The following is a 71,917-nucleotide window of genomic DNA, read 5'->3' as shown; positions in this document are numbered from 1 at the left end:
GTTGAGAACACCCCCGCTTTTGCAGTGTAGAGACACCCTGAGTGGCGGGGGGTCAGGCGCCGTCCGCTTGCCCCACTCACAGGTTGGCACAAAGTACCTGGAGGGGAGGGCATGCAGCAGCCCTCTCACTACTCCTTTAAAACAGCACGTGGGTGTGCACAAGGGAGCCCTCTCCTTGCCCCCAGCCTGCCTGCGCCTCCTTTGCAGCTTTCAGCACTACTGGCTGTGACCTCCGGGGGCGCTAGCGTCAGAGTTCTGCCGGCCTCCCGGGCACATCCGCTAGCGAGGAGGCTCCCCACTCACCCTTTCAGCCAGGGCCACAAGTGAGCATTTTACAGGGGGAACTTCTTGCAGCAAGAGCAGCGATCGCACCTGTAAACAGTCACCACGTCCCCTGTCCCTTTTGTGCAGTACTCGTAAACCCCAGCACTGGAGGAGAGTAAAGCAAGTGAGACCAGCGGGGGGAAACCTTGCTCGTTTCAAGTCGGTGTGGCTCTTAAACAGAGGAACACCCTACCCTCACTCACCGTTTATATACGTCGGGTGGAATCCTATTAGGGCCAAATGCGGCCAGACTCTGCCTGCCCCCAACTGCCATTGGTATCCGTGGAAATTCAGGGTGCCAGGGCCGGATTAACCTCTTGTGGGCCCAGCGCCAAACTTATTTGTGGGCCCCCGCCAGGCTTTTGCACCAGTCCCAGGCGGGTCAGCTCCGAGGATGCAGGTGGGGCCCCACAGGTGGTGGGAAGCAGAGACTGCCCAGAGCCGGAGGTGCACTGGTGTCCGGCCAGGGGGCAGAGAGGAGCAGAGGGGTGGGGCCGAGGAGGCAGCAGGCAGGCAGGCCAAGAGGAGCAAGTGGTGGGTGCAGGAAGCCAGAGGGGTCTCGGGGCGCAGTGCAAATGGAGAAGGTAGGGGCCCCTTCTGAGCATGGGCCCGGCTCCATGGAGCCACTGGAGTCATTGTAAACCCAGGACTGCAGGGTGCTCATCACCTCCCAGAATCAGGCCCATATGCATTAGCGTGTGTACAGAGTAATGATACCAGGCTGTGGTATGTGGCATCAGGGAAATGCAGGCACGGTATCATTGCATCGATCCTTTCTTCCTCACCAGCCTCCCTGCCCCTCATTCTCCTTCGTCCGTATTCCCTATCTTCTTTGACGGTGAGCATTGTTGAGGGGTTTGAGTGCCCACCTGGGAAGCTTGTATGCGCTGGGGATGCATTGCCAGTCTGTCTGCCCTGCTGATCAAGCTCAGATCACACCTGGCACATTTAAAATGTAAAAGTTGCATTTAAAATACATCCTCACCTCAGAAAGGATAACAACGAAGGGCTGGGCATTAAGGGAAGTTTTACAAGCAGGGTTTGACGGCTGGCTGATCCCTTCGCGTTATTTGCTTTTGCCACTAGATGGTGAAATAAGTAATCCACGCATGCACCCAAGCCTCATAACATCTGCTGCGGAGCCTCGTGAAATGACTCCAATGTGCTCTGCTCTCTGGGAACCTGCAATTTCAGCCAATTATCCTTTGACGTTTCAGATGTCTCAGCAGCTGCTGCATCAGCACCCACCTGGCTCTTTGATCTTTGTAACCCTAAAGCTGCCAGGCTTGATCTAGTGAAATGGATACATCGGTGCTAAAGGTGGATAGAAAACCAGTGTGAAATGAATGCTTATTTCAGTGGTCCCCAATGCGGTGCCCGCGGGCGCCATGGTGCCCCGCGGGGCATTTATGTGCACCCCCTAGAGACACGGTGTGAAAAGTAGTGCCCAGCAGGGGAGATAAGCCGCGGCCCTGTGCCTGCCGGGGACAGAGAATTCCGGGGCTGCAGGCTGCGGGCCTCTGGTGTTCTCTGTCCCCGGCAGGTGCGGGGCCCCGGCTTCTCTCCGCACTGCCCAGAACTGCCAAAAAAAAAAGAAAAACCGCTCGGACTCTGCCGCCCCAAGAATGGACGGAATGGAGTCCCTTAGCATGTGATGCCCCGGGCACGTGCTTGCTCCGCGGGTGCCTGGAGCCGGCCTTGTACGTGGGTATTCTTCCGCAGCACGGATACTGCTGTTTTCTCGTGCTTTGCGATTTTTTTTTTTCACATTTTGCCCCAAAATGAGGGGTTCAAATAAAAGACACCATACGTATTATTTCAGCGCAGAGTGGGAAGAATCCTATTGTTTTACTGAAAATAAAGGGAAATGTGTTTGCTTATTGGGCGGTGGGACTCTTGCAGTGCCGAAAACACAGAATGTCGAACGCCATTTCCAAACTAATCACGCCTCTTTTGACATTGGCCATCCACTTAAATCTGAGTTGAGAAAGGAGAAAATTAATCAACTCAAATCAAACCTATCTGCCCAGCAATCTGTTTTCACTAGACAAGTGGTAAAGTCCAAAAGTGCTACTATGGCTTCCTTTAAAATTGTTCATCTGCTCGCAAAGAAGAAAAAAACCCTTTCAAGATGGTGAATTGTTGAAGGAAGCATTTTCGACTGGTGCTGATTGCCTGTTTCAAGGATTTCCTAACAAGCGTGAGAGTTTGTCGGCAATACAAGACATGCAGTTATCAGACAACACAGTTACGCGGAGGATACGTGCAATTTCAAGCGACATGCAAACTCAGCTAAAGGATGACTTGGAAATACGTGGCTGGTTTTCACTGCAGTTCGATGAGTCGACAGATATATCGGATACCGCGCAGTTGGCAGTTATGGTGAGGATGGTATTTAATGACTTCACCATAAAAGAAGAGTTACTAAAAGTATTGCCTTGATGTCTTATCATTGCATTATCCACCAAGAAGCTTTGTGTGTGAAAGGTCTTTCTTTTCAACACGTCATGAATGTAGTTATTAAAATAATTAACTCTATTCGAGCAAAACCTTTGAAACACCGACTTTTTAAGATGTTGATGATGATCTGATATTATCTTGCATGCAGAAGTACGATGGCTGAGCAAAGGTAAAGTTCTGAAGTCCACAAATCAGAACATGGAGCAACTAGAAGACTCCAGCTGGTTAATGGACTTGGCTTTTCTTGCCGACATCACTAACAAATTGAACATTTTAAATCTTGAGCTCCAGGGAAAAGACAAACATGTGGCTCAAATGATAGGTTCTGTAAAATCATTCAAAGCAAAACTGATCTTGTGGATGTCACATATGAAGACGAAAAGTCTCTCGTACATTCCTCAAGTCTGAAGAAAATGGTATGTGACAGTGATTTTAACCCATCACCATTTGTTATCCACATTCAAACACTTCTGGAAAAATTTGAAAAGAGATTTCAACAGTTCACCATCATTGAGCCTGTAGTTGCCTTTCTTGTGAATCCTTTTACTTGCCAAATAGAGGTAACAGAAATGGCTACATCAATTGCGAGTCTCATTCAAGTAAGAACAGAAGACGTGGAACTGGAGATTTTGGACCTTGAAAATGATATTGTTCTAAAATCCTGCGCAACAGACGAAAACTTTTGGAATCTGGTTGACCGAAAAACGTTTCCTGCCTTAAAAAATGTAGCATACAAAATAAAATCTTATTTTGGTTCCACTTATCTATGTGAAGTTCTGTTTTCAACAATGAGCATCATAAAATCAAAATACGCATCTCGGCTTACAGATGCCCATCTTGACAATTGTTTACGAAAGGGAATATCATCCTCCTCTCCCAGCTACGAAAAATTGGCTGAAGAAATGCAGTGCCAGAAATCACAGTGACTTTATTAGAAAAGCCACGTGAATTAATGACACCTATTTTCCATTAAGTGCTGATGAGCGAGTATGATTAACTTGGGTTTAACTTTTTTTCATGTTTGTTTGTTTGTTTATTGAAATCCAGATACAAGTAAAAATACAAAGAATATTTTTTAATTAACCATAACTGGCTATCTATGGTAAAGTAAGAATAATAAATATATTTGGACCAGCAGTTCAACAATGTTTTATTTATAGGACTGGAATATTACTAGCCTCACTTTCTGCTACAGCTAGTCTAAATTTTTCCAAAAAACTGTCCAATCAAAAAATAATTTTACTTTTTAAAAATAAATAAGATGAAAACGTTTATGATATTTATTTTGTAAAAACTCCTTAATTTTTCTTACAGGTAGATAAAAAAGAGCAAATTCATATGGTAAGGTGAAAGAGTAATTGCTGAATAATTTAATTAATACCTTTTACATGTAAAATTACCTTTTTTATCTTATGGATTCATATATTTTGCAATATTAAATATGATGATTTTCGTATTATTTAATGTACAAATACAAAATAAGCCTTGAAAAATTGTTGGTGCCCACCACACTCTTCTGAAAATATGAATCTGCGATTGGCCACAAAAGGGTTGGGGGCCACTGGCTTATTTCAGTCGATCGCCTCATGCTTGTTTGAGATAGTTAATAGTAACGTGTTGTCTTTCTGCCTTTCAGTGAAGTGATTCTGAGGCCATTTATACAAGGCATATGTTATCTCCTGCCCCCTTTCATGCAAGATTGACAGCCTGGGGATCCATCCTGGCTCATGCAAGTGGTCATGCTGATGTCAATGTCATGAATATTCTATGTTCCATCTGCTAGTTTAATTTTTCTTGTGGTGTTGGCTGTGCAGTTCCCGAGGGTTGTTTCCAGCAGGAGCTGTCTTGCAGGAAGGAAGAGCACAAGCTTCAGGTGGCACCATTCACTGCTACTTAACAGAGGTAATACAGGCGATGCTAAGCCTGTTGAAGTTAACTTCTGGCCATGCTGAGTTCAGCGCCCCTGCCTTAGAACGGGGGGAGGGAATCCAGGTGGAAAATTGAAGTGGATTAAAAACCTGAGCTTAGGGGAGAGACAATCAGGGACTGCAAGGGGTGCAGCAGATTGTCTCCCCAAGTCCCAGAAGTGGGGTGCCAGGGTTAAGCAAGGGCTACCTAAGCCTTAGGTACGACAGATGGGTGCAGATTGTTCATTGTGTTTGAAAAAAAAAACAAACCCCACCCTTTCTTGTTATGCTTTGTCCGACTGGTGACTTTAAATAACACTTTGTTTTTGGAAAGGCTGTTTCGTTATACGATTCATGCACTGGCCACCACCCCCAAACGGGAGAACCACAGGGCAGCTGAATCCAGTCCGTCCTGCTGAGCAACCATGGTGCGTATTCAGGGTGCTGCACTACAGAGCCCCCGTAGGAAGAGTGGGAGAAGGGCGGGATTCCTCCCCAGAGAGGTGAAGGCTCAGGGCGCATGTGTGCGTGCGCATTCAGAGAGACTGAAGCCTGGTCTACACTTAAAATTTAGATTGACACAGCTGTGTCCGTCAGGGGTAAATTTACCCCCGAGTGCTGTAGCTATGCTGACATAACTCCCCAGCGTAGACATTGTCGCTGGAAGAAAGGTTCTGTCAATGGGGGAGGGATAGCTCAGTGGTTTGAGCATTGGCCTGCTAAACCCAGGGTTGAGAGTTCAATCCTTGAGGGGGCCATTTAGGGATGGGGGCAAAAATTGGGGATTGGTCCGGGGTTGGACTAGATGACCTCCTGAGGTCCCTTCCAACCCTGATATTCTATGATTCTGTGATGTAGCTACTAAGGCATGGGGAGGTGGATTACCTACAAAGATGGGAAGACCCCTTCCATTGCTGTAGACAGCATCTGTGCTACAGCGCTGGATCTATTGCTATTGGCTCACACAACTGCTCCTTTCTTCTCCTGCCCTATATAGAGAAAATCCGTGATGCTCACTGCAAGCCCTGCAGAATTAAGAATCCTGCCAGAAGAGGTGACCAAAGCCAGAAGAAACCCACAGGTATAGGACACTTGCCCAGAACAACAGAAAAGCAATTTATGAAAAATGCAAAGGGAAAGTAAAGACTGGCAAAATAATAACTGATGTCAATCTCTCAGCCTGCGTGTCCCAGGCAGGCTCCTGTGTTCAACTTTTTTCAATGCAATGGTAAACAGACTCGCAGGAGCAGGTAATGTTCAACATGGCATCCCTGCAACCTGCTCTCGTCTCCAGTTGTACGCGGGTCAGAGACAGGTTCCCGGTTTGCATATCAAAACAAAGAGATTAGACATCAGCCCAGAACACTACATTAAAAACTCTCTCTTTGTACTGATTTATTCAAGTAATGGATAAAGTGCATCCAAGCATGGTGGAAATACACTGCTACAAATAGGGCTCAGCGTCTAGACATGACTAAGCAAATAGTGTAAGATTGATATGAAAGAACTAAACCCAAAGTTACTGGTATAACAACAAACTGGGACCAGAAAGAACCATATAGTTTTCCGCTGCCAGGAGAGCACACCTGTAGCTTAATCCAGTGTCACTACCTTGTAAGAGTAGTGAGATCACGCAATGAAATGAGCAGAACGTGCAAAGATTGAGGGTTCACAAGCATGTAGAGTTTTTTCAAATTAAAAATGATCATTAAAATAACTTCCCACCAAAGCATCACGCCCCTCACAGTCTCTGAAAAGAGGCCCTGAACTGAATGGAAAATCCTACACCACTGGTTGAGTTTTCCATTCGTTGTCTTCATGTGATCGTGATCTCTGCTGTTCCTCTGCATTAACACCATCTCTGCCTCCTCCAGGGCATCTTGCCGACGTGTCATAAGCGAAATTCCCATTGAAGTCAGTGGGAGGTTTGCCTGCGTATGGGTTGCAGGATCAGGCTCCAGGAGGGAAAGCTCACAAAAATCCTGTTTGCAAGAAGGAGCCTCCTGTTCCTTTTCCCATAGACTTCCACAGGAGAAACAGCAGGGCCAAACCTGCAATTTCCTGTGTGTACCTTGCCCATCTATCTTATGGCTGGAGGACTGAATGGAACATTCAGCCGAGTTGTGGAATTGAAGGGCAAAGGGACCACTGGGATCATCTAGCCTGACCTCCTAGTATAACACAGGTCAGAGAATTCCATCCACCCTTTATTGAGCCTAATAACTTGAATTTGACTATAGCACATCTCCCAGAAAAGTAGCCAGTCTTGAGATAATGTCTTCAAACCATGGAAAATCTACCACTTCCCTTGGTAGTTTTCTCCAATGGCTAATCATTCGTAAAACATTTCTTAGCAATCTTGAACGTTTTCTACATGCTTTTCTAACATCTGCTCTCTTCAGATAAATTCTGGCTCCCCATCCAAAGTCCGAAGGCCATTCTCCCATCTGTAATAACACTGTTTCCCCCTGTGGCTAAGACCTGATTTGTACCTAATGTCTGGAAAACAATAGATTTGAACCCTTAACTATCAATTGTCATGTTCCCTTATTCCACAATCATGTTGTAATTCTGGAAACAAATATTTCCTGGAACTGATCATACAAACAGCATACATTTTTCATACAAGTTGTCATTATTATTTCCGTGGAATATCTTACCATTCATGATTTGCTTTATGGCATTAGGTTAATAGATGGAAGACAGGTGGAGTGTTTTCATTTATTATAATCCTGGTTTAGAGCTCAAAAGCAGGCCAATGGCCCCCAATTCACCTGTATTCTCTAGAAACAAACTCCTGATATAGTTTGTGGAGGAGACATATGTACCCTGAAGCTGCTTGCCTAATTAAGCAACTGGAATCAGTAGGTTTCAGAGTAGCAGCCGTGTTAGTCTGTATTCGCAAAAAGAAAAGGAGTCCTTGTGGCACCTTAGAGACTAACACATTTATTTGAGCATAAGCTAGTGAGCTGTAGCTCACGAAAGCTCATGCTCAAATAAATTTGTTACTCTCTGAGGTGCCACAAGGACTCCTTTTCTTTTTGGAATCAGTAGTAAATTTTCACTTTGGTTGTGAGGCATGTAAAAGCATGTGTTCTGCAGCAGGATGGAGGCAGAGAAGTTGATCTTATGTTTGTAAAAAGGGTCTAAATGAACTCTGTCCTGACAGCTAGTTGGCGAGGAGGAGAAACTTCAGGAGCAAACTGTATTTACATGAACAGACCGACTCTGCCTAGATATCCAGCAGATAGAGCGGTGTTGCTCCAAGTGATCAACTTTGGTGCTCGGTTACAAATCATTTTAGTACTGAATGCCAGGGCCGTGAAATGTTATCAGCGTTGTTGTCTTTATTGTATCAGTAAAGGGGAACAGAACTGTCCTTATCCTAGCCCAAATGAGGGGATCACCCTGTGCTGAAAGGATCTCGCTAAACCAGGGCCTTGAATGCCAGACCCCTGTGAAAGTAGGAGGGGTGGGGACGCTCCCTAAGGGTCCCCAGTCTGGTTTAACCTGTTCCTCCCCACTGTTCAAAGGTTGAGCTAAATAGGCTCCATTTGGAGCCTTTTGTTATTTTAAGTGCTCAAAAGAGCTGACAATCACTTGTGATGAGACAGTGTCTCTTCCCAGCCTAAGAGCTGAAAATCACTAAGAGCTGGGTAGAACCTCAAGAGACTGACCTGCAGAAGGTGACCAGCGAGTGGAATGGCGACTGGCGAGGCGGCGAACGGAGTGGAATGAACAGCAGCCAGGTTGGCCAGCAGAGAGGAATGGCAGCTGCCAGGGTGGAGGAGGAATCATGGCTGATGGAACGGCCAGTCAGAGCAAGCAAGGTGCCTTTTCCCCAGGTAGGAGGTGAACTCACACAGATGCACCTCTGAACCCTGGGTCCTCGCTGATGAAGGACAACCATAGTGAGTGGGGTTTGGTGAGGGAGCAGAGAGGGGCACAGAAAAGGAACTGTTGGTTATAGAACTGAGGAACATGAGGCAGAAGGCACTGCCCCACTCACTCTGGGATGGGTGTCCTGTTCACAGGTTTATAATTATGAATCCTGCTTGTGGCATTTTCCCTAATTAATGTTGGGAGACTTCCCTCCTTTCATTAAAGGTTTCTTTTCTACTGTCAGACTCTGTGCTTGCAAGTGGGGAAGTATCGCCTCTCAGAGGTGCTCAGGGATGGTGTGTGATTTTCCCAGGTTACTGGGTGGGGGCTCGAGATGGTTCTGTGTTGTATTGTTGAAGAAGAACACCTAGATCTTGAACCCGGCCCTGGTTGCTGCCGGCTCCACCTGGCAGAAGGACATGTTCAAAGGACACGCCTTTCCCCAGCACCCTTGTGAGGGGTGTGTTACATACACAAAACAAATGCCATTGGAATGAGGCGGGAGAGGAGGAGTCAGCTGATGGCAAACCGCTTTTTGTCGCCACCAGGAATCAATAATCTTTGATTTCACTCATTAGCGTAAACAAGAACGTGTTCAGAAAAGTAATGGCCCCGCCCTCTGCCCCAGGCCTGCTCAGTGGGTGTCTTTGTGGGAGACAGCTGCTTACTATACTGATAAAATCAAGCTCTTTTTGCCTGTTAGCTGCGCACCACTCCAGCTATGGGAGAGCGAGATGGATTGTGGCCTGCCTTGTGCATCAGCCCCAAGCTGCCAGCTAAGTTCCAAGTGCAACATCTCTACTATTAATATTAATATTGCCAGCCCCAAACCTTCAGGTGTCGTGAGTCTGGTTCCAAAATATTATGCTATAAAAATCACAACATTTTTTCTAAAACAATCACACATTTATGGTTCTTTTTTTCTTTCCCTTCAGGTTTATGATCCTCAGAATGCACTTCACGTCTTTGTGGCGGTTCAATGATGAGACAGAACACAGCTTTATGCAAGCAAGCAGGCTGGTCAGCTGAGATGGGCTGTTCTGCCCCCCCGCCTTCCACCTTCTCCTTTTATTATATTTCTCCCCCCTAAGCATTACACACTGCTACCGCAAAAAGATACACAAAGGAATGTATGACGTTGATTAATATACTTATTTGCCATCCTTTATCTACTACAATCCTGGTTCTCAGGCCTTGAGCCCAGGCTAAGAAAGCCTCCCACAGTTGCTGTCCCAACAATCAAGTTCTCATGGTTCATATCTAGCCCTTGTCCTTGGATAGATCAATGTGTGCATTGCTTCTACAGAACAGTCAGGGTGTGCCCTGCCTGCTTCCAGGTGGAATAGCTAAACATGAACCCTTCACGTCTTCTAGCTTTTCTCCAAAAGGGCTGGAAACTTTTTTTTTTCTTAAAAAGTTGAGATTCTCCCTTAATCCCACCACTCCGTGGAGGTGAGGCTTTAAGAAAAACGCCAGCTACCGTGAGACTTGAGAGAGAATTGTGAGCGTTGATGACACTATCGTACTGATGGATGGGCCAGAAAGAACCCAGCTTGCCTTTCATAGCCCAAGGTTTCTTTACAGCACTGGCAGTTCGCAACTACCTTTTGTCTTGTAAATTGAACAAATCTGAGATATCTCACTGAGAGAGAATAAAAAGTGGATTCAATATTACAAAGTCCTTTTACAGACTCGGAGCCAAATTCTGCTTTCGGTTATAATGGTGTCAATAAAACGACAAAGAAACCTCACAAAAGCAGGATGGAGTCTTGGGTGTGGCGGATCTTTTCTCGCTCACTTTTCCTCTCCAATATAGGAATGACATGACAGGTGACCCTAGCTTGAAGAACAGTGCAAATTCCAGCTGTGCAACTGGAACAAACCATTTTCTGGCTGCTGGTCTGTCCATGCTTATCTCTGTCAAGTAGTTTTATCTGAATGAAACATGAAAGTCCCTGGTTGCATGAAGTTGTGGGATGGCTGGGAGTGGCGCTGTGTTATTGGCTGGCATGAGTTCAGAGCATATCGGAGGCAATCGGGTACCTGCCAAAGGGAACCAACAAAAACAGGTAAGCAATGAACTCTTCTAAATGTATTCTTCCTGCTGGGAACTAGTTTCGTTTGACAGAGAGCAGTCACACCTGGGTGTGTTTGGGTGTTTCCATCAGCATATTAACATTTAAACCAATTCTGGAGCAAATAGACTTAAATACATGATTAATGATTTCTAATTAGCTACATTACTTTGTCTTTGATCCTCCCTGGCTGTGGAAGGGTGAAATTTATTTCTAGTACCCACAAGGCGCTTTCTCCACTGAATCATGCTTTCCATGCATGGAGGGCTTCCATGATAGCCGTGAGTCTGGGGCTTTGCAGGCTGTGGATCCAGGCCCTGGCAGCTTAATCCATCCAGGTCACTCTTGAGGCCTAGTCTACACTTAACATTTAGGTTGACAGTAACTGTGTTGCTCTGGGGCTGTGAAAAAAAGTGATGAACTTTCAGCTCTCCTGACTCCATCGCTGGCTTTGGGAGAGATTTGGGCAAGTCACTTCATCTTTCTGGGGCTCAGTTTCCACCTGTGGTAAACAGGGCTTAGGACACACCCCTGGAGAGAGCGGGGTTTTAATTCACTTGCATCTTCAGTAGGACGGCACTGCTCAAGGGCGAAGCATCACGATTAATAACCATTGTGACACTTGGATACTGAATTTTGTCCCGTTTCCATAGGAACATGCTGCATACCTGGCCCTTTATGGCTGGCCACACCTTGTGCATTCCAGTGAAGACTCCACCATGCGCTGTTTCCCCACCTCTGTATTGCCAGATAGTGAGTTCACCGATCAGATCTGAGCTCTTATTGCAAGTGGAGGGGGGATGACCGCTTCAGGGCAGGCGGGACCCAGGCTCATGGATTCTGTGTTTCCAAGCCTGTGCTTGAGCATCCACACTGCATTGTAAACCTGGTCTTACAGTTGCTGGACCGGGGTCTCCCAGTCATGCTAACGCACCCACTGCACAGACCTGACTCAGATCTGTGGCTTGAGCTGTGCCCACACGGCCAGACGACAGGGCTTGGAATCGAACTGCGGCAGGACTCGGATCCTCGCTGGGCAGGACTCAGATCCTAGCTGGGACCCCAGGCTTGAGCACCTGCATGTTGACCCAAGTCAGACTGATTTGTGTGTGAACAGAAGGAGGGCTTGGGCTGAAACCTGAGTCTGAGCCTGGGCTTAGTGTGCAGTGGAGACATACCCAAAGAGACTTAGACCCCACCTCCCAATTCCCTGCGAATTCCAATGGGAGTTGGGCACCTAACTGCCTCATCCCCTTTGAAAATCTCAGCCTTTACCTGAGCAATTTTCAGGCCTGAAAAGACACTGAAAATTAGGCTTTAAGGCTTCCTACCTGCTAGGCTAGCTAGTGCCTGGACTACTGTGTGAGAATCGCTTTGACTGCTGTTTGATTAGTAGCAGTAATGTTGAAGTCCCATTGAATCACGGATGTTAGCAGGTGGCCTAGGCCATCTCCCTGTAAATGCTGGGTGATTCCCAATTGCACATTTTGGCCCAGATTCACAAGGGTACTTTGGCTAGTCTGACTTCCTGTATATCACCCCACACACTAAGCCTATTTGGTGGTACCTTCTGGTCTTCAGCTTTATGCATAGGTGCCGACTTTCCAACATGCCGTGGGGTGCTTGACCCGCGGCTCTGCCCCAGGCCCCACCCCCACTGCCCCCTTCTTCCAAGACCCTGCCCCGCCCTTGCCCCACTTCTTCCCACCCCATTCCGCACCCTTTCCCCAGAGCGCTGTGTCCTCGCTCTTCCCCCTCCCTCCCAAAGCCTTCTGCATGCTGCAAAACAGCTGATCGTGGCGGGCGGGAGGTGCGGGGAGGGAGGGAGGCGTTGACCAGCAGGGCTCCTGGTGGGCAGCAAACACGGGGAGGCGCTCTGGGGGAGCTGATGCGGGGGCTGCCTGAGCACCCACCATTTTTTCCCCATGAGTGCTCCAGCCCTGGAGCACCCACGGAGTCGGCACCTCTGGCTTTATGTCTAGGAGACTGTGAACCAACGCCTTGATTTCAATGGGCATTAGGTTCCTAAGTTCAATTGTGAACATGGCCTATGTTCTCTAGTGTTCACTTCCCGGTGTTTGCACCATCCCACACGATCGGATTTCGTTTGCCCTCTTTTGGACGCTCTTGCTGTGTCAATCTCGCCCTCTCGGAATTTCACCCCCTTGCTGCACCCAGCCGGCAGTGAGAGGTGTGACTTACGACGCTTGTGCGCGGCCTAGGGAAAAGACTTTAGTGTTGGCTGGGCATCCCAAAGGAAATGGATTCACTGTCCCATGTGTTCAGCATGTCAATTAAATTAAAGCTGCATTACGCAGTAGCGCTAGCAGGGTGGCACTAAATCAATCTGAACAGGATGATGTGAACAGCTAAAAAGGGCAGGGATGGAGGAACTGTGCCTGGCTCGGAGTCACTTGCGTGCGCTTGGACCAGGAGACTGACAGCTCTGTGCAACACAGCTGGGCCTGGACATGCTTCCTGGGAGGTCACTGTTGCTTTTTCCAGGAAAAACAACAACAAAAAAGATGCACTGAGTTAATAGCACAGCTCTAAAACCAGATCTTGTCCCGCTAGATCCTAGATGAGCTGCATAAGGCCAGCAGAGAGCTCGCCAGTGCAGTGTAGGGCGAACATAAGCATCCCCATGCTGCCGTCCCTCCCCACCCACTGGCAAGCCCTGCTGTGCCGGTTGTGCCAGGAGAGGATGGCACATGTCAGGGAAGGAAGGCAAGTGGTCATAATGCTGGGCCCTTATGGAGATTCTGGGCTACAATGTTGCCCCAAGGCTACTCTGAGAGGCTGCCTCACTTCGAGCAGTTTCTGGAGTTGTGCTCTCTTAGATTTTCAGAGGTTGTGACCTCTGCAGCAGCCCAGAATCAGGGCCTTCGGTGTTGTGTCACTCAGGAAATGCTTCGTAGAATCTCAGCCAGCCTTCCTGTGTGGCCTCGGGCAAGTCACTTGGCAAAAACCAAAACGCTATGCGCCTCGGTTTCCCCATCTGTAAAATGGCATAATCCTCCCTTTCTCTCAAACCTTGTCCATCACATCTAAGGATATTATAAGATATTGGGGTATGGACTGTCTTTTACTATGTATTTATACACTGCCTAGTAAAATGGAGCTGTCTGCTCATCTAGACTGCTAGGTGTTCCTGTATTATAAATAAATAATAAAGGTGTGGAAAGATTTCAATACCAGCCTCCTCCTTTATCAAGCAAGGAGCATGATGTGAATGCCTAGATCAATACATCCCACCTTTGAATATATTAGTTTTTAAAATAACACAGGGCTTAGCAAGGAGGGTATATAACAATAAACATATCTTGTGATCTTCCCCTGATCTTTCTCTGCTGTCTTCCACACACTCTCTCCTTCTCCCTGTATTTGTTGGCATCCTTTCCTGGGTTATGCCTTTGTTTAAATCGCAAGCTCCTTGTGGCAGGCATTTTATTTGTAATGCACCACAAACACTTGTGCAACCATGAAGCATACCAGCAATAGCATCTCTGTTTGTAGGAAATGATGTGAACTGTATGTTGCTGTGGTTAAGGGACTAGAAACGTTAGTCTCTAACTGCTAAGAATTTCAATGAAAGCTGGGAGACTCAATTCCTTTGAGGATCTGGGCTTAAAGTTTTCTCAGTGCTCTGCACCTTCTCTTCAAAAATATAAAGCTGTCAGTTGTCATGTCTCCATGGGACAAAGAAATTAGAGTTTCCTCAGTTTGCAGGCTAGCTGGGATTTAGCCTTATTTAATAATCATAAAAAATGAAATTGTACTTACAATAACGTAATGTGGCCAGTAGGTGCCACTGTACCCTCGCTCTGTCCTTGGTGCTGCCTAGCTCAAGTCAGCCCAGTGCTCCTTACACAATATCCATTATCTGTAAAACACGGCACTAATTCCGCACAAGCCATGCTAGCCTCCTTTAAAAACCAAACGAAACTGCCCTGTTCTGTTCACTCCCTCTGAAGCACCTGGCCCTGGCCACTGTCGGAAGACAGGATACTGGGCTCGATGGACCATTGTTCTGACCCAGTGTGGCCGTTCTTCTGTTCTGTAAGTTCTCCCCCAGCCCTGTATCCCTTGGGCAACCAGCACTGCCTGGATGAGTATTGCTCTAGCCCAGGATTTGCTGGGCATGCTGGACTCTTCAGTTTAAAAGCTGGTTTCCATCCCATCTCACCTCTGACATCCTCCCATCCTCCCCCCACAAACAAACTCTGCTGGGTTAAACAGAAGGAAGGAGCCTAACATGAATCTCCATCCTTTGGTTCCATGTGCCTTGTTAATTTAACTTGTTCAGAAAAAGCCACTGAAACAATCAGGGGTGCTGGAACCATTTGTATTGAGGGGGGCTGAGAGCCATTGAACCAAACTGTAAACCCTGTCTGTGACGGAAACCACTTCCAGCCAGGGGGTGTGGCAGCATCTATGACTATTATTGGTAATTATTTGTATTACTGTAGCACCAAAAGGCCCCAGTCTGAGCCACGTTGTGCTAGGCACTGTAGAAATTCTGATGTAAACATCTGATGAAGTGAGCTGTAGCTCACGAAAGCTCATGCTCAAATAAATTGGTTAGTCTCTAAGGTGCCACAAGTACTCCTTTTCTTTTTAGAAATTCACAGTAAGGTTAGGTATGTCCACATTACAACAGCCTGGAGGTGTAAGTCCCAGGGCCAGGAGACAGACACCCTTGCTTTGCTGGAGCAGCATGGCTATGGTGACCCAGGCAGTGGCTTGGTCGAGCCTCCCCAGTAGGTAGCTGGGGGTGGGGTGGGACTGTACTTGGTGGCTAACCCAAGACCTCACCCATGCTGCTGCAACCATGCTGCTATTTTCATGCACTAGCTAAAGCAGAGCTCACATGGGTATGTCTTCCTGAGCTGTGTATGACACCTCCCAGCTGCTGTGTAGATGGACCCTAACCGCCCCTTCCCCATCCTCCCGAACAGTTTGCAATCTAAATGCAAGTATTACCCCAGCTCGCCCACCCAGCACTACACAGAGCAAATACTCCAGAGTAAAATTCTCTCCCCCCACAACCTCCCTAGGTTGTGGTTAGAGCAAAGCAGCGTCTCTGGGCATCTCTCCCTGGGCGTCTGAGTGGAATCGTTTAGTGCCATCAGGCAGCACCCGAGAAATGGTGCCAGTTCCCTGCACCTCCCCACATTGCAAAAGCTGCATTCACAGCATGACAGCCCTGCGGGGCACCCCGGGCCACCCGCCTGGCAAAGGGTGGTGGTGGCGGCAGACACAGCGAAAGGGGGGCTCCGGCCGGGAACCCCGGTTTGTTCTCCAGCTCCTTGCTGTACACGGTTAAAAAACGAAAGTGGTGGCGGCCGCTGGGCTGGGGGTGCCCTGGGGTGAAATACCTGCCCGAGCTGTGCTGGGCCCCTCGGGAAAGTGCTGCTCAGGGCAGGGGGTGTAACAGCCGCAGCCTCCTTCTGCTACCCCCCCTGGAGAGATGGGCAACACCCTCGGGGATCAACACCCCTAGCACAGACACAGGGGACCACTCCCCCCCCAGGATCTCAACACCCCCACGCGACACACAGAGGGATCATCCCCCCCCCCCAGGATCTCAACATCCCCACGTGACACACAGGAGGATCACCCCCCCCCAGGATCTCAACACCCTGTATGACACACACAGGGATCAACACCCCCCAGCACAGACACAGGGGAGCACCCCCCCACCCCCGCCCCCCAGGATCTCAACCCCCCCCACCCCACCAGTGGAGATCAACAATCCCCAGCACCGACACAGGAGAGCAGCACCCCCACCCCCCCCAACACAAATACGCAAAGATGATTAACAATTCCCCGTGGCCACAGGACACATATCGCGCGTGCACACACTCACACAACTCTCCCCCCCACCCCCCGCTCAGCACACGCGCACGGCCCCCAACACACACTCATTCTCTGAAACAGGTGATGAATAACCCCCGCCCCGCTCCGGTATTTCCTGCCCAGCCTCCCCCCTGCTGGTGGGTTGAGCCGCTCCTCACGGGGCACAGCCCGGCTTTGGTGCAGTGCCCGGGCCAGGGGGTGAGCTGGGGGAGGGGGCACGAGGTGTCGGGGGGGGGGGTGGACGGGCAGAGCACCGGGGGTGCAGCGCTGTGTGTGAAAGGGCTGAATGGAGCGGGAGTAGGGCGGGGGGTGTGTGTTGTGTGAAGGGTGACCAGGGACAGGTGTGTGCGTGTGTGAAGGGTGACTAGGGAGGATTGTGACTAGGGAGGACAGGTGTGTGTGTGTGTATGGATGGTGACCAGGGAGGGGTGTGTATTGTATGTGTGAGAGAGAGAGAGAGCGAGCGAGCGTGTGTGAATAGTGATGAGTCAGGGTTTTGTGTGTGTGTGTGAGAGAGAGTGTGAATGGTGACCAGGGATGTGTGTGTGTGTGTGAATGGTGACCAGGGATGTGTGTGCACATGTGTGAGTGGTGATCAGGGAGGTGTGTGTGTGTGTGAATGTGAATGGTGACCAGGCAGGGGTGTGTGTTTGTGTGTGTGAATGGTGACCATGGAGGAGTTTGTGTGTGTGTGTAACAGAGAGAGAGAGGGTGAATAGTGATGAGGGAGGGTTTTGTGTGAATGTTGACTAGGGATATATGTGTGTGTGTGAGAGAGAGAGAGAGTGTGAATGGTGGCCAAGGTGAAAACCAGCAGGATCTTATTTGGGGGATAAGGCAATAGGCTGTGTTTATTGTGCATACAGAAAGACTCAGAGAATCAGAGTAAGCAATCAGTTCTAGCTATAACATTCCATTCACTCACACATTCATACACACACACACAAGTTCTGCAAGGTTGTTCTTATCGTTACCAGCTGAGGAGTTGCTTGTGCCAAGTCACTGGCCAGGTGGCCTGGACACGAGGAGGGAGCCGGGCCTTGTCAGATGCACATCTGATGCTCCTGGAAGTTGGTTGCAGAACCAGACCCAAAGCCCTCAGTCTTTTGGGTCTGTCTTTATAGGGATTCATCTTTTCTTTTACGGCTGAGAAAGTCATAATGTTGCTCTGGTCACCCACCAAAATGAGAGAGACAGATGCAGCCTAAGTTCACATCTCTATTGCTTTCTGAAGTTCTCATCCCTCTTGAATATTACACGTACACGTGAACTAGAAACGTTAGTCTCTAACCGCTAAGAATTTCAATGAAAGTTGGGAGACTCAATTCCTTTGAGGATCTGGGCTTACGTGTATGTCAGACAAGTCCATGGGGTTTGCCTCGTTATGCTGTTCTCATGTTTAAAGTTTCAGAGTAGCAGCCGTGTTAGTCTGTATCTGTAAAAAGAACAGGAGGACTTGTGGCACCTTAGAGACTAACAAATTTATTAGAGCATAAAGCTTTCATGAGCTACAGCTCACTTCATCAGCGTTAGTCTTTAAGATGCCACAAGTCCTCCTTTTCTTTTTTCATGTTCAAAGTGATAGTCAATCATGCAGATGACACAGCGATGACTGTTGTTATCTTGTTCTTCGCCCCCCACCCCTGTCCTTGGGGCAGTTAGGGGTGGATTCGGGTGTCCCCTCAGGATTATCAAGTTATCTTTCCCAGCGCATTCTTCGGCCAAACGGTCCTAGGTATCCTAAATCTGGTGCCTCGACCTTATATTACCCATTCAATCACACAACCACAATCACACTCTATTTCACTTAACATATATTCTATTACATCTACATTTTATTATCTATTCATTCTTTAACATAACCACTCTAAAATCTTTGGGGCGTGACAGACTTCAGTAAGCCTATTCATACCACTTGGGACACATGAAAAGAAAACAAGCAACATAAGAACACAAGAGTGGTGGGGTAAACAAATCTTTCTGAGCTCAGGGAAAAAGCAGTAATCTTATCGCTTTAGAAGAGACTTTTTGTCTTGGGGTGTGGCTTTTACAACTAACACAGACCTTGTCAACTCCTCTCAAGCATGCGGAATCTGTGCTTTCTAACGGTCAGGCCAAATCCGGGGTCTGTTCCTCGCTTCCCATAACATAAATGTATCAATCATTACGTTAGTCCAAAAAAGGGGTGTATGGGTGTGAATGGTGACCAGGGACACGTCTCTGTGTGTGCGTGCATGTGTGTGAATGGTGACCAGGGAGGGGTGTGTGTGTGAGGGTGTTAGTGGTGAGCAGGGAGGGGTGTGTGTGTGTGTGTGAATGGTGACCAGAGAGAGGTGGGTGTGGGGGTGTGGATGGTGACCATGGAGGGAGGGACGTGTGTGTGAGTGGTGACCAGGGAGGGGAGTGTGTGTGTGGGGTGGTGTGAGTGGTACCAGGGATGGGTATGTGGGTGTGTGTGTGAATGGTGACCAGGGAGAGGTGTGGGTGTGACGAGGGAGCGTGGTGTGTGTGAATGGTGACCAGGGAGGGGAGTGCATGGGTGTGAGTGGTGACCAGGGAGGGGTGTGAAGGGGTGTGGGGGTTAGTGGTGACCAGGGAGGGGTGTGGGTGTGAGTGGTGACCAGGGAGGGGTGTGTAGGGGTGTGGATGAATGGTGACCGGGCAGAGGTATGGGGGTGAGTGATGACCAGAGAGGGGTATGTAGGGGTGTGGGTGTGAGTGGTGACCAGGAAGGGGTGTGGAGGGGTGGGGGTGTGAATGGTGACCGGGGAGGGGTGGGGGTGTGAGTGCTGACCAGGGAGGGGTGTGTCGGGGAGGGGTATGAGTGGTGACCAGGAAAGGATGTGTCGGGGTGTGGGGTGACCAGGGAGGGGTGTGTAGGAGTGTGGGTGTGAGTGGTGACCGGGGAGGGGTGTCGAGGGGAGGGGTGTGTCGGGGTAGGGGTGTGAGTGGTGACTGGGGAGAGGTGTGGGGGTGAGTGCTGACTGGGGAGGGGTGTGTCGGGGAGGGGTGTGAGTGCTGACCGGGGAGGGGTGTGTCGGGGTGGGGTGTGGAGGCGTGGGGGTGTGGGGTGACGGGAGGGGTGTGAGTGGTGACCGGAGAGGAGTGTGTTGGGGTGGGGGTGTGGGGTTACCGGGGAGGGGTGTGTCGGGGTGGGGGTGTGGGGTGACGGAGAGGGGTGTGGAGGGGTGGGGGTGTGAGTGGTGACTGGAGAGCGGTGACTGGGGAGGGGTGTGTCGGTGTGGGGTGACCGGGAAGGGGTGTGTGGGGTGACGGGGAGGGGTGTGTCAGGGTGGGGATGTGAGGGATGTGTCAGGGAGGGGTGTGTCGGGGTGTGGGGTGACTGGAGAGGGGTGGGGGTGTGAGTGCTGACCGCGGAGGGGTGTGTCGGGGTGGGGTGACCGGGGAGGGGTGTGGAGTGACGGGGAGGGGTGTGTCGGGGTGGGGGTGTGAGCGGTGACTGGGGAGGGGTGTGCCGGGGTGGGGTGTGGAGGGGTGTGGGGTGACCGGGGAGGGGTGTGTCGGGGTGGGGGTGTGAGCGGTGACTGGGGAGGGGTGTGTCGGGGTGTGGGGTGACAGGGAGGGGTGGGGTGACCGCGGAGGGGTGTGTCGGGGTGGGGGTGTGAGCGGTGACCGGGGAGGGGTGTGAGGGGGAGGGGTGGGGTGACCGGGGAGGGGCGTGTCAGGGTGTGGGGTGACGGGGTGGGGGTGTGGGGTGACCGCGGAGGGGCGAGTGGGGACGAGGGAGCGGGGTGTGGGGTGACTGGGGAGGGGTGGGGTGACCGCGGAGGGGTGTGTCGGGGTGGGGTGGGGGTGTGGGGTGACCGGGGAGCGGCGAGTGGGGGCGAGGGAGCGGGGTGTGGGGTGACCGGGGAGGGGTGTGTCGGGGTGGGGGTGGGGGGTGACCGGGGAGGGGCGAGTGGGGGCGAGGGAGCGGGGTGTGGGGTGACCGCGGAGGGGTGGGATGACTGCGGAGGGGTGTGTAGGGGTGGGGGTGGGGGGTGACCGGGGAGGGGCGAGTGGGGGCGAGGGAGCAGGGTGTGGGGTGACTGGGGAGGGGTGGGGTGACCGCGGAGGGGTGTGTCGGGATGGGGGTGGGGGGTGACCGGGGAGGGGCGAGTGGGGGCGAGGGAGCGGGGTGGGGGGTGACTGGGGAGGGGTGGGGTGACCGCGGAGGGGTGTGTGGGGTTGGGGGTGGGGGGTGACCGGGGAGGGGCGAGTGGGGGCGAGGGAGCGGGGTGTGGGGTGACCGCGGAGGGGTGTGTCGGGGTGGGGGTGAGGGGTGACCGGGGAGGGGCGAGTGGGGGCGAGGGAGCGGGGTGTGGGGTGACCGCGGAGGGGTGTGTCGGGGTGGGGGGTGACCGGGGAGCGGCGAGTGGGGGCGAGGGAGCGGGGTGTGGGGTGACCGCGGAGGGGTGTGTCGGGGTGGGGGTGGGGGGTGACCGGGGAGCGGCGAGTGGGGGCGAGGGAGTGGGGTGACCGGGGAGGGGTGTGGGGTGACCGCGGAGGGGTGTGTCGGGGTGGGGGGTGACCGGGGAGGCGAGGGAGCGGGGTGTGGGGTGACCGCGGAGGGGTGTGTCGGGGTGGGGGGTGACCGGGGGAGGCGAGGGAGCGGGGTGTGAGCGGTGACCGGGGAGGGGCGTGTCGGGGTGGGGGGTGACCGGGGAGGCGAGGGAGCGGGGTGTGGGGTGACCGCGGAGGGGTGTGTCGGGGTGGGGGGTGACCGGGGAGGCGAGGGAGCGGGGTGGGGGGTGACCGCGGAGGGGTGTGTCGGGGTGGGGGTGTGGGGTGACCGCGGAGGGGCGTGTCGGGGTGGGGGGTGACCGGGGAGGCGAGGGAGCGGGGTGTGGGGTGACCGCGGAGGGGTGTGTCGGGGTGGGGGGTGACCGGGGAGGGGTGTGGGGTGACCGCGGAGGGGTGTGTCGGGGTGGGGGGTGACCGGGGAGGCGAGGGAGCGGGGTGGGGGGTGACCGCGGAGGGGTGTGTCGGGGTGGGGGGTGACCGGGGAGGGGTGTGGGGTGACCGCGGAGGGGCGTGTCGGGGTGGGGGGTGACCGGGGAGGGGTGTGGGGTGACCGCGGAGGCGAGGGAGCGGGGTGTGGGGTGACCGGGGAGGGGCGTGTCGGGGTGGGGGGTGACCGCGGAGGCGAGGGAGCGGGGTGTGGGGTGACCGCGGAGGGGTGTGTCGGGGTGTGGGGTGACCGGGGAGGGGTGTGGGGTGACCGCGGAGGGGTGTGTCGGGGTGGGGGGTGACCGCGGAGGCGAGGGAGCGGGGTGTGGGGTGACCGCGGAGGGGCGTGTCGGGGTGGGGGGTGACCGCGGAGGCGAGGGAGCGGGGTGGGGGGTGACCGCGGAGGGGCGTGTCGGGGTGGGGGGTGACCGGGGAGGCGAGGGAGCGGGGTGGGGGGTGACCGCGGAGGGGTGTGTCGGGGTGGGGGGTGACCGGGGAGGGGTGTGGGGTGACCGCGGAGGGGTGTGTCGGGGTGTGGGGTGACCGCGGAGGCGAGGGAGCGGGGTGGGGGGTGACCGCGGAGGGGTGTGTCGGGGTGGGGGGTGACCGGGGAGGGGTGTGGGGTGACCGCGGAGGGGTGTGTCGGGGTGGGGGGTGACCGCGGAGGCGAGGGAGCGGGGTGGGGGGTGACCGCGGAGGGGCGTGTCGGGGTGGGGGGTGACCGGGGAGGGGTGTGGGGTGACCGCGGAGGGGCGTGTCGGGGTGGGGGGTGACCGGGGAGGCGAGGGAGCGGGGTGGGGGGTGACCGGGGAGGGGCGTGTCGGGGTGGGGGGTGACCGGGGAGGCGAGGGAGCGGGGTGGGGGGTGACCGCGGAGGGGCGTGTCGGGGTGGGGGGTGACCGGGGAGGCGAGGGAGCGGGGTGGGGGGTGACCGCGGAGGGGTGTGTCGGGGTGGGGGGTGACCGGGGAGGGGTGTGGGGTGACCGCGGAGGGGCGTGTCGGGGTGGGGGGTGACCGCGGAGGCGAGGGAGCGGGGTGTGGACGCGCGCAGGGAGGGCCGGTTCGCACGTGGGCTGACGCCGGCTGCTCCGCGGCTCCGGCTTGAGCCCGGGGCTATAAAGCGAGCCGGCTGCGAGGGAGGCAGCGCGGCGGCAGGAGGCGGCAGGAGGCGCCGCTCCCGACCCCGCGCTCTCGGGCTGAGCCCGGCTCCGAGGGGGACGCCGCTCCGGCTCCGAGCCGCCTGCAGCTGGAGGGACCAGCTCCCGGAGAGCGACGGGGACCCCCCCACCTTGTGTCCCGCTCCTCGCTGCGCCGGCTGAGCGCCTCGCCTCGCCTCGGATTTGCTTTCCTGCCGGACACTGCGGGGGGGGTGGGGGAGGGAAGATCCAGCCAATCCCCCCCCCCTGGACAATCCCCCCCCCGCTTCGCCCTCCCCCTTAGCTGGACCCCTTGATTAACGCGCCAGACCCTCCCCCGCCTGCCCTCTCCGCACAGGTAAGGCGAACTTCATTTCGGAGCCTTGAACAGGACCCGAGAACTCTTCCCAGCCGTGCGGAACCTGCTCTGGGCGTGGAGCTGGCGTGGGGGGGGGGAGGGATGGAAAGCCTCTGCCCCCCCAAAGCCGGCTGGAAATGAAGCAGATTTCACCACGGGGAGGGAGGAGCAGCCGCTTGCTGCTTATAAAAGACCCGAACAAACCAAGGGGCAGAGACGCTGCCCTCCCCCTCGCGCGGCCGCTCTCGCTCTAGGAAACAGAAGTCATGGGAGCCAGAGGCTGCTGCGGATTGAATTAAGCTTCGCCGCTCGCTCCGCTGGCAGGAGGCGACAGACCTGCCAGGTGCAGCGGCCGGCCCTTGAGTTTCGGGGTGACTCCTAGCAGGGGCCACGGCAGGCTCGGTTTGATGTTTAACCTGGAGAACCCGTTCACGGAGAGAGGGCGCTTCCTCTCTGCCATGGAGTACCAGCACCAGCTGGAAGAGGAGGGTTACCCGCCTCCTGGGGGCAACGGGAGCCTGAATGAGAGTGACGCCGGGCCCAGGGGAGGCACACCGTACCCTCTCCACACCACCCTCACCCTTATCAGCCTGGCGGGGCTGCTCATGCTCTTCACCATCTTTGGCAACGTGCTGGTCATCATCGCCGTCTTCACCAGCCGTGGGCTCAAGGCCCCCCAGAACCTCTTCCTGGTCTCCCTGGCCTCAGCTGACATCCTGGTGGCCACGCTGGTCATCCCTTTCTCGCTGGCCAACGAGGTGATGGGCTACTGGTACTTTGGCAAGGTCTGGTGTGAGATCTACCTGGCCTTGGACGTGCTGTTTTGCACCTCCTCCATTGTGCACCTGTGTGCCATCAGCCTGGACCGCTACTGGTCCATCACCCAGGCCATCGAGTATAACCTCAAGCGCACGCCGCGCCGCATCAAGTGCATCATCTTCATCGTCTGGGTCATCTCGGCCGTCATCTCATTCCCGCCCCTCATCTCCATCGAGAAGAAGAACGGGCAGCAGGCCGACCGGGCAGCGGGGTGCAAGATCAACGACGAGAAGTGGTACATCATCTCCTCCTGCATCGGCTCCTTCTTCGCTCCCTGCCTCATCATGATTCTGGTCTATGTTCGTATCTATCAGATTGCCAAGAGGAGAACTCGGGTGCCCCCCAGCAAGAGAGGAGAACACCCCAATAAAAGGCAAAATGGCTTGGCAGATAAGGAGGAGCTGCCAGCAGCAGCCAAGCTCAATGGGGAGAAGGTGACGGAGGGAGAAGGAGGGCTGGAGAGGGAACTCAATGGCATAGACATGGAGGAGACTTCCTCCTCGGAGCACAATGAGAACCACCAGTGCAGGAAGCAAGGGAGGCCCCAGAGATGCAAGGGCAAGACCAAGCTGAGCCAGATCAAGCCGGGGGACAGCTTGCCCAGGAGGATGGAGGAGGAGAGGAACGCCAAAGCGTCCCGGTGGAGGGGCAGGCAGAACCGGGAGAAGCGCTTTACCTTTGTGCTGGCGGTGGTGATCGGGGTCTTCGTCATATGCTGGTTTCCCTTTTTCTTCACCTACACGCTCACCGCTGTCTGCAAGAGCTGCTCCGTGCCCGACACCCTCTTCAAGTTCTTCTTCTGGTTTGGTTACTGCAACAGCTCTCTGAACCCTGTCATCTACACCATCTTCAACCACGACTTCAGGAGGGCCTTCAAAAAGATCCTCTGCAGGATAGACAGGAAAAGGATTGTTTGATGAACAGACCGTTTTCTGTCAGCTTGACTGGTGCCTAAAGGCTCTCCGTGTGAGGGTGATGCACAGCTGCCTTGGGCTGGACTTGCAAGTGGATAGTTTCCTCTGACACGCAGGTGAGACCCCTTTAAAAACTGAGATGAAACTATTAAAACACCAAGCAGCAGCGACAACAAAGCAAGCAAGGGAAACCCACAGCCTCAGCATTTGGGTTTGCAAGTGGATCATTTCTGGCTTTGGATGGGGTCATGACTTATAAGCTTGACTCTTTAAAAATGTCAATGAAATTCAGAAATCAACAACAAAGAGAAAATACACAGGCCCACATGAACTATTTTGTGGATGTATAATTAACTTTAAACTTCTTGTAAAAATACAGTATTCCATCCCTGAGATCCCTCTGCCTTAATTTTTGAAAGGCTGTCAGCTTTGAAACTATGCTTTAAATAGTCTTGACAACTTGAAGCATAAAACTATTGGAGCCATCTCCTCAACCCTGCAGTTCAATAGTATTACCAAGATTTCCAATGTGCTATTGGATTTTTGGCCATAAAGCTTGTAAGCGCAGACCTGACCATATTAGAGAATATTTTTCTGTACCTGATTCTGTTTCCTTTTTGTGCTCTCTATTATTTAGTATTGCTGAAAAGGTAACGTTCCTCTTTCTGCTAACTGAAAAAAAAAAAAAAAAAAAAAAGAAAAGAAAAGAAAGAAAGACTTAACAGTTTCATATGCAATCAGAACTGACCTAAATGATTGAGAACAATGAACTCATTTTGCTTGCAAGGTGATGCTCGAGAACAATCATGTTCTTAAAGAGTTAATAGAAAGTAACATCCCGTTACCACGGAAATGTGTTCAATGCTAACTTGTTTTCCCCACCCCTGATTGTAAATAGATAACATGATATGTAACCTGATATTTACTTTAAAATGTTATCTGATTTGTATTTATTTTTGACATTTTAATTCCTGCTGGGTTTCCTGCACACAAAACCGGGTTTCATGCACAAAAGCAGTTCTGCCTTTTTGAGTAACCTAAGATTTAAGTTTTTAATTTTCTAGTTTCATCTTCAGTGGAGACTGGCAAACTGTCCGTTTTTTGATCTGAATCTTATACAGGACAACCCTTTAAAACAGGAGAAACTTACATACAGTTTCTCCTATATTTTATAGTGTAATTATACTTTTTAAAAAATGTGTAAATATCATATTGGAATGGGAAAGAAAGAGTTACTTTTGAAAAAGTGGTATTTTATCTATTATAAAACAACAAATCTAACATCCTTGTGCCATGAGGAAAACTTCCTGAAGAATATTAAAAAGGAAATAGTTCTTTGCCATTCACAATAAACTATGGGGAAACCTTTTAACGTTATAACAACAGCTTCCTTTAAATACTGACGGGTCATAGAAACGATGTGAAAGATGAAACATTTGTTTCAATTACTCCATTGTAAACTGAATTTGATTGGACAGCAGCTATCAAATGTACAGTAACAGACTTAAAGGAGAAAGAGAGCTTTTTACTTCCAAGAGTGTTTTATTTCTTTTACTCTTGTTTTTGATGTAATTAACTCCAAAGGTCCCACGGTGAATTATGGGAGTTGGACACCAAAGTTTACAGCCACATAAGTTTGCAAAGCTGAATCCTTGAGAGGTGAGGGGGGGGGGGGGAAAGCAAGCTTTCCTTTACCTTTAAAAATAAAAAGTCAGCAGCAGTTGCTATAATGGATTTTTATTAAATAAAAAAGTTTCCAGATTAAATGTGAAATAAACTTGAAAGAATATTCTGTCATCGGTACTTTCGACAGTTCACAAGTTTCAAAACTCTACATCAGCTGTGGGCTTAGGCTCCATAAATGGTGTCGTCAGAAGAGTCACTTGTGTTTTCCAAAAGGCATTGCTGTACCTAATGCTGAACAATGGCTTAGTTCATTGTGCAGTGACATAATGAGTCCTTGAGCTGCTGCTTTCTTTTCTCATGCCACAGTACGAGCATGCATGTGCTTCTTAAAGAACAGGATTTAGGGTTACCTTGTGAGATTTGCTTGGTTGGCTTATCAAGACCTTTTTGACTCTCTCAGAAGTATCTGTGTGGTGCAGTATTTACAAACAGCCAGGATGCTAAATAATTAGGTCATAAATGCAACTAGAAATGATGATAAAACCAGGAGATTATAATTGTTGGGTTTAGCTGAACTGCATTTCATGTTTTAAAAGACAACAGTCACCCATCCCAAAGAGATTTTGTTTGTTTGTTTCAAGTCTTTTGGGAGCAGGCTGATGTGTATATAAAAGTGAATCTGGTAAACCTTGACCTTTTCCCAGAGTCAAGAAAAAATGAAAGAACATCTTTCCCTGGTTTAACATGATGTTGTTAAGTTATTATCTACATTATTATTATTAAGTTATTATCTGGGGGGGGGGGGGATAGCTCAGTGGTTTGAGCATTGGCCTGCTAAACTCAGGGTTGTGAGTTCAATCCTTGAGGGGGCCATTTAGGGATCTGGGGCAAAAATTGGGGATTGGCCCTGCTTTGAGCAGGGGGTTGGACTAGATGACCTCCTGAGGTCCCTTCCAACCCTGATACTCTATGATCACAGTAACACTCAAAGAACCCAATCAGAATTGAGCATTGTCCTTTATACAGAACCTTGCACAATCTCTGCCCCAAAGTGATTGCTGTCTTAAGGCATGAATCTGGCAAACACTTATGCATGTACTTTGCTTTGCTCACATGAAGTCAATGGGGTTATGCACATATTTAACTATAAGCAGGTGAGTAAGTGTTTGCAGCATCAGGGGTCCTCAACATTGACAGTCTGAAAAGAGGCTATTGCTTTTAGCTGTCTGCTTTTGGGTGCTCAACCCGAGACTTACAAAAAGGAGGCTGGTTTTCAGAGGTGTTGAACAGCTACAGCTTCCATTGCTATCTGCTGGAGTTTGGGTGCAGTACACTTCTGAAAGCCAGGACATCAGTATAGGAACCCCCAAATCGTTGCTAACTTGGCTTCATAGTTGGTTTTATAAAAATAAGATAAGTGAACAAAAGAACTCAATGAGTGGCTAACATGGCTTTGTGAATGAATCACTGATGAGCTTTGGGGGCCTGCTGCTATACGGAACGCAGCTCCTTCAGCCAGGTGAAGACTCAATTTTCCTTGGTAAGCCCCCAACCTGGAATAAAGCTGCAGTGCAATTTTCAAATTCTTAATGCCCCACTGTCAGCGTTAGGTGAATATCTTGAGAGACAGAGGGAAGGGGGGCGGGGGCAATAGAGCAGGAATAAGGAGAGGTATGCCAATGATATGGGGGTGTGGATCCAGGGAGAAAATAGGTAGCACTGATGTCTGCAAATGTCCTGTGTCAAATGAAAATCCCAGTGATCAAACCCCTCTTTTGATGTTACTGAACTGCTGTAGCATCTACTGTTCCCTTTATATGGGAGATATCAGCTTCCCCACTACGAACCTTCTCATCCCAGGGGGAAAGGGCATGTCCAGGGCTGTCAGGCAAACAAAATCGCTGGCTGGGGATAGCTATTGAACCTGCCCGGAATGGCCTTGGTTGAGATGCTACAGCACTTCCTGGGAGCTGGAGAAGTTGTGGGGGCCTTGACATAGTTTGCCCCGCTACTCTGATAACCCTGATTGCCTTTTATCTTCCCTTCCCTAAATAGTACGACCCAGAGGCAAGCAAGGTGGTGACCAGCGGTAGCAATTGGTAGGGCTGTGAATGTGGGTTCTGGATAGGGTGACCAGATAGCAAATGCAAAAAATTGGGATGGGGGTGAGGGGTAATAGGTGCCTATACAAGAAAAAGCCCCCAAAATTGGGCCTGTCCCTATAAAACCGGGACAGCTGGTCACCCTAGCTCTGGACTAGGGCAGCTGCAGCAGCATGGCCTTCAGGGCAGGCCAGCTCTGTGAGTAATTCCTTGGGGTCCCATGAGGGTTTGTACAGCCCAAGCTGAAGCCTCTGCTGTCACAGCTTCACTAGTTGGTACCCAAGCCAGCTAAGATTAAAGCTAGCTCAGGTATGCCAGCTAGTGCTGCGATCATCCCCTGTGTCTGCTAATCAACAGCAGAGAAGGTTTAAATCATGGTGAGCCCTGGGTAAGAGGCTACATGTCATTGCCTTGTCCAAGGAGGAGAGCGGGACATACCCTGTGATTCAGTGAAGGCATACCCACAGTCTCAAGCAGCAGGTGGGGTTGGTGCTGTCAGAGAAACAGGCCTTGCAATGTTGTCAGGTGCTAGTGGCCAAGGCTGTTAGGAGAGAGGCCATGTGATGAGTTCCTCCAGCAGAAATGTAGAAATTTCTACCCTGGAGCCGACCCATGATTCATCCAGCCCAACCTTTGTCCGGGGGGGGGTGTGGGGGTGTGGTGCTGGTCCTGCATTTCTTACACTCAGATTTTCACCAATTTCCGCAGGAGTTTGGCCGTACAAGGGATGCTTTGGGATCTTTCAGGAGGCGATGAGCTGTGTAAATGTGGGAGAAGCACAGGGAAACAGCATGGCTAGCTCAGCCAAGATTTTAGATAAAAGACAGACTAAGAGGCAGAGTTGGCCCAGTTTACTGCCCAGACGGAGCCTGTAGCTCCCAGGCCGAGAGAAGTCCACCACAAGCCCAGGGGTTCTGTAGTGGCGCATGCCACCAATCAGCCATGCTTTCCGCGGGTGGGGAAAGATGCACGTTCCTTCTGGTTGCTGCAGTTGTTTCCCAATGCCCCAAGCGGGTCCCTCTGAGTTTGGTGGCTGCTCGTGGGGAGGAGGAAGATTTTCGTGAGAATTAAAGCTTTTGCTTTTACTGTTCATTTGGCACTTTGAAAGTTCCAAGTCTGCCGAGATTACTTCTTTATTATACTACAGATGCCGTGGCAGAAGTGGTGCTGCCTGGCCCTGTGCCATTCTTTCTACTGGAAATGATACTTCTTAGCTGGCTTCTCATAACTTCTTTGGGATGCCTGGCTTTAGATGCTTCAGCCAGGCACCCCAATGTCTGGCTTCTAAACTGAAACAGACATCCTGAGGTTCACCCACCCCTGGGTCTGATTAGAGATGGCTCCCAGCTGCAAAAAGTGGATCTAGGTCAAAACGTTTCTAAAACTTGGGAGCACTTAGATTTGGGGTTTTGGTTCTGGCCCATCTCTAGGCCCAGATCCTCAAAGGTATTTAGGGATCTAACTCCCATTGATTTCAGTGGGAGAGAATATTCCCTATGTAAGATTCTGTGCCCTCTCCCCACTTTTTGATGTGAAATAGCCAGAGTTTGCTGACCTTGAGGATATAGGACATCACTTTCAATGGGAGTTAGGCCCCTAAATACCTTTGAGGAATTGGGCCTTAGTCATTACTTAAGCAGAACTCCTACTGGAATCAATGGGAGTTTTGCCAGTATTAAGGGAGTGCAGCATCTGGCTTCCATTTCTAATTGGCTCTGGACTGGTTCTTTGCCCATTCTTTGTAATTAATCCTCAAACGATACAAGGCCAAATCACTAGCTCATTCTTAGGAAAATGCAACTTGACTCTTCCCCCCCCTCCCCGTTCCCCCCAACATTCCCATTGCTTATATAAGAACCTTCCTGGGAAGAAAATACCAGTTACTGAAGGGCCCTTTAACCTACCCTGGAATGGCATGACAAGAACCCATGGCTGACAAAGTAAAATTAGAAATAAGGCACTTTTTTTTTAACCAGTGAGGGTGATTAACCATTGGAACAAACTATCAGAGGAAGTGGTAGACTCTTTATCTCTTGAGGTCTTCAAAGCAAGGCTGGATACCTTCCTGGAAAATATGCTTCAGCCAAACACAATTCACTGGGCTCAGTTCAAGAGCAACTGGTTGAAATTCTCTGGCCTGTGTTATACAGGAGATCAGATTAGACGATCTAATGGTCCCTGCTGGCTTTGCAAGCCATGAAATCCTTCAGAATTTGGCTCATATGGTCAAAATACAGATCTGGGAACTAAATCTGCAAAAGCAGCCTTGTATTCCTTCGCAAAAAAGAGTCGGAGTTCACGCCCATCATTTTATAAACGTTTGTTTTAAATCGTCTTATTTCTTACATGAAAGATTCACGCCTTTATCATTTTAAACTGTTATGGCTTGTCGGACCATGTGTTTTTTTTTTTTCTTTCCGTAAAGACTTCCCACCATGGGGGTGAGCAGCTGTGATAAAACAGTTCATGCTCAAGGCTGTACTGCATTCATTTGCAAGCTGCGTGCTGTTGCAGAGCGTTTGCTTGACACTGAAAACCATGCATTATTGAAAAAACCGTTGCTGGTTAAGAAATATACATATAGACAGTATCCAGTTGTTCTGATGAATTAATTGAACTTTAGGAACTGAAACACTACGTTCTGACTTCTGATGTCTCTGTAAGTATTTAGCGCTAGGACAATTGATTTAAATTCCAGAGTAAACCTGGTTTCTCTCAGTTCATAGGCTCACCGGGTCTAAGAAAAATTGCAGGTAATAATAATTCCTAGCTATTCAGCTGTAGATCTCAAAGGGCATTATAAATGAGGTCAGTCTCATTATCCCCATCCTTGCAGGGTTTCAGAGCTCGGACTCCAGCCTTGGCCCGAATGTCTACACTGCAATTTTGTCGCCCCACAGCCTGAGCCCCAAGAGCCTGAGACAGCTGACCCAGACCCAGGGCCGGCTCTAAGATTTTTGCCATCCCAAGCAAAAAAAGTTTTGGCCGCCCCCCTCTTTTTTTTCGTGCCTCCCCCCCGGCTCTGCCCCAACTCCGCCCCTTCCCAACCCCTTCTCCAAATCCCCGGCCCCGCCTCCTCCCCTGGGCGTGCTGCATTCCCCCCCACATCGCTTCCTGCAGCTCTCACCTCCCTCAACCGCCCGCCCTAGCTCACCTCCACTCCGCCTGCTCCCCTGAACACGCCGCTGCTCCGCTTCTCCCCGCTCCCTCTCCACCGAGGGAGAGGCAGAGTGATCGGGGGAGCAGGCAGAGCAGAGGTGAGCAAGGGTGTGGGGGAGCGCAGGAAGTAATGGGTCGGGTAGAGGAACCGCTCCCCGCCCCAGCTCGCCTCCGCTCCACCACCGCCGCCTCTCCTGAGCACGCTGCTGCTCGGCTTCTCCTCTCTCCCAGGCTTGCCGTGCGAAACGGCTGTTTGGTATGCAGAGAGGGAGGGAGGGGGGAGAAGCGGAGCAGCGGTGGTGCGGGTGAGCTGGGGCACATTTCTAGGCGTGGCATGGCCAGCGCCTGAATGCCACCCCTAGAAATGTGCCACCCCAAGCACCTGCTTGTTTTCACAGAATCATAGACTATCAGGGTTGGAAGGGACCTCAGGAGGTCATCTAGTCCAACCCCCTGCTCAAAGCAGGACCAATCCCCAATTTTTGCCCCAGATCCCTCAATGGCCCCCTCAAGGGTTGAACTCACAACCCTGGGTTTAGCAGTCAATGCCCAAACCACTGAGCTATCCCTCCCCCACAGAGCCGGCCCTGCCCAGACCAGCTTTTACTGTGGTAATAAGTATACCCTATAGGGCTGGATCCTAATTTTTAATTAGTAAAGAAGATCTGACTCTGAATACACAGAGGAATACACAGGGCCCAGAACCTCAAAGGTGTTACCTGTCTATCGTCCATTGATTTCAAAGGGCATTAAGCGCCTGAATACCTTTGAGGTTCTGGGCTCGGGTGCCATTTTCACATACAATAGAGACTCTTTTTCAGCATACCCACATTGAATGTCTACACGATGCTCCCTAGAGGTCACTGGTTTTGCTCTGAAATAGAATAGGAGCAGTTGTCTCCACAGCAGTGAATTCCTCACATTTCCATGCACCAGGATATGCCTGCGGATGGGTCTGTCAGTGCGTCTGTTCTCAGAGGCACACACCTCCCAGGACTCACGTGTGCGACCCGAGAACGTGGTCTGTGCAGGAAGGGTAAAATACTGTGGGATTGATTATTTTAGCATAATAACTTGTTCTATGCCCTCAGTTTCATGCGGCTTTATTCCTGATGTAACTAGCTTTTCAGAAATGAAAATCCGTGTGGCATATAGGCACTGTGGTACCTCAACAGTAGTTAGATACCTAACTCCCACTGACTTCAATGGGAATTAGGCACCAAAATACATTTGAGTATCAGAGCCATTGGGCCTAGTACAGTGAGTGCAAAATGCCAGTGTGAAATACGCTGAGGCAGGTTAGACATGACACGTACACACTGAACACAAGCCTATTTCGACAGGCTCAATCCTAACAAAGCAGCAAGAGGCAAAAGCGGTGCTGAAATTCCCAAACCAGGAACTACACAGCAGACGAACAGTATAAATTCCCCTCTCCTCCTCAACTGGGGGTCTCCAGCGCCTCGTATTCTTGGAGGAACCACGTGCATTTTATGGCAGTCCTGTGTTTATCTACACCAGTGGTTCTCAAACAATGGGTTGGGACCCCAAAGTGGGTCGCGACCCCCTTTGAATGGGGTTGCCAGGGCTGGATTAGACTTGCTGGGGCCCAGGGCTGAAGCCCGTGCCCCACTGCCAAGGGCCGAAGCCGAAGCCTGAGGGCTTCAGCTTTGGCCCCCCTGCCCAGAGTCTCATGCAGCAGTCTGGGCAGAGAGCGGAGAGCCTGGAAGCCCTGGCTGTCAAGCTTCCAGCTCCTTGGCAGCCTGGGTTCCCTAGGGTCCCAGGGTGGGGGCAGCCTGAAGTTTCTGAGAGCCCTGGTTCCCTGAGATCGGGGCTTTGGGTGTGTTAGGGGCGGGGGCTCAGAAACATTTCCTCACTGGTTGGGAAAATCACACTACCCCTTCATCGTGGGATTAAAGCAGAATGTCTTGATCAAACAATGCAGGCTTGGAAAGCAGTGCATTGGCAGGACAGAGGTAAGCACTGGGGTAGTTAGCACAGCACTTAGAGAGGGCTTGGAAACCTGATACATACTGAATTTACAACAACTCCACCCAGCTATGATGAATCATAATTACAGCCATTAGAGTGGGGCGCAAATTGCAGCCTTTGCAGGACCAGTCAAGGATCTTGAAGGAAATGGTTAATAGATAGCAGGCAGATATGGACTATAAATGGAATAGGATGGTAACAGAATGAGTCAAGCAATCTGGCCAGCATACAGGGCATGTAAGTGCAGTTATCGTAAGCAAACTGTCAATATAAAATGCCATCTTTGCACTCTGTGGCTCAAATACATGTGTCTTCTGAGTCAGCTCTCATTCACTTCAGGGATGAAAACAAGTTCTCATTCCTGTTAGCGGTGTCAGGCTAACACAGCTGCAGGAGAGGGAGCTGGAGCCTAAGCTGGTTTGTGTCTCATTAGCAGCATTGTAACCTGTGCTGTGGTGGCGGACTCGAGTGCTGGAAATGTTGCGTGCGCCAGAAGGAACCTCGCGCGCCTTTCACAGCCCAGGTTGGGTTTGTGGGGCTGGCAGATGGAAAACGTGTACGCTCTAATGATGACGAACTTTCCCTCAGACACTGAGCCCACTTGCCCAGAATAAAATAGAGTCAATATGCAACGGCAATTACACGTTTTACAGTCATTTTTCAGAGTCGCTCTCCCGTATGTCCTTTTCCTAGCACCTGAAATGGAACCACCTATTGAAAAAAAATTAACAGGATTATGCTTTTCTCTCTTTCATTTTCAGTTTACAGTGGCAATAATGGCTTCAATACAGGGCCATGAATGAGCAGCCAAGGTTAATCTCAGCTGTAACCTCAGGTCATCAGTGACTTCCTGCTAGTCATTAATCCCAGGAAATGCCCTCTACATCAGTGGTTATTGCTTAATTAGGGAGGAAAACAACTAATAAAACCTCTCCAGCCAGATGGTTGATATTCCCTTTGTCCTTAGGTCTGGAAAAACAAAACTGTATCAGTCCTTAGCTGTTTGCTTGCAGGGGAACTTGAATGTGCCGAGATTAAACTGGCATGCTGGAAAAATTCATTATGTGCTAAGAATACAGTCATGTCATATTTCAGAGGAGCAGCCGTGTTAGTCTGTATCCGCAAAAAGAAAAGGAGGACTTGTGGCACCTTAGAGACTAACCAATTTATTTGAGCATAAGCTTTCGTGAGCTACAGCTCACTTCATCAGATTTGAGCTGTAGCTCACGAAAGCTTATGCTCAAATAAATTTGCTAGTCATGTCATACAGTCTGCTCTATCTACCCCAATTGCCTTCAGTACTTACTGTTGTGAAAAGAAAAGGAGGACTTGTGGCACCTTAGAGACTAACAAATTTTTGTCAGTCTGGTCACATCCATTAGAGCTCTGGTCAGATTATTCATTGTGAATTGATTATCCAACAAATTTAGCTTTTATTCCCCCCACCCCCAACCCCATTCACAAATGTCTTTTGAGCAGGCTTTGATTTTTATGGCTTTCTTCATATTTATCATTGTTTGAGGCGTTAATGGCCACACTCTTCACACCTAGGTGTCAAAAGTCAAGTGCTGGAACCCCGTTAGATGCCTCATTAGAAGTGGCCTGATTTTCCAAAGTGCTGAGCAACTCCAGGGGAAATCAATGGGAACCTGAAGTGTTCAGCACCCCTGAAAAAACCAGCCCTATTGAGATGCCTAAATATGGATTTAGGTTCCCGACTTTAGACAACCAGGTTAGAAATGTCAGCCTCGGGGTTGTTGGGTTGCAAACGGTCCACTTGTCCTAGTCACTGATTGGGCCATTTAATCAAGTGGTATTGTTTCATCTACCTGGTTGGATGATGGAAACTTTTAAAAAAGGCAAATAATGAAAAACTAAAGACTGAATTCTCTTGCCCTCATGCCAATACCTTTGTTTGAGGGTATTAGGGCAACTAACAAGAAAGAACCAAAAAATTGTTCATATGAACGGTTGGGAGTGAAGACTCAAAAGAGGCTTAAATTTGGTTGTGCCCCACCTCTTTGGAGTCCGAATGAATGTTGGAACACTGGTTTTGTCATATTCCCCCAGTCAGCTCAGCAATCTGTCAAGATTTCTGGTAGGGAGTTTAATGTGCTTTGAGATGGGAACTCACTTCTCCTTTTAAAAATTATTCAGATACCGTATAAATGTTGCAGCATATTCCTTTATTCATAAGAGCCCAACACTGATTTACTGACAAATAAATCCACTCAGCTCCCACAGGAGTAGATATGTGTCCAATTGTTAGCAAACGGGCATTTATTTAATTCAATTATTTATATTCATTTTCAAGTGAATGAAAGCACTGGAGAAGCTGGATTGACAGGCTTGGGAATGATGTCTAAGATGCTTTGCGGACTCTATGTATACCTTATGAATTCCAGCTGGATTTTATCCGCTGTGAATCCTTCTGTCTTTTATTGCATAGTGCCTCTTAGCTCCTTGGACTAAGGAGACCGGGGGAGGGGAAGGGAGTGGGGTGGCCTAGTGGCACCTGCACGTCTGTCCATGAACAAGTGGCTCATTAAAGACCATCAGTTATCTGAATAGATCTTACCTGGCAGAACAAAAGAGTAACTGCAGTCTAGATGAAGCCAGTTTTCTCCAGCCTCTCTGCAGGGAGCTGGGGTTTGAAGGAATGGAATTTTCCTAGAAGCAGAACAAAGAGATCAGGTGTTGTTACCACTGCATCTTAAAAACCACAGAGCCTGCCATATGCCTGCGCTGCAGGTGCACATGTGATTTTAGCCTGGGTAGGCTTACCCACGCTACCTTTAATTTAACCAGCACAGGTAACAACACTAGCGTAGAGATGGTGCCACGAGTTGGCAACCTGAGTACGTTCCCAGGGCCCTGGGTGGGCTTGCTCTCTGGTTGTTATCCTGGGATCCTAGGGAAGCTGGGTGTGAGATTATGAGTGTAATTTAATATCTCATTGAAAGGTGACAGGGCCAGAAGGAATTAATTAACTCACAGACTGACCTGACCTATGGCCGAACTTTAGAGACTGGTTAGGAAGATTTGTAAATGAATAGAGCTTTGAAATGCAAGCCTGTATTGTTAGAGATAGAAGGGTAGATGTTTGCTCAGGTCTTGTGATGTAAGCAAACAAGTCTTGTCTATTGCTATATCTTTGATTCAAAGATCGAAAAAGGAATATTAACGTTTAGGAAGACACTTAAGTGAAATAGTATTATTGTCTATATGTTTCTTTGAAGGTTGTGGTAACCTGCAGCTGAACTGTTTAATGGATAAATTACCCTGTACTAATTGCCATGATGTCTGGGAGAAGGAAAGTTAAGCCTATTGTTTTCTCAGGCCAAAAGGCTGCTGGAAATGTATAAAAACCTTGGGACTCGATCCTTCTTCATCTCAGATATGCTTTGGGTTTCAAGAAGGGGAAACCTTGAGCCATAGGATTGAGATTCCCCAGTCACTGACTGGAGTCACCCTGAACATGGACATTTGACCATAACCTATGGACTATTTCTAAAAGGACTTTTGGCAACTACAAGCTCATCTCTGCTATGTACCTGAGCCTCAAGAATTGAATGCAAGACTGTACGTGTATTGATCTTTTAACCAACACTCTTCCACTTCTCTTTTTTAATAATTTTTAGTTTAGTTAATAAGAATTGACTCTAAGGATGTATTTGGGGTAAGATCTAAGTTATCTTTCACGTGGGTCTGGGGCTTGGTCCTTTGCGATTGGAAGAACCTTTTCTTTTATATGATGAAATCAGATTTTCAGAATTTATCATCATACGTTTGACCTGTGTGTCTGGATGGAGGCCGGAGGCTGGGTACTTAAAGGGAACTGCCTTATTTGGACTTCGGAGTAACCAGGGAGGTGCTATAGAAGCTGTTTTGGGCTGGCTGGGTAAATCTAAGTATTGGAACATCCACCAGCCTTTGGGGTTTGTCTGCCCCGTTTTGTTTGCAGTTCACCCTAACTGAGTGATCTCAGCTGGCTCCCATGGGCAGCACCGTTACACTGGGCCATGAGGTCCCATTTCTGTGAAGGAGTATCAGCCAGAGAGCCTGAGCCCAAGAAGTGTGGCCGTGGCACCAAGGAAACAGATAATGCTGGAGCCTACTCAGACCAAAGGAAGCTTAAGACTATATCGGCCCAGACATAGCAACCTGGTGAGTGTCCAGCAGGGGGAGCTCTACACTGCAAGGGAGCCGGCCTGTTTGAGTTCTGGGAAGGGGTGAGCCTACAATCTAAAAGACAAGCCACTCAAAACTGAAAGTCCATCCTCTGGCTGGTCCAGAAAGCAACTGATTACTTGGGACAACAAACCTGAAAACAGGCATGGGAGTGAAAAGTCAAAGTCAGGGTGCGAAGCATGCTGGATTAAAGGGCTGGGGAATGAAGTTATTTCTTTACCCACTAGGCCAGGCCAGGCAGTTGAGTGCATCGCAAGCTATACTTCCATGTTACTCTGGTGGGACCCCTCCTAAGGTTGAGATGGAAGCTCATTTGCCATGGTCCACTCATTCCTTGGCTTCTTGCGTCTGACAAGAGGACTGCCTCGTCACACTCACATTTATATTGTGGGACAGGTCAACCAGAAGACAGCCCAGTTATGCTAGGTGCTATAGAGACATGTAGTAAGTGACAGTCCTACCCCAAAGACTTTACACTCTAAAAGACAAGACCTAACAGGTGATGGAGACAAGCAGCCAGGTTGGTGGGGAGAAGACAGGGTAACAGGAATGATGGGATGTGCACAATTTTTAGCCAACCCTCTGTTACAAGGGTTCAGGATTTATGGGCCCGGATCCTCAGCTGATATAAAATGGTGAAGAGCTGTTGAAGTCCATGGGACATTTATCTCTAACTCCAGGTGCCGTGTAAATAATAATAAAGGGGGATGGAATGTCTATGCCTGAGAGTCATGTGACAGGATTATGATTTATGATTTGTATTGCATGACACCGAGGAGCCTCAGTCCTGGACCAAGACCCCACTGTGGTAGGTGCTGTACAAACACAGACTAAAACTCCGGTCCCCGCCCCAAGCAGCGATGATGATGCATGCAACGGGATGTGAAGTTGGAATGCTTGGACGATGGCTACTGATTGATGTGCTGCTGTGACATGCATACTTGGGAAAGGAATAATGAAGTTACCCAGGAGGCTGCATCAGGAGTTAGCCAGAAGTTAGCCAGGAGGTGTCCATCAGCCCTTCTACAGCAAAGAACTGTGTCTGAAAAAACTGTGACCTGGTTACCAAATATAGCTGCATGTATACTACAGAAAGTGGTGTAGAGGACTTGATTCCTATTGCCACCCAGTGGAGCCTCACAATTGACTTCAATGGGAGCAGGATTGGAACCAGAAAGAGCAAGGGTTAGAGACCACCCAGTAAGTCAGCTGTGATCACCAATGGACACTCTGTTGGATGAGAAACGCCTCACTCAAGCAGAAAGAGGCCCCTGGAGGAGAGATTAATTCCTTCCCCATGTTAGAAAGAGGGAAAGAAGAGGTTAGGAGTAGCAGGATTAAGGAGGTTCCAGACTAGGTCCAAGGAAACACTCTGTTTATGGGAGACGAAACAGCCTTTCTACTGGGCTGAGCTATTGCCAATCCCTCCGTTCCCACTGATGGCCACACTCCCTCCTACTCTTCTGCAGGAGGGATGAAGTAAGGAGTTCTCTGCCTTTGTAATGCTATCAGCTGCTCTGATGTGGGACGCAGCGCTAGGTAATTACGCTGTAGTTCTCCGATGCCTCCCTGCATCCTGTTTCTGTTGGCCTGGCATGTGTGGGGCAGTCCTGTGGGAATTCCTACCTCTGAATTGTGACATCAGACATTGCCATTGATTCTTAGGGCAACACCTATTTACTTGTTTCATTTGCTTGATACCAGACTACTGAGCAGGAACAATAGCTGTCACTCCTCTTTGCCTTGACTTCTAGATGAGACCTCTAGATAAGGGGTTCCTGTCAAAGCCAAAGATATTCAGTGGGAGAGATGTTTTGTAAGTCTGGCATTCCAGGATGCATTTGCTTTAGGCGAGGTCTACACTAAAAAGTTAAATGAACCCAGTCACATTGCTAATGGGTGTGAAAAAATCCACCCCACTGAGCAATGTAGTTAAGCCAATCTAACTTCCAGCACAGACTGCGCTAGATCGACAGAAGAATTCTTCCCTCAACCTAGCTACCTGGGGTGTGTGTTTGTGACTTAATTACAGCGACGGGAGAACCCTTCCCAGTGCTGTAGTGAGTCGTAGCAGTTTGAGAATCGAGGTAGCCTGAGCATTGGTGAAAGGGCAAGGCAGAGGAAATGAAATAACGAAAGGTGCAGAGGTAGTCAGTTAGGAGCATTTAGGGACCCTGTTTCCAAATAGAAAAATCCAAGTGATACCCAGTTGTGGAATCAGAGAACCATAGAAGTGTGTAGGGCTGGAAGGAACTCGAGAAGTTCTCAAGTCCAGCCCCCTGCAGCGATGGAGAACCAAGTAAACTTAACGCATCCCTGTCACGTGTTTGTCCAACCTCTTAGAAACCTCCAAAGATGGGGATTCCACAACCTCCCTTGGAAGCTATTTCAGAGCTTAACTACCCTTATAGTTACACAGTTTTTTCAGCATTTTGACGCTCTGTGCCTTGGGGAGAGCACCCTGCACCTCCATGTTCATCTTTGTGGGGTGATTGTGTGGTGTCCAGTGCAGGGTTTGTTGTTGGGTGTCTTCAGAAGGCTTATGATGCACTGAGCATGGTTGGTATAGTGATCTTATAGTAATTGTTGCAGTAATGTTATAGTGATGATATAGGTTGTAATTTCATGTATTTAGTTATGAGGCTGAAAATGTATCCTCGTGGCTTAAAGCAACCCCAGACAAAGACTCTCCAGAAGCAGAGGGGCAATTCACACCTCATCAGGGCGTGGATGGAACAAACCCAGCTCAGCGTCACAGGAACAAAGAGCACTGGCCTAGGCAGCTGGCCTAGGAAGACTCTGGAGTGAGTCACCCCCCTTCCTTTGGTCAGTTTGGAACTGCAATGAGGTAATGCTCACCTGACTCTGAAGGGGGGTGGGGCAAAGCCAAGACGGAACAAAGGACATAATAAAAGGGAGAGACGTTTGCCATGCTCGCTCTCTCTCTTCCACCTACATCTACAGACACCACCACCACCACTAAGCGACTGAAGCACTGATGAAAGGGAGAACGTGGCTGAACCACCCAGCCTGTGATGAGAAGCATCTAAGTTTTGTACGGACATTGAAAGTGTTAAAATCAGCTTTGAATCCGTTTTGCTTTTATTTCATTTGACCAAATCTGACTTATTATGCTTTGACTTATAATCACTTACAATCTATCTTTGTAGTTAATAAATCTGTTTGTTTATTTTATCTGAAGCAGTGCATTTGGTTTGAAGCATGTCAGAGGCTCCCCTTGGGAGAACAAGCCTGGTACATATCAGTTTCTTTGTTAAATTGATGAACTCATATAAGTCTGCAGCGTCCAGCGGGCATAACTGGACACTGAACGACGGAGGTTCCTAGGGTTGTGTCTGGGACTGGAGATATTGGCTAGTGTCATTCAGTTGCACAATCCAAGCAGCGGCTGGCCAAAAGTGCTCACTCACATAGCTAGGAGCAGCTTACAGGCTAGAGGCTGTGTGTGAACAGCCCGGGAGTAGGGGTTCTCACTGCAGAGCAGGGTAAGACTGGTTCCCACAGTCAAGGATTGCAGTGACCTAGCAGATCATCGGTTCAGATAACACCAGAGCGGAACTTCCCAAGTATCTAACCTAAATCACCATTGCTGAAGATTAAGCCTATTACTTCTTGTCTTACAAGGAGAACAGCTGATCACAGTCCTCTTTATAACAGCACTGAACTGAAGACTATTATCGGATCCCTCCCTCCTTAATCTTTTTTTTCTCAAGACTAAACATGCCCAGTTTTTTAAACATGTCCTCATAGGTCAGGTTTTTAACATGTCCTCATAGGTCAGCTTTTATCATTTTTGTTGTTCTCCTTTGGACTCCCTCCAATTTGTCCATGTCTTTCCTAAAGCATGGCACCCAGAATTGGACATGACCAATTGGACATGACCATGCATCACCGGGGCTGAGTAGAGAGGGAGAATTATCTCCTGTGTCTTACATATGACACTATATTAAAAGGCAATACATTTAAAACTGACACAGGATTTTTTTAACCATGTAAAATTCACCTGTGGAACTCATTGCCACAAAATATCACTAAGGCAAAGAGCTTAGTGGGATTAGATATTTATATGGTTAGTGAGAACTGTGACAGGTTCCCCCCGGGGTGCCACCTGGAACTGGGGTACCACTGAGCCCTCTGACCCACCAGCTTAGGCTCCCTCTCACATTGTGCTGCTGTGACAAGCTGCAAAGCCCTCCTGCCTGTAGTTTCACCAGCATTCACACATCACCAGCTGCAGTTACATGCAGGCTTTCTAACCACCAGCTTCCCAGCCTGGGACCCCAGAGCAATACTGTCCTGTCCTGGTCAAATCTGGCCAGCATATGCGTTTAGTAATTGGGCTGCCTCTCCCTCAATGTGAAGAGAACAATGCACACTTGTGGTGACCAAACAAAGATTTCCCCCAACCACTCCAGTCAAAGCTCACTGGTTTGGATCAAAACATAAAATAAGTTTATTAACTACAAAAGATAGATTTTAAGTGATTATAAGTGATAACAAACAGATCAAAGCAGATTACCTAGTAAATAAATAAAACACAAACTAAGTCTAAGATACTAGATTGTTAGGATATGAACTAGCAAATTCTCACCCTGGCTGAGGAGACAGGCGGGCTACAGATTCTTATGGGACAAGCCGCACTTGCTTTACAGCTTGGAATCCCCAAGTCTTTCATACACAGGCTAGAAATCCCTTTAGCCTGGGTCCAGCACTTCCCCCAGTTCAGGCTTTGCTCCGTAGATGTCTTCTTGTGTGGAGAATGAAGAACCACAGATGATGTCACTTATATAGCTTTAGCATATGCGGGAACTCTTTGTTTCAAAACTTGGTTCCCAGACCAGTTTGTGGAAAAATACTGACATCCCAAGATGGAGGCCAGAATCATGTGGCCTGGTCACATGTTTTTGTAGAGTCATAGCTGCTATTACTTACCGGCTGTCTGGAGTTTTCTCAGGAAGGCTCACCAGGTGGAAGATAAGCTTATCCTAAGGCTTATTGTTTTTCCTGATGGCTCATTGCCCTGAATAGGCCCTTCACAACCAGCTATCTAGACTGAAAGCATCTTCTTTAGTGGTCGGTTTCAGAGTAACAGCCATGTTAGTCTGTATTCGCAAAAAGAAAAGGAGTACTTGTGGCACCTTAGAGACTAACCAATTTATTTGAGCATAAGCTTTCGTGAGCTACAGCTCACTTCATCAGATGCATGCCGTGGAAACTGCAGCAGACTTTATTTATACACAGAGAATATGAAAAAATACCTCCTCCCACCCCACTGTCCTGCTGGTAATAGCTTATCTAAAGTGATCATCAGGTGGGCCATTTCCAGCACAAATCCAGGTTTTCTCACCCTCCACCCCCCCCCACAAATTCACTCTCCTGCTGGTGATAGCCCATCCAAAGTGACAACGCTTTACACAATGTGCATGATAATAAAGTTGGGCCATTTCCTGCACAAATCCAGGTTCTCTCACCCCCTCACCCCCCTCCCAAAAACCACACACACAAACTCACTCTCCTGCTGGTAATAGCTCACCCAAACTGACCACTCTCCAAGTTTAAATCCAAGTTAAACCAGAACATCTGGGGGGGGGGGGGTAGGAAAAAACAAGAGGAAATAGGCTACCTTGCATAATGACTTAGCCACTCCCAGTCTCTATTTAAGCCTAAATTAATAGTATCCAATTTGCAAATGAATTCCAATTCAGCAGTTTCTCGCTGGAGTCTGGATTTGAAGTTTTTTTGTTTTAAGATAGCGACCTTCATGTCTGTGATTGCGTGACCAGAGAGATTGAAGTGTTCTCCGACTGGTTTATGAATGTTATAATTCTTGACATCTGATTTGTGTCCATTTATTCTTTTACGTAGAGACTGTCCAGTTTGACCAATGTACATGGCAGAGGGGCATTGCTGGCACATGATGGCATATATCACATTGGTGGACGTGCAGGTATACGAGCCTCTGATAGTGTGGCTGATGTTATTAGGCCCTGTGATGGTGTCCCCTGAATAGATATGTGGGCACAATTGGCAACGGGCTTTGTTGCAAGGATAAGTTCCTGGGTTAGTGGTTCTGTTGTGTGGTATGTGGTTGTTGGTGAGTATTTGCTTCAGGTTGCGGGGCTGTCCGTAGGTAAGGACTGGCCTGTCTCCCAAGATTTGTGAGAGTGTTGGGTCATCCTTTAGGATAGGTTGTAGATCCTTAATAATGCGTTGGAGGGGTTTTAGTTGGGGGCTGAAGGTGACGGCTAGTGGTGTTCTGTTATTTTCTTTGTTAGGCCTGTCCTGTAGTAGGTAACTTCTGGGAACTCTTCTGGCTCTATCAATCTGTTTCTTTACTTCAGCAGGAGGGTATTGTAGTTGTAAGAAAGCTTGACAGAGATCTTGTAGGTGTTTGTCTCTGTCTGAGGGGTTGGAGCAAATGCGGTTGTATCGCAGAGCTTGGCTGTAGACGATGGATCGTGTGGTGTGGTCAGGGTGAAAGCTGGAGGCATGCAGGTAGGAATAGCGGTCAGTAGGTTTCCGGTATAGGGTGGTGTCTATGTGACCATTGTTTATTAGCACTGTAGTGTCCAGGAAGTGGATCTCTTGTGTGGACTGGACAAGGCTGAGGTTGGTGGTGGGATGGAAATTGTTGAAATCATGGTGGAATTCCTCAAGGGCTTCTTTTCCATGGGTCCAGATGATGAAGATGTCATCAATATAGCGCAAGTAGAGTAGGGGCGTTAGGGGACGAGAGCTGAGGAAGCGTTGTTCTAAATCAGCCATAAAAATGTTGGCATACTGTGGGGCCATGCGGGTACCCATAGCAGTGCCGCTGATCTGAAGGTATACATTGTCCCCAAATGTGAAATAGTTATGGGTAAGCACAAAGTCACAAAGTTCAGCCACCAGGTTAGCCGTGACATTATCGCGGATAGTGTTCCTGACGGCTTGTAGTCCATCTTTGTGTGGAATGTTGGTGTAGAGGGCTTCTACATCCATAGTGGCCAGGATGGTGTTATCAGGAAGATCACCGATGGATTGAAGTTTCCTTAGGAAGTCAGTGGTGTCTCGAAGGTAGCTGGGGGTGCTGGTAGCGTAGGGCCTGAGGAGGGAGTCTACATAGCCAGACAATCCTGCTGTCAGGGTGCCAATGCCTGAGATGATGGGGCGCCCAGGATTTCCAGGTTTATGGATCTTGGGTAGTAGATAGAATATCCCAGGTCGGTGTTCCAGGGGTGTGTCTGTGCGGATTTGATCTTGTGCTTTTTCAGGAAGTTTCTTGAGCAAATGCTGTAGTTGCTTTTGGTAACTCTCAGTGGGATCATAGGGTAATGGCTTGTAGAAACTCGTGTTGGAGAGCTGCCGAGCAGCCTCTTGTTCATATTCCGACCTATTCATGATGACAACAGCACCTCCTTTGTCAGCCTTTTTGATTATGATGTCAGAGTTGTTTCTGAGGCTGTGGATGGCATTGTGTTCTGCACGGCTGAGGTTACACATCCTCACATCCTACCCCCCCCCCCAGATGTTCTGGTTTAACTTGGATTTAAACTTGGAGAGTGGTCAGTTTGGATGAGCTATTACCAGCAGGAGAGTGAGTTTGTGTGTGTATGGGGGTGGGGGGGATGTGAGAAAACCTGGATTTGTGCTGGAAATGGCCCACCTTAATTATGCACATTGTAGGGAGAATGGTCACTTTGGATGAGCTATTACCAGCAGGATAGTGAGTTTGTGTGTGTGGTTTTTGGGAGGGGGGTGAGGGGGTGAGAGAACCTGGATTTGTGCAGGAAATGGCCCAACTTTATTATCATGCACATTGTGTAAAGCGTTGTCACTTTGGATGGGCTATCACCAGCAGGAGAGTGAATTTGTGTGGCGGGGTGGAGGGTGAGAAAACCTGGATTTGTGCTGGAAATGGCCCACCTGATGATCACTTTAGATAAGCTATTACCAGCAGGACAGTGGGGTGGGAGGAGGTATTTTTTCATATTCTCTGTGTATAAATAAAGTCTGCTGCAGTTTCCACGGCATGCATCTGATGAAGTGAGCTGTAACTCACGAAAGCTCATGCTCAAATAAATTGGTTAGTCTCTCAGGTGCCACAAGTACTCCTTTTCTTCTTTAGTGGTCGTTATCCATGTGTAACTACATTTGAAGTACAGATACATAGTCAGTATTTATAACTTCAGATACAAAAATGATACATGCATACAAATAGGATAATCATATTCAGCAAATCATAACTTTTCCAATGATACCTCCCATGACTTGTACAAAATACATCATAATTATTTCATAACCATATTATAATAATATTACTATGATAAATATGGGGTGCGGTGTCACAAGAACATCCACAGCTACATTAAAATATATATAAGGCCTTCATCCGTCAGAGTATAAGCCAACTGCTTTAGTGGAGGAGGAAAAAATCCTCAGAAATATTTGATAGTTCCCATTATCAGAGGCAGGATTTGGGTCTAGATGAACCACAGGTCTGAGGTAATCTGACATTTCTTATATTCTTAATGACTGTGAGCTTGATTTTGCTGTCCTCATGGAAACCAGCACTTATTCATGCAAGCAATTCTGTTGGCTTCAGTAGGGCTCTTTGTGTAAGTGCTACTTAGTTTGAATAAGGATTGCAGAATCTGTCACTTTCATTTGGAAACAGTTAACAACACGTGTGATAAATGAAGTGGGGGTAACTCCTGTTTATGGACACCCAGCCAGTCAGTTAGCTATAAAATTCCTCTTAGTAGCTGTTCTCTAACTTGCTTTACCTGTAAAGGGTTAACAGGCTCACAGGTAAAAGAAAAGGAAGCGGACACCTGACCGAAGGGCCAATGGGAAGGTAAACCTTTTTAAAATTGGGAAAAAAAACTTTCCTTTTGTCTGTTGTTCTCTGGAGAAGGAGACATGGAGCAGAATTGCTATGAGCAGATATGCTGTGTAAGGCTTGAACCAGGTATGAAAATTCATCAGATCATACCTAGAATTACTTATTTGAAACACCCCAAATATGTAAGTAGATTAGGAATGTTTAGCTAGACACATACAGTTTTATTTCTTTATTTTGGCTTGTGGATCTCCTCTGTGCTAACCCCAGAAGTATTTGTTTGCTTGTAACCTTTAAGCTGAACCCCCAAGAAAGCTATTTTGGGTGCTTAATTGTTTCTTTTAAGATCTAGCAAAAAGCCTAAGTTCCAGATGTATTTTTTTCCTTTTTATTTTTAATAAAATTTACCTTTTTAAGAACAGGATTGGATTTTTGGTGTCCTAAGAGGTTTGTGCATCTTGTTTGATTAGCTGGTAGCCACAGCTAATTTCCTTTGTTTTCTCTTTCAGCTCTTCCCCAGAGAAAGGGCTGGAGGGTACCCCACAGGGAGGAATTCCCAAGTGCTCCTTCCTGGGTTCAAAAGAGTTTTTTTTTTTTTTTTTGCATTTGGGTGCTGGCAGCGTTTACCAAGCTAAAGTCAGAGAAAAGCTGTAACCTTGGGAGTGTAATACAAGCCTGGAGTGGCCAGTATTCATTTTTAAAATCCTTGGGGGGCCCCCACTTCCTGCACTCAAGGTGCCAGAGTGGGGATTTCGCCTTGACAGCACGTATTGAGAATGATCCACCAATTTGCAACACTCTGTGACCTGTAACTAATCTATTCCAGCTAAATACATCTCCCAGCTCTTGCAGCTCAAGCAGAATTTCGCATCGCCGTTTAACTGGAACAACCTCCCGGTGGATTAGAGAAACATAAAATCTAAACTACAAATGGTGTTTCATGGGAAATTACATCTATGTCGCCCTGTTCTGCACATGTACCTATATCATCTTCTTACGTGTTCAAAGGGCTTCCAAAACCAAGAAAAATCCCGAGGCAACAGCGTCTGGAGAGTGTCAGTGTCCAGCTGGTTAAATGAGCAGAGGATTTGCCTGGGTGAATTGGAAATTCAATAGTGTACATTAAAAGATGGTTGTAAATAGAATGTCTCAACTCAATTTCCCCATGAGATGAGAGGCAGAGGAAATACTTCAGGCCGTGCTCCTGGCAGGGCTTATAAATCAAGCAGGTTGAGGCCTGGTCAGGGCTTGTCCTGGAGACCCCCGCAAAGAGCACCTAGACAGAGAGTCTGTTTGTTTAAAATGCCATAATTCCTTCTACCAGTTCGGCTTTGCCGGCGCTAGCTACGGTGAGAGCCCGAGGGTGGACCAGCAGCTGGCATTTTAACCACCATGTTGTCTAACCATATTGAAAGACTCTGATTTTCAAAGAGCCCTGAGTATGCTTGGTGCCCTGTGTGGTGGTCTCTAATCATGCTGGGCCCAGGGTGCTTGAAAGAGATCCTCTTTATTCAGAGCATAGGTTTCTGAAGCACCCATCCCCCAAGCTTGCTCTCTAGGCAGCTAAACCCTTTAAAGGTACAGGGCTCATTACTACACCCACTTTCCACAGACTTTCAATAGGCAATGGATGCCCAGCTTCCCTAGGCCTTTGTGAGAAGCCCAGGCTTTAGCCACACTATCGACCCCACCGTTGCTGGCACCCATTGAGCTGAACCTATGGGAGCAACATTGGGACTTTTTAAGCAAAAAAGTGCAGGCTAACATGTTCAAAAGTGCCTTTGTGACATAAGAGCCAAAGTCCCATTTTCAAAAGTGACGTAAGCGCTTAGGGCCAGATTTTCAAAAGGTGTTTAAGCCCCAAGAGATGAAGAAATATGCTTTTGCCTAACTCTGACTGAAATCCATGGCAGTTAGGAGCCTAATTTATTTATGTGCCTTTGAAAGTCCCACTAGGCACTGGTCAACATCTTTAGATGCCCAAATATCTTTGAAAATTGGGAGCCTGGGCACCTAAGTCCCATTGGAAGTCAATGGGAGTCTAAGGCAATTTTAAAAATGGGACTTACCCTATGTGTGATTTCAGCTACATGGTCACTGCAGAATAAGCTTGTAATCCTACTCAGCTTGTTGCCCCAACTCAGCGCCCATCCACACACAGAAACTTCTGAGCCTCATTTAGGGGCCTTTCAATCCTGGCTAACCGACCCAGTCCAGGGTACAGGCTAAAAGCCAGGTCAGGCTTTTACTTAGGCTGGAAAGCCACCCACTTTGCAGTGTGGATGTAGGCTAAGCCACTCAAATGCTGATAGTCCTCCAGTACCTCCACTGTATCCTTCCATGTTCCCAGGCTAGTCCTCCCACAATTCACTGGGACAGTAACACACAGCCACTCAGCTTGCACAGAGCCATGGGCCATGCCCCCAGAAATCCATCTCACACACACGGGGGAGTGCAGCACCAATGAGGACACAGTCCCTCAGGTGGGGCTTTGCAGTGTGGCTGATCACATCTGTGTTAGACTAAGATGGGTGCTCAGCCCCGGGTGCCATTCACCTGAGCTAACACTGCAGTGAAGACGTAGTCTTAGAGCCTTTTTCCCCAGCACAGCTAGTCCTAAGTGGCTGAGCAGATGGCATTGTTCTCACCCCAGCATGCTGCTAAGGGACGCTGAGGATGAGCCATCGAACCTTTGGAGCCAGGAGTTTAGTCACACTGCTGCATGTGGCCAACTTCCAGAGTGAGTAATAATTTCCTGCCTGTTCAAATTCCTCTGTTGTTTCAATTGGGGACGTTGTTCCTCTCTGTTACATACAGGGCTGCTGTGTTGTCCAACAGCTTCTGTTTTTCAGGGATTCCTATACACTGTGCAGGAAGCTGGTCTTGGCCAGTCTTTACAGAAGCTCCCTGTAGTTTTAATTCTAATATTCTCTTCCTACCAGCTAAATGACCCCCAGGGTTTAATATCTCCAAACAATGAAAAGTAGAACAGTTACATTTTATGGTTCTTTGGGGTGAATTTTCTAGTCCTGAAATGCTAACTCCTTCTGCCTGTCCCAGCCACAAACAGTGCACCCACACCGGCTAAGGGACATGCCCAACGTGAGGGGCTGGGTGTTAGCTTAGACATCTCCGGAGTGGCCCGCTCTGAATTGTCCCTTACAGTTTAAAACTATGCTGTGCTGGAACCCCCATACCTTGTCATTGACACAGTGTCTGATGCTTTTTGAAAGGACCAAATTACAACGATGCAGATTAGGGGCCAGATCCTTAGCCTCATAAAGGCTGCTTAGCACAGCTCCAGCAGCACAAAGCAGCCTTAAAACTGGCATTTGGGGATTCCCCTGCCATGGAGAAATCTGTGGATGGCATCTGGACAGCTTAGTGGCTCTCATGCCAGTTCAGCCACAAACTTCCTGGGTGACCTTTGGTAAGTCACTTAACTTCCCCTTGGCTAGTACTAGGGTGAGGCATGGTCAGAACCCTGGCTTCTTAACAATGGCTGCCTATAACGTGATGGACTGATGTTAAGGTGGCCCTGTTGGGCTGAAAACCTTTAGTGGGGAGACACCTGGCTATATTCAAGACTGTCTGCTCCTCCATATGCCTTGGGCTGACTGGTACCTGTGTGCTAACACTACCAGCCCTTTTTGGGGAGTCTTACCTTATCGTTTAGGTGGTTGAGTTTTTTGCTCTGATGTGACTCTAGTTTGTTGTCCTTGTCCCGCCATCTTGCACATCTGCCTTCGTCTGTTCCTTCCTTGCTATGTTAAACGTTCTGAAAAAGTAAGGATCCCCTCCCCCCACAGTGTGGATCCTGGCCGTTCCTATTCCTTTCGAGTAATACTGTATCCGTTGGCCTTTAAAATATTTCCTGTGTCCTTCACATTGTTTGTTTTATGGGGTGTTAAACTGTACTTTAAAGTGATTGGGCAATACCCCAGCAGGCGTGCGTTATAAATAATAAAATTATTGTCATAACATAGCACGCTGAGCCACGTGTTGAGACAAGTCCCCCTGTGAAGCATGAAGTTAACAATCACACTTGGCCTGTCCAGCCAATAGTGTTGAAATACTTTTGAAGCACTCATGAAGGAAGGCCTTGCCATGCCTACCAATAAGGTGACACTGAGAGGACACTGAGGCAACAGGGAGATTAAGTGACTTGCCAAAGGTCACACAGGAAGTGGTGGCAGAACTGGTCAGCTGACTCCAAGTCCTGTGCTTTGCCCACCTGATCATGCTGCTTCTCGTGACTATAACTGTTCCTTAAGTAGGGAGCGGTCACACCTTTGATTGAGAGAGAATCTATACGTAGCTGCAGAGTATTAACAAATGTATAGATTATTATTAAGGAAAATGCCTGCAGCCACTTGGTGACGCTGCATGGGTTCACACCTGATGAGGCTCCTGGGGCTAGAAATGGGTCACACATAAACAGGTCCTGAATCTACGTCCATTGATCTGAATGAGTGTACTCCTCCTCGACACCTATAACCGGGCACCACCAGGCTTTTAGGAGGACGCATCTCAAGCAGCAGTTTCTGGGGTGTAGATGCAGCAGATCGGTTGCTTGCGCAGTTGCGTTTGCCTTACATAATGTGTACTGACACTGGTCCCTGCTTGTAGCCTCAGGGGGTGAAATGGCGATGCCGCCGGCAAGCCTGAGAGAAAATCAAACATAAGGCATTTGGGTTTGCAGTCACCATTTACTAGGGCTGCTTTGACACAGCGTCCTTAGGTTCGGGCATGGAGCACTGACGCACAGCGTAACCAGCTCCAATTGCATTCTTAGGGATCTTCTCTCTGATCCCTCACAGAGTCATTGGATTTCAGGCTGGTCTCAGCTCTTACAGGGAAGGAGCTCCCAGGTGGTTGCCTGACCTAGGCTCTCTGTTTCATAGCACTTCCTGATCCCTCCATACTAAGCAGGGCTACAGTCAAGCTTTAAAGGGACGTTGACCATGGCTCTATTTTCAGGCCTCACAGAACACTGATTAACAATGCAACGCTCTATTGCTGTGAACTGGCTAGCGTGGATGTATAGCTCTGCCCTCTGCTGGGTGGAACCAGACCTGCTCAACTCTGTGTGTCATAGGCGTCATACTGCTAACGGAGATTCTGCTGTAGCTTACGTGGTGGGATCTGTGCTTTTGGAGCAGGGGGAGTTCCGAGTGGGCATGATGCAATAGGCATAGCAAGAGTAGTGAGAGCAACGCAACTAGCTGCCTGCTGTATCGAAAGCACATAGTGGAATGAGAGCTCTATTTCCTTACAGAGACTACAGCTTGCTCCTTGATCCAGGCCTGACCAGCTCCCGGGGCAAATACAGAGGGGAAGAGCAGGGTTCTGACTCACCCTCTGCCCCATTTTGGTTAGCTGGTGCACATGGCCAATGCCTCCCACTAGACTCTAGGTGAGCCCTTGTTCATAGACACAAGGTACCTCAGATCCTCCCCATCCTGGGCATATCTGCAGAATGTGCCTTTTCCACAGGGCTCATGATCTACTTCTCCCTTCTTAATGCCTACCTAGCAGAAGACACGCTATGGCCTTTTCTGGTGTATAGAGATCTGGCTCCCTCCCTCTTCCCCCCACCCCTCCGCCCCGGTGCCAGGCTATTCAGTGGAGCAGAAAACTTAGCCAGGCAGGGAAACCAATTTCTGGAACAGGTTTTTGGGAGCCTGTCATTATCTCAGCCAAAAGCTGCCACTCCATGCTTGGCAGAGTTCACCTTTGACAGACAGATGGCTCCTTGCTGGCAGCTGTTCCTTTATTGCAAAATGCTCTTCGTCAGCATCTTTCATGTTTAAAATGGCCCCGGCTGGGGAAGGATTAAAATGCAACCCTTGCGGTTAGCTATGGCGGTCAGGACACCTTGGGGAGCTGTCCTGTGGGTGCATTGACTTCAGTGGAGCACAGCTGACTTCATGTGAGCTAGCCATTGCCCAGATAGAAGGTACTTTTGCAAATTACTTTGGCAAATCATTCCCGGGGATAGGCAGAGCGGAAATCATACCAGGGATGTGAAGGTCATATTTGTGTCCCGACATAGGAGAAGACTTGGGTGACAGAAGCCCAAGGAGATTGTGTTCAGCACTTTCTGCGCTGGATTTTCTGCCGTGAACGGCTCCCGAATTATGACTAAAAAAGGAAAAAGAGGCTGGTAAAAGATCACGGACGGCATAAAGGAAAGGCGGCTATTTTTTGCATGTGGCAGCCTGGCCTCTTCTAAAAATATTAGCTGGTATGTCGGTTACAAAATGAGAACCAAATGTGATTCTGCATGGTCTAGCATATCCTGGCATTTTATAAAATGAGCGAGAAGAATCTCTCACTGCGGGAACGAGATGCATTCACAGGCGCAAGAGAAATCTGGCATTTCTTCAAGAGATACACACAGGGTAGAAAAAGAGCTGCTTGGAAACTGGGGTGTACAACCTTTTGTTGTGCTTCGATTAGAGGCTGATACAATGTTTAAACCCTGCCCCAGCGCCCGAACACATTCTAAATGCTAAATGCCTGCTCAGTTCACCCATGTTTGTGCCTCTTTTTCCTTCCACTGATCAGGGACATTTGTGCAAATGGGTATTTGTTTGTAGGAGTGTCTGGGGCATGACTGGTCACTTGGCTGCGCTCCGTTGGATACTTCCAAAAGCATTTGTTATTCGTACATCAGAAAGCGGATTCGCTCTTCGCTAGCGTCCCGTTCTTTTAAATAGGAGGAGCAGAAACAACCTCAAGGGTCTGGGAACAGGGAGAAATCTACCCCTCTGCAGAGGCCCAGAACAAGGGTGATGCACAATTTAAGCTCAGCTTGACATCCAAGGGTTTAACTGGGACTTCAATAGTTCATAGGCCTTGTACTGGCCCTCTGCCTAGGGGTGGATTTTACCTCAAGGCCTTGCCTAGCTTATGCAGACTAAATTTCAGCCTTATGGGAACTAGTCACTTCAGTTGCTTCAGGGGTGTGTCTGCTACAGGCTGTTTTGCCCCAAACTTGCAACCAGTGCAAAGTAATGAGTAATGGTCTCAAGTTGCAGTGCGGGAGGTTTAGGTTGGCTATTAGGAAACACTATTTCACTAGGAGGGCGGTGAAGCACTGGAATGGGTTACCTAGGGAGGTGGTGAAATCTCATTCCTTAGAGGTTTTTAAGGTCAGGCTTGACAAAGCCCTGGCTGAGATGATTTAGTTGGGGATTGGTCCTGCTTTGAGTAGGGGGTTGGACTTGTTGACCTCCTGAGATCCCTTCCAACCTGGATATTCTATGATTTTATGATTCAAACCCCAGCTCCACTCCTCCAGTGGTAGCCGTGGTGGGATCATAGTGTAGACAAGGCCCCAGGTAGCTGAAGCTGTTTGGAATGCAATGGTATCTAACGCGGCTAGGAGCAGGTCTATATGACAGAGTGGGTAAAGTGGCAATGCTCATCACCATCTTTTCTTCATTAAACTCCCGCTCGCTAGCTAAACCAGAGGTAGCGCTGATGGGATATATCGGTCAGATAAGCCTACTGTAGATGCAGCCTCGGTTGAGGAGCTGAAATGAAAAGTTCACATAAAACCCAGAGGCCGAAGTTTGTTTGTGTGAACTGCAGAGCTGTTTAATAGACCTCGCTGATGGGAAAACGTTGCGGATAGTCAGCCTGCCTGTTCCTTTGCTCTTGTCTAGCTTCGGCTCTCTGAGCTCACCCTCACCAATTTCACCCAGCTTTGATTAACCCCCCGGGTACCTATAGATGAGAGCAGAATTCTGCCTTCATCTGCAGGTACAACTCAGTGAGTGAAATGAGTGGGACTTGCACAGGCTCAATCCATTCCAGAATATGGGCCTTATCATGGAACAGCCATTGTTCATCCAGTCTGTACACACGTCTCTCCTGACCACAGCAACCGAAGGGAATACCCACTCTATAAATTAGCTGCTAGCCATAGTCAAGCCAGTTTTTCCCAGATGGTGGGTCCCAGCACCCAGTGGGTTCTGGGAAGGGTCTAGGTGGGTCAACTGTCACTGCTGCCCTATGCTGCTCCCCACACCATGTGCGCTCTGGAAGTGCTCTCCTGCTCGGCTGGGGCAGCCAGCAGAAGTGCGGGGAGCGGGAACTGTGCGTGCCGAGGAAGTGCCCAGAGCCACCGAGCAGACAGGCAACAGGCTGGTTGTGATCAGGTCCAGCCGTGGGGAGAGGGGGCAGGGCTGGGACAGTGAGAGCTGTGGGGAGCCGAGCCGAGGCCAAAACAAAATAATCAATATTGCTGTTGCATGGTTTAAAAAACCAGCAGTGCCGATATATACGGCTTCACCTGCGATACCATTAGCAGTGCTTAGGGATGTTGTCTGTGGCAGGCCTAAAGGACAATAAATGGTTTCCCTTCCCACAGGCCTCGATCTCAAGTTTCTAATCTTTTTCTTTCATCCTATGGCGCTAGCTGGAACAGCTGCTGGAAAAATGGCCCCAAGCCAGATATTTGTATCCTTGTTGTAAAGTCAGGCGGTAACCACAGGCGCCAGACCCAAAGCTGTAACAGTAATTGACAACTTGTCAGCAGTGGGTTCTTCTCCTTTGGTACTCACCACAACTACAAGCAAATAGTCAGGGAAAACTTTTTGATTTCATTTTCATCTCTAATCTATTATTCATCTCTTCTCTAGCTTCCCTTTCAGATACTCCATGAGGCAAAAGAACAATCACTCCTGGACTATGAGATTTAAATATTCAAACAGTTTTATAGGGATCTGAGATGCGCAAACAGGGTTATTTTCATTGTGCTGTACAGACAGCTCTGGCTCAAGCAGCGGAATGGAAATGCGTGACCCCCACACTGCGTCTGGGTCTTCACATTCCTAGTGACCACTTTCCATCTTCACATGGCGCATCAGGAGAGGCTTTGGATTTTACAGGGAGGCTCTAAAGGGCAGTAAGGTGGCAGGGGGAGACTACCAGCAGAAGAAGCATTTGCATTGAGTGTGGCGGACGGATTTCTAGGTAATATTTTCCAAGGGTTGTCTGGAACAACAACAACAAAAAAGTCGCTCTCTAAAGGCAAAATCCTGCTCATAGACCCAGGTGGCACTCATAGAACACTCTCTCTGCACATGCAGAATTCCCACTCCTGGCAGCCGAAAGAATGACCAGGCAGATAATAGGTGCACCGTCCTGCCTAGATCAGATATGACGCCATCATAACTTGACCCTTCCATGCACATCCCAGTGGAATAAATGGACAATGGCAACAAACGCATCTAGGCGGCCACATTTGCAGATGAGTTTCCACGGTACTCAGCTACTGTTACCAGAGGTCTTTGTTAGATCAACTCAAGCCCTGTATAGTGGTTGGTACAATAATATTGTCCTTTCCTTGGAATTGGTGAAGTGAAAAAGTACCAAAGCATATCAGACCTAGGGCTAAACTCGCCTCTGAGAGATGCATGATATTCTGCTCTGCCTACGTATGCAGAATAAAGACTGCACCTCAGAACTAATACTGCACATGTAGGGCAAGTCAGTGGAGGTCTATGCGGCCAGTTCTATGAGACATCCAGTCTGGATCCATTCAGTAATATAGCTAGTTAGTTCCCTTAATACTGGCATTAATTCCTGGCTCCCAGGGATCATGGGAGCAGCAGTTTTCACACACGCAAGGAAAATGCAAAAGGAGTAAACTCTCCTCTTCCATTTCAGTGCCTAGCCATCTGTTCTCCTAGGTGCATCTCACCTGGGAGCGCATTAACATTAATGGGAGTTAAATTGACTCCTTAATTTGGAACCCACAGCGTTTTGCCTATTTGAGAGCTGAAACTGAAACTCTCATTAGTGGCAGCGAAGGCTGGTTTCAGTGGGCCAGAGTTGTCCAAAAAAGATGAACAATAGAATACGGAGGAAGTGGCTGTGTTCCTACGAGCAGATTTGAACAGGTCAAATAGCCTATGTGCTCACCGGGAGCTATTTGGACTCCAACTGGGATATTCACATCAAGTGATGTGGAGAGATGACACAGGAAGGCTTCTTTGCAATTTGTCTGGCTTTGTCAATGCTCGTATTTTCTTGATCATCTCGTTTGCCCAACATCCTGCCGCTGTGAGCCTAACATCAAGACCGAGACAAAATCCACATTTTCTTTAAACGCTTGTCATGCAAATGCTACCCCATATAAAAGGCAGAGTGACAACGTTTAAAGTTCTCGGAGGAGCTGGCAACCAATAATTGTAGATTTCCATTTCCATTTCCAACATGCTGGAACAAAGTCCATTGGACACAAGAAAGAATGCAGGAGGTCTCTGGTTTTTCTGCCTTAAGCTTCATGCACTGAGCAAAGATCATGCTGGAGGACTCTAAACATGAGTTGGCTAGTTGGGATAGGCCTGAAGTGATAATCCAAGACAATGGAAGTGAGAGATTTCTGGGTACACTGCAAACTCCCCAGGCGCCTGCTCCAAACCCCACTGAAGTTACTGGGAGTCTGGTCATGGACTTGAATGTGCTTTGAGTTAGGCCATTGGATCAAAGACGCTTGATAGTCTTACTAATACGAAAACCCACAGTCCAGAAACACGTAGGTGGGAGTAGACCATGAACATCAAGTGGAGGGTTTGAGCGGACATATATTCCCTAGTTTAGTTTTAAAAAAGAACTGGACCCTGGAGTAAAAGGCATGTTGCTGTGTTGTACTCCTTTTCAGCAGCAGAATGGACTTGCACATCTGACTGAGAAGAATTGAAAGTCCAAATCCTTTGTGCCTCTTCCAGTTAATGTGCGAACGTCTCAAACCGCTGAAGTGGGGGGTATGCATGCACCTGATATTGCCAATCCCAAACCTTCAAAAGTTATGAGTCAAGCCCTAAAAGTCATAGAATCATAGAAATGTAGGACTGGAAGGGACCTCAACAGGTCATCTAGTCCAGTCACCTGCGCTGAGGCAGGGGACTATGTATTATCTAGCTTATTTCTGACAGGTGTTTGTCTAACCTGTTCTTAACAATCTCCATTGACAGAGATTACACAACCTCCCTAGGTAATTTGTACCAGTGCTTAACTACCCTGACAGTTAGGAAGCTTTTCCTTTCATCTAACCTAAACCTCCTTTCCTGCAATTTAAGCCCATTACTTCTTGTCCTGTCCTCAGTGGTTAAGAAGAACAGTTTATCACCCTTCTCTTTATAAGAACCTTTTACATACTTGAAGATTGTGATAACATCTCCCCTCAGTCTTCTCTTTTCCAGACTAAACAAACCCAAGTCTTTAAGTCTTTCCTCAAAGGTCATGTTTTCTAGAACTTCAATCATTTTTGCTGTTCATCTGTAGACTTCCTCCAATATGTCCACTTCATTCCCGAAGTGTGGCCCTAGAACTGGACAGAAGTACTCCAGCTGAGGCCTTATCAGTGCTGAGTAGAGTGGAAGAATTACTGCCCGTGTCTTGCATGTAAGACTTCTGTGAATACATCCCAGAATGATCATGAGATTTCAAAAACATTTGAGTGCTTTTACTTGGCCTCTGGGTTTTGTGCCTTTAGTGGTCATATTTTCCAGCTTTTTCTGCAGCGAGGTGGGCTACACACTTACTTTTTGTTTTAGATGAAAGCCAAGATTCTCATGTACTCACATGACTCCAGGAGGTGGGGCTTTAATAAAATGAGCCAATGTCACACCAACATTTTGAGAATTGACAATGCGACCTAGGTAAAACACAAAAATTTGGGTCACAGTACTCAGTAATTCCAGAGATTAAAACCCTTCGACATTTTGTGCTTTCAGAATGAAAGGGTGAATATCAAGTGGATGAAGTCTTTTAAAAGATGCATGGTGCTGCTCTAGTATTTAATTATGCACCGTAGATGTGGTGTCTCTTCTTGGTGCATATTTAACCTCTGATTATATTTTAAAGCTTTTACTTGATGCAAGTATGATTTGGTTTTTTTTTTAAATACACAGTATTCCATCCACGATAGCAGGTTGTACCTACTAGTCAATATTTGCCCATCCTGGCATCTGTCACAGCTCATTATTGTACTTCTATAATAATCTGGAAATAGCCCAGCCCCATGTCAGGCATTCTCAGCAAGCTAGTTTCTATCATGACCTCGCTGATATAGGTCTGCTTTCTTAGAGAGGTTTTTAAAGAGACACTGTTAAGAATTTTGGCTCCAAATTTAAAACAAAAGGAAACTGAAGGTCACTAAATTCGACTGCCCTGACCCACATTTGAAATCAGCTGGATTACTTGTGAGAGTGCGGCCCGAAGACTTTTAATAATCATTGACGTTTTAATAATCAAAGGCATTATTTGAATCAAGAGTAGAGAAGTTGTGAGGTAAATAATAATGTTTTCCATCGCAGCAGTATATTTCTGTGTTGTAATCCCAGGGGGTGATTGTAGTTGACGTAGACATAGCTTTAATTTAGCTCGCTTGGGTTCCAGACCAGTGACGCTGCAGAAGCGTGGTCTGCCATGGCATCACCGCTTTGGTACTCTAGCTAGCTAGATCAAAGCTAGCTAGGGTGTGTCTACCCTGGGACTGTAGTAGCGACAGACCTCAAGGATGTGCAGAGGGCCAGGACAAGGCCTGTGCACCTCAAAATAGGGCTTAGAAGAGACTTACAAAGTGTTCTTGCCTTTTGCACAGGGGGAATTTCAGCCAGATGGCTAGGTTGTGAACCCCATACTCACATGGGTGAGCAGCTCCCATTGGTGGGATCACTTGGGCAAGTCGCCATGAGCCCAGTGTTTGCAATCTGTCCCTAGATGGATCTGAGTAATTCACGGAATAACAGATGTCCAGGATGGAATAGACTGATAATGTCTATTACACCCCCTGCAATTGCAGGATTGTTCCTCCTTGTATGCTCACTAGATTTTATGCCGGTCTAGTTTGAATGAGGCTAATTTTCTTAGATCCAGAGCAAGATAGCTACCTATTTTTTCTATACTCATCAATGCTCTAATAGCTGAGCATCTCACAATTATTAAGTGAGGTTACCTTGTGAGGTAGGGGCTCCATGTTACAGATGGAGGACAGAGGCACAGGGGAGAGAAAGTGAGTTGCTCAAGGTACCAGAAGAAACCAGTGGCAGAGCTGAGAATGGAGCCCAAATTGCCCCAGTCCAGTTTCCATTAGACCAGCCTTCCTACCCTCGCCTGTTGTAGGTTTTTTGGTCACTCGCTAGCAATGCTTTATTGATGTATGGTATAGAAAGGGTTAACAAACAATTAAGCGATGGTTTAAGCATGTGACAGACATGAGTCATTTGGGGTATAGATGGCTAATAGAAGGTGCTCTAGATATCATTGTTATAAGAAACCTATTGGACTCTAAAAATCTTCAGCTGTGGATTAACCATTTAGCAAAACATCTGTTAACACTGATTAGCCCTTTATAAGGTATTTTTTATCAATGGACCCCTAATATGAAGTGTGACCAGTATTTCTAAGGCATGTACATCTTTGAGACCAAAATGGTGAATAGACCCTCTGTGGGTGGGCCGAAGGTGTGCTGCAGAAGATAGTAGCTTTTACTTACAGCACATCTCTGGCTTTGAAAGGGTGAAAAAGCATCTCACATGAGCCATAAATTCAAGCTACCGCGCTCCCTGTTAACAGCTGGCTGTGCCATCTCTGCTGAAGCTGGGAAAAAAAAAAAGTATCCCACTGAGTTCAGAGTCCTATTTCCTTAATTGCAATCTGTACTTCTCCCTTGGTTTTGTGAGCCAAAGTGCCATATTTAATGAAGACACTTGCAAAGTTTTTCTTTCTCTTCCCCATTCTGGATTCTGTTAATTACACCGGCATGATGCCCTCTAGGCTGAATCTCTTCTAAGAACCAGGTGAAATTAAGGTGCTATGAGGGAACAACAAGCTGTGCGGTTTTCTTCCTCTGCACGATTTGGCCGTGATTAATGTACACTGAAAGTAATCAGCCGTGCCCAGTCTAACTCTGCAATATTATTAAAGAGGAGATGTTACAGGTGAAGTTGATGTTACATTTTTGCTGCCTTTATTAAATCTTTTTGTAAGGCACTCAGACGCGGCAGTGATGAACATGAATAGATCGGATCATACACCTCATCGTTAACAAGGCCTAGGGCAAAATTAGTAATATTTTTAAAGGCGCAGCATCGCCATAAAAATCAAATGTTTCAAACTTTTTCTTACTTTTGTTTGGGCCTGAACTTTCATTCCTTGTGCATCCCAAACGCCTATTGACTCCAGTTAGTGTGACCAAACATCAAGTGTGAAAAATTGGGATGGGGGTGGGGGGTAATAGGACCCTAGATACGAAAAAGACCCAAAAAAGGGGACTGTCCCTATAAAATCGGGACATCTGGTCACCCTAACTCCAGTAAGCATTGGTGCAGGGATGTGCTGGAAGGGGTTCTTGTAGGGTGCTGAAAGATTGGGATGACGTCCCTATCTATAATAGAATCACCCACCACTCTGCATACTGAGAAGTTATTCTGGCCAGAGAGATTTAACCTGCAGCTCATAAAACTGCATGCGAAGAGCAGTTTTTTTTCTGATCAGATTGCATGTGATTCTCTGTCCGTCAGCCACCACGATGCTTTGCGCCCTCATGCTGTCTTTATAGGATGTTAACTGAACACTGTTCTATACTTTCCACGTTCTGAGCATAGTTTCCAAGAAGAGAGTATAAACATTTCCAGCAAAGCATAGCTTAACAGCAGCCAGGTGATAAGTACCTTTGAAATAGTTCACAGGGAAGAGAAGTTTGTTTGTCCAGTGATGTTGCCTCCTTGGTTACGATTTAAGTCAATGGTTCTGTTCAAGTCAAGGTAGCCCATATTAACTGGATTTAAAACTGGTTTACTGATAGATTGCAAAAAAAGCCATTGTAAATAGGGAATAAATATCCTATGGGGTTGTTTTTACTGTGGTCCTGCAGGGATGTATTCTTGGCCCAGTGCTGTTCTATATGTAACAAATGATATGGAAGAAGGTACACAATTATTGCTGGTAATTTGCAGCTGACAAGAAAGTTGCTGGAATGGTAAATAATGATTGGGACAGGTCAGAGCGCAGATAGACCTATTTGCTTCGTAAGGTGGGCTCATTTGAATTATATGCATTTTAATACCACCAAGTGCCAGGTCAGATATCTATGCACAAAGAAATTACACATACAGATACAGATGTATCTATATCTGTATCTGGAATGCAGCGACACTGAAACGGATTGAGGGTAATTGTAAATAGCCAGCTGAACATGATCTCCCAGTATGATACTGTAGCTAAGGGGGTGAATGTGATTCTTGGATGGATAAGCAGGGGAATATCAAGTTGTGGTAAGGAGGTGCTTTTACCTCTGTGTACAGCATCAGTGAGACCAGTACTAGAAACCGGTGCCTAGTTCTGGTGTCCGCACTTGAAGAAGGATGTTGAAAAACTGGGAAGGGTTTGGAAAAGAGTTTCAGGTCTGGAAAACATAACTTACAGTGAGAGACTGGATATCTTTCCAAACAGACATGCTACAGCTCAGACAGAAATTATGGGCTTGATGCAGAATTATTGGGCAAGGTTCTTTGGCCTGTGTTATGCAGGAGGTCAGGCTAGATGATCAAAATGGTCCCTTCTGGTCTTAAAGTCTATGAAATAAGGGTTTCCCAGTCCTTCACCCTCCTGTATGCACAAACAGCCCAGGTACCCATGGTTAATCATGAGCCCAGGGACAAAATGTTTATGGGAGCCCTTTGTTATAGGGCTAACTTCTGAGTGTGGTACTGGTCGCTTTGCGCTGCTTTAGCAGCAACTGGTGTAAATCTTGGAGCGATCTCTCTGCGTGCCAGTGGGCATGTGCATTCTACACCAGACTCTTTCCAAATGGTCTTAATCTGTAGCCTGAATATCTCAAGCAGCTTCAGCAGCCATCTCCTCCCACCCCTGTCTGTAGTGGGGAAGGACTCGAAGATACATCTGGTGGCAGATCTGCCCCATCCCTCCCACGCCAAACCTCCTCCCGGGGAGCTGCACAGCCTTCTCCGATCCTGCTTGGCCTGGCACAGTGGAACGGTACTGCTGGAGGGCCCCTTGCACCTATAACAATAGGACCAGGATATCCCCTAGACTGTGGGCATTTGCTGGCGGTGTTAACCTTCGTGCCTTTGGAAGACGCTAATAAGACACCAGTCAGAGAGAAAAAAAAAAAAGATTTGCTTTTGCATTTTAAGCCACCTAGAGTGTATGTGAGTGAGGCTAATGCCACTGCTTCTGTGAAAGAAAGGGGACAACCTTGGACTTTAAATCCGGAAGGGACCATCATGATCCTCTAGTCTGACCTCCTGCACGTCTCAGGCCACAGAACTTCACCCACCCACTCCTGTAATAGGTCTATAACCTCTGGCTGAGTTACTGATGGTCTCATACCTAGGTTTAAAGACAGAGTGGATTAAAAGAATGTTCCCAGGACTGTGTCCTCAAATGACTATTAAGTTTGATTAAGCAGGATTGTGCCATCCCAGAACTTTGCTTCTGAACATTTAGCTGGAATGCTTCCCAGCAATCAGTCCAATTCCTGTATTAAGCAGTAGTCTAGTGTGTGCCAGGTGGCTGGCCACCTGTTGCCATGAGAAGATAGCCTGCTAAGAGCTGCTCTGGGAATGGATTATTTTGTATATCTACCATTTTTATTAATGATAATAGGAAATGCTAAATATATATATATTTAAATCCCCTCCTCCAGGTAAACAGAGAATGAATGTGTATGTGGAGGTTGCTGGGAGATGGCAGAATGAGGTGACCCCTGTAGATGCAAGGGCTACTGAAGGAGATAGTTCTCAAGGAGCTCTAGTTAACAGTGGGTGGAATTGGTGGCCTCAGCTCACGGTGGACAAGTGTCCATACCACAGTCCCCTTGTGGACAATCTCAGCAGTGAGGGCAAGGCTCTCTAGGGGTGGTCCTTGCCTGTCAGGCATGAGACATACTGCAACATCGGTGGAAATATGGCCACCATCTAGGTGGCTGCCAGTTCAGGGCTTGATCATGGAAAGTGCTCAACACTCAGGTCTAGATTACTTCAATGGACATTCAGGGTGCTCACTGTCTCACAGAGAGACCCTGTACATAGCTCATCTGGGCTTCCAACCTTCTACCAGAAGGCTGGGATTTTCAAAAGCATCTAAGTGATTTAGGAGCATGAATCCCATTGGCTTTCAATGCTCCTAAGTCACTTGAGGATCATTTTTTTAAAAAAACCCCCACCCTAAATGCCCCTGCAGCATTAACAAGCATTTTAGAGAAGTCAGCTGAAGAAGTTGTCATTTTTAAAGAGACTCCTTGCTGTGCATTTCACTCCATCAGAAAGTTGTATGCCATCTTGCTTAGCAGCAGGTAGACCTGATGGAAATATTTTGTTACTATTTCTATTCTGTAACGCATTTGTGGGAGGCAAAAGGGAAAAAGGTTTAAACCAGACCTCCCCCGTACGCATTTATGGTCTACTGCTAAAATATCAATATGTTTTATAAGGCCACAGGAAAGTACAACTAATTTCCCCACAGAGTACACTAGGTTACTAAAGTTAGAACCAATTAGGGCTAATATCAGCCTTTCCCCAGCTACCCACAATGATTTGTAAAAACAACAATTAATTGAAAAAAAGAAAAGAAAGAGGAAGAGAACCATGTCCCTCCCCCAAGGTGTGTAGGGATGAGGATCATACCTATATCTTATGGCACTGCTGAGCACCACCACTGGACTGCCAGCTGGGCCCCACAGAAGAGCTTTGAAAGTTACCTGGGAGGTAACTTTGAGAACAAAAGGTTAACATCATTTATCACAGGCCAGATTCTGCCAACCTCACTCACAATGAGTAGTACCTTGCTCTGCAAGTCATCCTGTTGGCAAAAGAATACTATGGGAGACCGTGTCAAAAGCTTTGCTAAAGTCAAGAAGCAATACATCCACTGCTTTCCCTTCATCCACAGAACCAGTAATCTCATCATAAAAGGCGACTAGATTAGTCAGGCATGACCTTCCCTTGGTGAATCCATGCTGGCTGTTCCTGATCACTTTCCTCTCATGCAAGTGCTTCAGGATTGATTCTTTGAGGACCTGCTCCATGATTTTTCCAGGACTGAGGTGAGGCTGACTGGCCTGTAGTTCCCAATTAGTAAATCATCATGTATTTCCTCCCCCATCCTCTGCCAAAAGACCTGCCAATAGACCAGGTCTTTGTACGTTATAGGAAAGTGACTAAGGGGCTGACTCATCCGATAGTTGGGACCTACAGGGGACAGGAGCTTTACTGTCCATGGGGGAAAGGAGGCTAGCGTTCAATGCTGGAGTGTGTACGTGATGGCTGCCATGTTGGCCGACACACTGGGGATCGAACTGGGGCCTTCGGAGCTAAAAAGCACGAGTTGCTACCTCTTGAGGCTACAGCAGCACACGGCCGCTACACCACGGCACACGGGGGGGCCTGTAGCACACGCTCACCAGTGAGCTATAGGTACATGAGGGGGTCGCTCCTAATTAGGGCTGTCAATCGCAGTTAACTCACCCCAGTAACTCAAAACAGATGAACTTGATTAAAAAAATTAATCATAGTTTTAATCGCACTGTTAAACAGTAATAGAATACCAATTTACATTTATTATAAATATTTTTGGATGTTTTTCTACATTATCTAATAAACTGATTTCAATTACAACCCAGACTACAGAGTGTATAGTGCTCACTGTATATTATTTTTGATTACAACTACTTGCACTGTAAAAAAGAAACTGCGATGAAAACGGCGATTGTTTTTTTAAATCTCGCCATGAATCGCAATTAGGGTTTTTTCATAGTTTGACAGCCCTACTATTAATGGAAGGAGTTGGTTTCTCAGGGCTCATTGGGACATGTCGTTGTTTGTTGGCGTCAAGGTTCCTTCCCCACTCTGAACTCTAGGGTACAGATGTGGGGACCTGCATGAAAACCTCCTAAGCTTATCTTTACCAGCTTAGGTTAAAACTTCCCCAAGGTACAAATTATTTTACCCTTTGCCCTTGGATTTCCACTACCACCACCAAACTTTATCTGGGTTCCTGAAAAAATGGAGCTTGGACACGTCTTTCCTCTGAAAATCCTCCCACCCCTTGCATCCCACTTCCTGGGGAAGGTTTGGTAAAAATCCTCACCAATTTGCATAGGTGACCACAGACACAAACCCTTGGATCTTAGAACAATGAAAAAGCATTCAGGTTCCTTACAAGAAGACTTTTAATAGAAGTAAAAAAAAGAATCACCTCTGTAAAATCAGGATGGTGAATACCTTACAGGGTAATTGGATTCAAAACAGAGAATCCCTCTGAGATTTAACTGGGAATTGGTCCTGCTTCGAGCAGGGGGTTGGACTAGATGACCTTCTGGGGTCCCTTCCAACCCTGATATTCTATGATTCTATGATTCTAGGCAAAACCTTAAGTTACAAAAAAGACACACAGACAGGAATATTCATTCTATTCAGCACAGCTATTTTCTCAGCCATTTAAAGAAATCATAATCTAACACATACCTAGCTAGATTACTTACTAAATTCTAAGACTCCATTCCTGTTCTGTCTCCGGCAAAAACATCACACAGACAGACACAGACCCTTTGTTTTTCTCCCTCCTCCCAGCTTCTGAAAGTATCTTGTCTCCTCATTGGTCATTTTGGTCAGGTGCCAGTGAGGTTACCTTTAGCTTCTTAACCCTTTACAGGTAAGAGGATTTTTCCTCTGGCCAGGAGGGATTTTAAAGGGGTTTACCCTTCCCTTTATATTTATGACAGTTGGCTAGTGGCAACTGTGATAATCAACGGATATTTTATTTCAAATGGACAGAGGACGAAGAGTATTTTAGATAATATGACAGAGAACCTGATGAAAGGCCTCCTTGACCTGACGCCCAAAACTGCCTTCTTTAATAAGGGAATGAGATACTGTTCTAAACAGATGGAAGGCCGAGGTCCTAATGTAACAAATCTTACAGAGCAATACTCTGGATAACCATAGGCCCAGGTCAAGCTGGAGATGCACAGGTACCCACCCCAGAAAGCTTGCAGGCAGCAATGGGAAGACCTTTGGGAAAGGTGGGCCCCGTGATTCTATCTTCTGCAGAGAGTCAGAGAGATTAATTCACAGGCCCTCGGTGACAGACATTGTGGCGTGTGGCCAAATTAGGGCCTGATCTGCACACATCAGTATGTGCACATTCAGCCAAGCTGACCAAACAGTGGCCCCCAGACAAGTCCTCCTTGCAGATTGTTTATGTTCTTAGCAGCGATGGAACATAAATGGGGGATTGTCTCCTGGAATAGAAAACCATATGCTGCAAAAGCAGCTTTAAAATGCATGTGCTCATGGGGGGCAAGGGAGGATTATGCCACTTTGCAGTTTGACTTGTAGGTAGATGATAATAATTATATGGTGTTGAATCCCAGTTTATGTAGTAAACTCCTTACCTGGTTTTTACTCATTTCTTACTCTGGCAGATTCCCATTGTCTTCAACCAGAGTCAGGACTTCAGGATTTGACTGAGTTTTAACAGCAAGAGTAATCAACTGTTGAAACAGGCAAGTGGTGCATTGTCCATCCCTTGGAGTCTTTAAGTAGGGTTGGATGTCTTTCAAGAAGGCAACTTGTGGTCGATCTGAAGCATATTGGGCTTAGTGCAGAAATCACAGGACTTCTACAGCAAGAAATCAGATTAGAGGATCGTAACGGACCTTTAGCTTTAAAATCAAGAGGATTTTAACAATCTAACTCACCTTTTCCATTCGTGCTGTGTCTTTACTTTTTCATTTCACTCAGTTTAGGTAGTGATCCTTTCACTTTCCCCAGCCACTTTCTGGGTCTTATGCAGTGGCACATAATGCTGTTTAGATTTCCAGCACACCAGGAAGATCTTTGAATAACCCACTAGAAATAGAAATGTTACATATTTTTGTAACACTCTGCCTCTCTTCTCTCCTTTTTCAAAATATTGTAAGACAAATTTGGGGCGTATATTTTAACGCGTCCTCAGGATCTCCTAAAGCATCGAACAAAAAGAAAGTGACGGATCTGATAATTATGGAAACTGTTTTGCAACAGGAAAGAATGCTCAGATGCCTCTTAGCTGTGGTTTTTATAACTTTTATACTTCAATTTTTATCTTACTTTCCATTTTCCTGTAACCCCCAGTTAGCAACATGAAATTAATATAGCTTTACCCTGCTGACTTTATTGATTTCTCCCCCTCCAACACTAGTTTTGTTTTGCCATGAAGATTTTAATGGCACCTGCAACTGATCAGAGCTCTTGTTGTTAATAAGGGATAGAGTCTGCATTCTTTGTGTCCTCAACTCTCCCATTGAAGGCAATGGCAGGAGCCAGAGCTAGTTGGAAAAATCCTAGTTTCTCCAACCTTGGGGGATAGCTTGGATATTTTACTGCTTTTGGAGCCTAGTTTCATATCAGACATAGGCCAGACTGGGGCCCAGTTTGTGATGGTGCCAGGGGGCGTGTCTCATAGGTAGCAGCATGAGGAGAACCACTTCTGCAAGGCTGCTACTTTCTCTCCCCCATTGGACAAGTGAGCGGGAATGAGCATTGGCTCTGCCCACTGATATACCAACTACGTGAAGGTCTAGTGCAGGATACTTCCCCTGCACAGCATGGAGAAACAGGGAGGTAGATTACGACTGAATCGTAGGCTGCTCTTGGGACAGTGCCACGGCACACCTCCCCTTGCTTGGGCGACTCCTGGTAAAGCCACAATCAAGCCCTACACGACTATGGAAAGCCAGGGGAAGAGCTGTTTTGCCTTTAATATGTTGGCCATAATTGCAGCATGCAGGTGGGACCATAAGCACTTGAAAGCGTTTGGTGGACACTGTCAGGTGGCTGTGGGCATGGAGATATGAGCTCCGGTTCTGTTTCTACAGAAGCAGCTATGACAGGCGGTAAAATAAACTTGCTTTGGGACTTGGATGCTACAAATAAACCTGAAGGAGCTGACTGTAGCCAGATGGGCAGCCGATATTGGATCGAGTTGAAGAAAACAGTGGAAAAGTGTGTCCAATATTGTGGGGGGGAGGGAAGAGACTCCACTGGTGTTTATATAGAGGCCCCAATCTTGTAGTCTGTCCCTGGGCAAAATTCCCATTGGCAGTGACACAACATAGTTTCAGTTACTGCACGTGGGTAAGTAGAAAAAATAGCTGCTCCAACTCCCCATCTCATAACGGGAATTAGCAGAGGACCTTCCGTTTCTTTTCCAGAGGCCCCGATCCTGATCCACGGAGGGAATGGAATCCAGGTATCCTACATCTAAAGTCAATGCCTGAGCCCCTGGACCATGCAGCCTCTTGTGTGCCTTGTCCCGCCTTGAGAAGCAGACCAGGCTATGGGATGTGAAGGGGCAGAGGAAGCCATCGCTAGGGGAATGGAAGGAGCAGGGAGGGGAGGAGGCAGAGTGAAATAGATAACCTGGATTTTTTCTATCACCTGTGTAACCAAGTCTGAGATACCTGAATTATCCAGTGTAGAGTCCCATGTGGATTTAAAATCCCGGCAGCCATTTGCCATATTGACAGGATGGGAGAAGAGACAGTAAATAGAAATTAGGATGATTTCTATTTGCCATGAAACTGATCATTATTGTGGATCTCTTATCTCAGCCTGTGATGCCTGCCAATCAGCGAGAATCATTCAGAAAGGTGCAAAGCGCCTCTCCACCATTATCAGCTATGTAGCAGATTTCAGAGCAGGTGATCATTATTCCAGGGGCAGCCTAGACAAGGTCCAATTTTATTCACTCTTATGAGCTCACTTGTATGACAGGCATATGATGGAGATACATGAATTAAAATTAGGCTTTAGGATTTAATAGCTAACACTCTGAAGCTTTAGAATTTATTGACTAATATTGGCTCTCAATGCTGAGCCTTAATCTGATTTGTGTCAACTTTTAGGATACCCTGATCTTCTTTTAAATGCAATTCTTCAGTACTGAGAAGTCAGGTTAGCTTGGAGACTTTGGAAATAGGTTATATATATTTTTCCATGCTAGGGACACTGACTCAGATTTGATCCCAGTTAATAGTCATTTGCCCCATATGGATAGTGTATGATCATCTGACAGCTGTTTGGAGGCCTATATGCAGTGGATTGTTGGTTTGCCTTGTTTTTAGGGCATAGGTGTCCAAAAATTACACAGAACATCCCTTAAAGTCATCTTCAGGTCATTAGCCAGGATGGGCAGGGATGGTGTCCCTAGCCTCTGTTTGCCAGAAGCTGGGAATGGGCAACAGGGGATGGATCACTTGAAGATTACCTGTTCTGTTCATTCCCTCTGGGCACCTGGCATTGGCCACGGTCAGAAGACAGGATACTGGGCTAGATGGACCTTTGTTCTGACCCAATATGGCCATTCTTATGTTCAGCTGAGAGGTGAAGAAAAGGAACAGGCCATGAAGGTTGTTGCACATGAGTTTTTTGGTACCAGGGATGCTGCTGTCCATGGTATACCCGGTCTGTGGATAAGTGAATATCAGCTATTGTTTCCAACACTATTAGTGTGCCATTTTCAATAGACACCAAGGGACAGATTTTTAAAGGTACGTAGGCACCTAAAGTTGCAGATAGGTACCTACTGGGATTTTTGAAAGAATCCCAAACCACTGAATTCAATAGGAGTTAGGTGCCTAGCTGCTTTTGAAAATACCTTTAACAATATGACGCTTGTTCACTTTAAGAAAAGGAATTCAGTTTTTGCTGTTAAAACCTAGTGTTGTGGAAAGAAATTATTCACACCCATCTTCCCTTTTATTGTGAGTGCAGTTAACTCTTCACAAGGTCATTTATGCTAGGTACTGTCTCAAGAAACACATTGAACAAATAAAAGCCCACTTTCCCTTTTTGAAGAGAGTCAATACAGCTTGCCATTGGGCCAGAAAAAAATCCTTATCCCAAAGCATGTTCCATTGCAAGGCAGTTCTTGAGACACTCTTCCTAGCTTAGAAAGTTTACTGTTAGGCGGTGTCTTTTTGTTCAGCTTATCCCCTCCTAACTAACACCCCCAGCCCCCCCCCCCCACAATTTAAAGAATAAAGAAAATTCATTAAACTAACATGGCATCTGAAGGCCATCCCATTGGTCACTCTGCTTGGATGTTATACCCTTTCCCCTACCTTTCATCAGTCTTGTCTGTCTAGAATGTAAGCTCTTCGGGGCAGGGCCTGTTTATAATGCTGTACCATGATGGGGCCCCGCTGTAATAAATAATAATAGTCTAATAAATCAAAATGCTTTATTTTTAGCTAGTAGAAATACGTCTGTGATAGAACCTAATTCCAGAGCCCTATTTACAAACACCAGGACATAACACTTCGAGGGTGGTGGTGGGGTAGGGCACGAAGGGAGGCGAACCTATTTCTGGAATGGAAAGTCTGTTTCAAACAAGCCAGCACCCAGCAAACTCTTCAGCCGGGTCCTCAGCCTGTTGGGTTGGTTATTCAAAAGATAAAGTCCACAGCTAAAACCAAATACATACTTTTAGGACCTTCCCAGCCAGATGGTGGACTTCTTGAAGTATGATCCTGGACAAGTCACTTACTCTGTGCCTCTGTTCACCATCTAGAAAATGAAAATAGCTGCACCTGCCTACCTCAGAAGGGTATTGCGAGGATAAATACATTAAAGACCGTGAGGCACTTAGTTATTGAAATAAACGGGAGACTGTTAACACCTAAGATATCTAGGTAGATAGTACTGTTTCAGTGTTGCTTTTGGGATTTACTATTTTGCGGTTTGATTGCCTCTGCATCAACGACATCTGACAACTGCCCATGCTAAACCTTGAAAGAGCAGAACAAAGAAGATAGAAATGTACAATCTTATCATCCATCTCTCCTTTTAATTTGAAACCCATTTTCTGCTTGTTTCCTATTTACGCTTGAATGTCTCCTTGATCTCACAATTTGTCTTTAAGAGCTTGTTCCGTATGCTATTACATTTCAGCCTGTTGCTGCTGTGCGGAATAGAACAATTTACCTACATTTCCCGGCCCCTGTGTGGAGAAGATACGTCTGATGTCCGTTGAAGAGTGGTCTCTGATCATTTTCTTCCTATTGCAGTACTATGGACTGTGATGTTTCTGGTTGACTTATTAATCATTTGAAGCAGTGAATAAATCTGTTCCTCCATTGGTATAATTAACGTATAGAAATGGATAGCAATTACTTGTGTGAGCCTGTGAGAGAGACAAGCATAAGAGGCGTTTGTCAGCATAGAGTCTACAGTCAGGATAAAACATGAAAGCACACACATTATAATTCCCTTGGTGTTTCACTTGGGTACATTAT

General features: G+C 47.8%; 1 protein-coding gene across 1 annotated transcript; it reads left to right on the top strand.

The window, feature by feature from the left end:
- The first annotated feature begins 22,580 nt into the window (after positions 1-22,580).
- Positions 22,581-26,219, top strand: ADRA2A (adrenoceptor alpha 2A). Its single transcript, XM_073354381.2, has one exon. The coding sequence runs from the start codon at positions 23,359-23,361 to the stop codon at positions 24,685-24,687; it is 1,329 nt and encodes a 442-aa protein (XP_073210482.1). The 5' UTR covers positions 22,581-23,358; the 3' UTR covers positions 24,688-26,219.
- The last annotated feature ends 45,698 nt before the right edge of the window (positions 26,220-71,917 follow it).

This window comes from Lepidochelys kempii, chromosome 7 (assembly GCF_965140285.1).
Source record: "Lepidochelys kempii isolate rLepKem1 chromosome 7, rLepKem1.hap1, whole genome shotgun sequence".
NCBI classification, from domain to species: Eukaryota; Metazoa; Chordata; order Testudines; family Cheloniidae; genus Lepidochelys; species Lepidochelys kempii.
This window is presented reverse-complemented; position numbering and strand designations above follow the sequence as displayed.

Excerpts from the sequence above, each read along its gene's own strand:
- ADRA2A (XM_073354381.2), top strand. The coding sequence starts at position 23,359 with ATGTTTAACCTGGAGAACCCGTTCACGGAGAGAGGGCGCTTCCTCTCT.